The 72,089-nt window shown below is 36.7% G+C and overlaps 3 protein-coding genes, 3 long non-coding RNA genes and 2 other non-coding genes across 10 annotated transcripts; 4 read left to right on the forward strand and 4 right to left on the reverse strand.

The window, feature by feature from the left end:
* Positions 1-1,376: 1,376 nt before the first annotated feature.
* Positions 1,377-16,933, forward strand: LOC128284335 (uncharacterized). 3 transcript variants are annotated; one of them, XR_008274742.1, is made up of 3 exons: positions 1,377-1,535; positions 2,452-2,493; positions 16,689-16,933. It is a non-coding gene; the product is annotated as an uncharacterized LOC128284335 (long non-coding RNA). The 3 variants fall into 3 exon arrangements; XR_008274743.1 differs by lacking the exon at positions 2,452-2,493 and adding an exon at positions 8,193-8,234; XR_008274744.1 differs by lacking the exons at positions 1,377-1,535; positions 2,452-2,493 and adding an exon at positions 7,191-7,276.
* A 649-nt stretch (positions 16,934-17,582) lies between these two features.
* LOC108471827 (uncharacterized) lies at positions 17,583-19,622 on the reverse strand. Its single transcript, XM_017773386.1, has 2 exons — positions 19,494-19,622; positions 17,583-17,945 (listed from the first exon to the last, which is right to left on the reverse strand). Exons 1-2 carry the CDS (start codon positions 19,620-19,622, stop codon positions 17,583-17,585), a joined length of 492 nt encoding a protein of 163 aa, XP_017628875.1.
* Positions 19,623-24,692: 5,070 nt separating this feature from the next.
* Positions 24,693-25,988, reverse strand: LOC108471826 (uncharacterized). The gene is made up of 2 exons (XM_017773385.1): positions 25,854-25,988; positions 24,693-25,739 (listed from the first exon to the last, which is right to left on the reverse strand). The coding sequence occupies exons 1-2, from the start codon at positions 25,986-25,988 to the stop codon at positions 24,693-24,695; spliced, it is 1,182 nt and encodes a 393-aa protein (XP_017628874.1).
* A 4,110-nt stretch (positions 25,989-30,098) lies between these two features.
* Positions 30,099-31,144, forward strand: LOC108473140 (uncharacterized). Its single transcript, XR_001869662.2, has 2 exons — positions 30,099-30,431; positions 30,845-31,144. It is a non-coding gene; the product is annotated as an uncharacterized LOC108473140 (long non-coding RNA).
* A 3,992-nt stretch (positions 31,145-35,136) lies between these two features.
* LOC128283495 (uncharacterized) lies at positions 35,137-36,056 on the reverse strand. The gene is made up of 2 exons (XR_008273857.1): positions 35,969-36,056; positions 35,137-35,340 (listed from the first exon to the last, which is right to left on the reverse strand). It is a non-coding gene; the product is annotated as an uncharacterized LOC128283495 (long non-coding RNA).
* A 9,223-nt stretch (positions 36,057-45,279) lies between these two features.
* Positions 45,280-46,212, forward strand: LOC108471825 (uncharacterized). The gene is made up of 3 exons (XM_017773384.1): positions 45,280-45,600; positions 45,661-45,813; positions 45,868-46,212. Exons 1-3 carry the CDS (start codon positions 45,280-45,282, stop codon positions 46,210-46,212), a joined length of 819 nt encoding a protein of 272 aa, XP_017628873.1.
* A 6,825-nt stretch (positions 46,213-53,037) lies between these two features.
* On the forward strand, positions 53,038-53,144 carry LOC128285003 (small nucleolar RNA R71). Its single transcript, XR_008275419.1, has one exon. It is a non-coding gene; the product is annotated as a small nucleolar RNA R71 (small nucleolar RNA).
* Positions 53,145-56,723: 3,579 nt separating this feature from the next.
* LOC128284429 (small nucleolar RNA R71) lies at positions 56,724-56,829 on the reverse strand. The gene has a single exon (XR_008274856.1). It is a non-coding gene; the product is annotated as a small nucleolar RNA R71 (small nucleolar RNA).
* Between the last annotated feature and the right edge of the window lie 15,260 nt (positions 56,830-72,089).

A 72,089-nucleotide genomic window follows, 5' to 3' on the forward strand; every position in this document is an offset into this window, starting at 1 on the left:
CTTTGGTCTCAAGGCGCCTTTTGCGGGTTTTCATCTTGGCCTCTCCTTTTTCTTTTTTTCTTTCTGCTCTTCTTTTATTTTTATTGAGTCTCAAAGCGCCCTTTGCGGGTTTTCACTTTGGCCTTTTTTTTAAGAAAATTTCAAAGCGCCCTTTGCGGGTTTTCACTTTGGCTTATTCCCTTTACTAGGTGTAGTACTTTTTGACTGAATCCGAGTTTACTGGATTAGATAAGTCATTTCCATCCATTTCAGCCAAGATTAATACTCCTCTGGAGAAAGCTTTCTTCACCACATAAGGCCCCTCCCAATTTGGCATCCATTTTCCTCTGAAATCTTTTTGTATAGGAATAATCTATTTCAAAACCAAATCTCCCTCATGAAATTCTCTTGGGCGAACCTTTTTATCATAAGCCCACATCATTCTTTTTTGATACATCTGACCATACTGGATAGCCCTTAGTCTCTTTTCCTCAATCAAATTCAACTGATCATATCGAGACTGTATCCATTCTACTTCATCTAACTTCAATTTTGACAAAACTCGAAGAGAAGGTATCTCCACCTCAATAGGTAAAACTGCTTCCATTCCATAAACTAATAAGAAAGGCGTTGCCCCAGTAAAAGTTCTAACAGATGGGCGATAAGCATAGAGGGTAAATGACAACTTCTTATGCCAATTTCTATAAGTTTCGGTCATCTTTCCCACAATCTTCTTGATAGTTTTATTGGCTGCTTCTACTGCCCCGTTCATTTTTGGGCGATATGGTGATGAATTATGGTGTCTGATCTTAAACTGACTGCAGACCTCTGCTATTGTGCCGTTGCTCAAATTTAATGCATTATCAGATATGATCCTCTCAGGCATCACATACCGACATATTATTTCCCTCTTTAAAAATCTACTAACTGTCGACTTAGTTACATTGGCATATGAAGCTGTAACGCCCCAATTTTTGGGAATCCTATGAATGTTGGCATAGGTTTAATTATGTTAGTGGGCCTCTAAAAAGCCCAAACTTAAGATAGAACCCGGCAATTTTAGTTAATTTTTGCTCCATAACAAAAAGGGGGTGAAATTATGAAATAGAACCTATGTGAAAATGTTTGAAAATGCTATAGGCTAAATTGAAGTGGCCAAATAAATAGGAGTGCAAAATAGGAGGATTTGCATGACAAACCTCCCATTTTACATGAAGTGGCCAGCCATCATGTTGTTGTTGACAAAATGTGCACTTGATATCCATAATTTATGGTACAAATTGATACAAATTGATAATAGGTTAGGTAAATGTTCCATGATAATGGGTTAGGTAAATGTTTCATGATAATGGTTTAGGTAAATGTTTCATGATAAGAATTTCATGTCTTTTGTATTAAAGAATTAAATGGATGAAATATGAAGTTTTATTAAAAGGAAAAGGGGTGAAAAGAACAAAGTTTTGTCCATCTTTGTTCATCATAGCTGAAAGTTAGAGAAGAGAAAGGAGAGGAGAAAGCTCTTGAGTATTCGGTCATTAGGAGGAGGAAAATTGAAGGTAAGTTCTTGGTACCTTGCTTCTATTTTGAGGTTCATGAGTTCTTCTTGATTCTACCTTAACTCTTGAAGTATATTTTGATTTTTAGTTGTGTTGTGAGCATTTAGTCATGAATTAAAATGAAGGAAATGGTTGTTGTTTCATGTTCTTTTGATGAAAAATGGAAGATAGGTGAAGTTGAGCCAAACAAATGAGCATGCATGTGCCTTAGATGTTAAAGGGAAAAATCAACTAACATGTTGTGCTTTAAAATGATGAAATGGAGATTATACTTAAGTAAAATCATAGATATGTGATGACTGATTGGTGATATACATGTTTAAATAACATGCATGCAAGGTATGTGTGAAAGAGTGATTTGGTAATAAATCTGCTTGGGACAGCAGCAGTAACGTGACTTTGGAAAATCACCATAAATTGTGGGAGATGAATTAGAAGCTGAATAAATTATGTAATTAAATCTTATTGAGTCTAGTTTCTAATGAAATAAACAATAACATATTTTAAATTCTGTAAAATGAGAAATTTGATTCGTAATGAAGAGTGGTCAGATTAGTCAAACACTAAAACATGAGAAACTTTGAGAAAACTCTGGTATTGATTGGCTAAACCAAAAATTCTGAAAATTTTATGGATAGAAGATATGCGAGTCTATTTTCAGGTAAAATTAACGGCACTTGATTTGGAGTTTTGTATCTCCAGTTATAAATGATTTAGTGACTGTTGCTCAGGAAGACAGCTTGCAGTGAAATTATGATTATGTGGTAAACATCGACAAAAATTTGTTAATGAGTTGCTTATTGATTTCTTATAAGCTTACTATGATCTGTAGGTGTGGTTGGCCGAATATCGTAAGGGGTTAATACGTAGTTTGTATTTGAATAGTTAGATTAACGTGTTAGTAATCCAATTGTAGGCGATTCGTGTGTGGATCTCATCAACATATCATCGCAAACAGGTGTGTAACTAACACCCTCTTTCTTAGTCTAGATCGGCAAAAGTCGAAAAGCTGAAATGCCAAAAATCGGTATTTTGTAGATTTGCGAGTGTGCGAATGCTCGTGAGGTAAATCGATTAATGTTTTTGGTAAGCTGCAATGTTTGGACTGCAAAGTGCATGATTTCTATGCCCTCGATATTTTTGGGCTTAATGGGCCAAAATTGGAATGATGGGCCAACGACCCAATTCGGTAAGAACCCTCGGTAGTGATTCTGTTAGTACGTGAAAGATAGGAGTATGCATGAAAAACCCTAAAATAGATAAATTACTGAAATACCTTTAAAAGTGGAAAATTTACAGTTTTACCTCTAGTAGGTAAATTACTGAAATACCCCTAGGGTTAAATTGACCTAAATGTATGTTTGACTGTTGTTATTTACTGCATGCACGTTGTTATTATCTGATGCGTGGGATTGGGATATTGACGGAGGAAGTACTGAAAGTGGCTTGTCCACGTCTTGGAGGCTTTGCCTCAATTTACTATTAACCGAGCAAAGAAGGTCGCAAGCTGTGGAGTGTTAATGGGTGGGTTGAGCTATTCCCACATGGAGTGTATGGTGGTACGGTGGAGTGTAGTGGTTGGTGGGTTGAGTAGTCTCCCAAATGGGCTTGCATATGTTTACTAATGTTGCATGTATTTTGAAATGGGCCTATGGGCCATACTGTTATCTGAATAAGGGCTAAGGCCCGCTTTATTGTAATCTGAAAAGGGCTCGCCCAAGATCACTTATTACTGAATGGGCTTAGGCCCAATAGGCTTGAGCCGACTTGGGCTTTGAATGGGTTTTCCTTACACACCGAGTTTCCCCAAACTCACCCCTTTTATTTTCATCCACGCAGGAAATCCCCAACCATTGTGGGCTTGGAGCTGTGAGGGAGTTCGGAGTGGCCACCCGTTCTGAAAGTTTGATTTTCTTCTAGTAAATTGGACATCCTTTTAATTACGTTTGAGGTTTTGGGCTTTTAAATGTAATAAGGCCGCTTATTTATTTTTGATGGTTTTTAATATGTATTACTAAGATAGGTAATACTTATTTTAATTGTTGAAATTGGATAGCTTTAGGGCTCGTTTTCAAAAACGACAATTGATTTCAAAAGAACACGACAACAAGCAAAGCTTCCGCAATGAAAGTATTTTCCAAAATTAATCACTTTTCCTAAAAATGACTTAATCAAATCGGTTTCCTAGAAATATCCATGACGTTAATGTGTGGAAATGGAGGTATGCATGTCTAGGATTGGATCCGAATGGAGCTTGGTACTTAAGCAGTCCGATGGACTCACCACCTCTTTTCCGGTTTCCTACCTGGTGCACAGCTTCCATTCACTTTAACCTTTAATGAATTAATCTTTTGAACATCAAGTACGATTTTCTGGACTTAGAATGGAAAATTTTTTTAATATTTTTGATGTGGCATGCCGGATTCAGCCATAACTTTTGGGCCGGGTTTGGGGTGTTACATTTAGTGGTATCAGAGCCCAGTTACAACAACTCGGCTGTGGAATGGGTTTACAAAATTTAGATCTTCGAAAACAAAAATTTTATAAAGATTGCGAAAAACGCGATTTTCAAAATTTAGATCTTTAGAAGGTGGCATTCCGAATGTCCGGCTCAAGTCTGTAAGTATTACTCTGAACTCTTCTGAATATTTCTCTGAATTATCTGTCTGTACTGAAACCCTACTAGGATACTCTAGATAGGATGATTCTGAAACCATAGGAAAATCTGATAAGAGACTAAAACTGTAGCTAGATTTCGATTCTACGAAAACAAACTTTGAATTACTGTCTGATTCATAAAACATCTGTAATAAACACTGGAATATTAATTGATGCATAAAAATTCGTAATCAAGATAATACGATATGAGTACAAGAGGCCGTAGACGTAGCCAAGGAAGTGCTCGAGCGAGATCTTCATCTTTGAGACATATGCCGGTGGTGGATGCACCGGTACCACCGGCAACAGAGGTAGAGTCTCATGACCGTGGTGCCGAGGATGATGCCCTGTCACAGGAAATGCTTCGTGTTCTGGAAAGGGTTGCCGGAGCAAGTTCGGGCAACGAAATTTAGGGATCTATTTCTGAATGACTTCGGGACTAACGGAACGGAGATCTTTAAGGGCATGTCGGTATAGCCCGAATGTGGCGGAATATTGGTTGGAGGCCACGAAGCGGATTATGGACGACTTGGACCGCTCCGAGGAGATTGTGAGTGGGGTATCTGTACTAAGTCCCTTGGGTCACCTTCGGTTAGGGTAGACAAAGCAGTATAGGAATGTACCCTTAGAAACTCAAGGTAAGGTTTTTCCGGAGATCTGATGGAGTTACCGTTCGGAGAGTTTGACCTCATTCTGGGAATGGATTAGCTTGTTAAGAATAAGGCGACTCTGGATTGTACTACTAAATGAATGGTGTTAAGAACTACAAAGGATGAGCAGGTTATGGTGATAGGTGAGAGAAGGGATTATTTGTCCAATGTGGTGTCAGCATTAAGAGCCGAAAAGTGGATTCGGAAAGGTTGTGAGCCCTAATTGGCATTTGTAAGTTAGTTGGAAGAGGAGGGACTGACAGTGGATAAGGTTAGGACTGTAAAAGAGTTCCAAGATGTTTTTCCGGAGGAGCTTCCAGGATTGCCTCCGAACCGAGAAGTTGAGTTTGGAATAGATTTGTTGCCTGGAACGGCGCCTGTGTCCATCGCACCGTATAGGATGGCACCGAAGGAGTTAGTAGAGTTAAAGGCTCAAATTCAAGAGTTGTTGGATAGGGACTTCATTAGGTCAAGCATGTCTCCATGGGGAGCACCAGTGCTATTCGTGAAAAAGAAGGATGGTACGATGCGGATGTGCATTGATTATCGGCAGTTAAGCAAACTGACGATTAAAAATAAGTATCCACTGCCAAGGATTGACGATCTGTTCGACCAGCTTAGAGGAGCTTCTGTATTTTCCAAGATCGACCTTCGATCTGGATATCATCAGTTAAGGGTCAAGGAGGCAGATATCCAAAAGACGACATTCAGGACTCGGTATGGTCATTACGAGTTTCTGGTTATGCCATTTGGACTGACGAACGCTCCTGCAGCATTTATAGATCAGTTCGTAGTCGTCTTTATTGATGATATCCTAGTATATTCTGAAAATGAAGCGAAACATGATGATCATCTCCGTATAGTGCTGCAAGTGTTAAGGAAGAAGGAACTCTTTGCGAAGTTCAGCAAGTGTGAATTTTGGTTAAGGGAGGTAACCTTCTTAGGACATGTGATCTCTGCTGAGGGGATTAAGGTGGACCCTCGGAAAATTGAAGAGATTTTGGAGTGGAAGCCGCCTAGGTCAGTGTCAGAAATATGGAGTTTTCTAGGACTGGCAGGATACTACAGAAGGTTTGTAGAAGGTTTTTCTGTGATGGCAACACCTTTGACAAAACACATAAGGAAAGAGTGCCGTTTGTATGGACTAAGAAACAGCAGGAAGCTTTTGAGAAGTTGAAGAAAGTTCTGACTGAAGCACTTGTGTTAATTCAGCCAGAGTTTGGGAAGGATTTTACTGTGTACAATGACGCATCACACGTGGGGCTGCGTGTTAATTCAAGAGGGTAAGGTGGTTGCATATGCATCACAATAGCTTAAGCCTCATGAGGGAAACTATTTGACTCATGATTTAGAGTTGGCAACAGTGATATTTGCACTTAAGATTTGGAGACAGTACTTGTACGGAGAAAAGTGTATTATATACACTAACCATAAGAGTTTTATGTATTTGTTGACTCAGAAGGAGCTGAACCTTAGGCAAAGGAGATGGATTGAGTTGCTTAAGGATTATGACTGTTCGATCGAGTATCACCCAAGCAAGGCTAATGTGGTAGCCGATGCTCTAAGTCATAGAGTCAGAGATCGATCCGAGAGCAATGTTTGCTCGTCCAGTCTCAGATGATGATGGAAGTCGGTTGGTGAGTTGCAAGTGAGGCCAACCTGGTGGATCGATTAAGGAAAACAGTTGAACGATGAGTCTTTGGTCGCTCGTTTTCAACAAGTTAAGGAAGGGGAAACTTCCGAGTTTGGGAGCTAGAAGAGACGATGCAACAGCAATACCCTCATCTATTTGGATTAGGTAAATTTTGAGGACGAAATTTCTTTAAGGAGGGTAGAGTTGTAACGCCCCAATTTTCGGGAATCCTGTGAATGTTGGCATAGGTTTAATTATGTTAGTGGGCCTCTAGAAAGCCCAAACTTAAGATAGAACCCGACAATTTTAGTTAATTTTTGTTCCATAACAAAAAGGGGGTGAAATTATGAAATAGAACCTATGTGAAAATGTTTGAAAATGCTATAGGCTAAATTGAAGTGGCCAAATAAATAGGAGTGCAAAATAGGAGGATTTGCATGACAAACCTCCCATTTTACATGAAGTGGCCAGCCATCATGTTGTTGTAGACAAAATGTGCACTTGATATCCATAATTTATGGTACAAATTGATACAAATTGATAATAGGTTAGGTAAATGTTCCATGATAATGGGTTAGGTAAATGTTTCATGATAATGGGTTAGGTAAATGTTTCATGATAAGAATTTCATGTCTTTTGTATTAAAGAATTAAATGGATGAAATATGAAGTTTTATTAAAAGAAAAGGGTGAAAAGAACAAAGTTTTGTCCATCTTTTTCATCATAGCTGAAAGTTAGAGAAGAGAAAGGAGAGGAGAAAGCTCTTGAGTATTCGGTCATTAGGAGGAGGAAAATTGAAGGTAAGTTCTTGGTACCTTGCTTCTATTTTGAGGTTCATGAGTTCTTCTTGATTCTACCTTAACTCTTGAAGTATATTTTGATTTTTAGTTGTGTTGTGAGCATTTAGTCATGAATTAAAATGAAGGAAATGGTTGTTGTTTCATGTTCTTTTGATGAAAAATGGAAGATAGGTGAAGTTGAGCCAAACAAATGAGCATGCATGTGCCTTAGATGTTAAAGGGAAAAATCAGCTAACATGTTGTGCTTTAAAATGATGAAATGGAGATTATACTTAAGTAAAATCATAGATATGTGATGATTGATTGGTGATATACATGTTTAAATAACATGCATGCAAGGTATGTGTGAAAGAGTGATTTGGTAATAAATCTGCTTGGGACAGCAGCAGTAACGTGACTTTGGAAAATCACCATAAATTGTGGGCGATGAATTAGAAGATGAATAAATTATGTAATTAAATCTTATTGAGTCTAGTTTCTAATGAAATAAACAAGAACATATTTTGAATTCTGTACAATGATAAATTTGATTCGAAATGAAGAGTGGTCAGATTAGTCAAACAGTGAAACATGGGAAAATTTGAGAAAAATCTGGTATTGATTGGCTAAACCAAAAATTCTGAAACTTTTATGGATAGAAGATATATGAGTCTATTTTCAGGTAAAAGTAACGTCACTTGATTTGGAGTTTCGTAGCTCCAGTTATAAATGATTTAGTGACTGTTGTTCAGGAAGACAGCTTGCAGTGAAATTATGATTATGTGGTAAACATTGACAAAAATTTGTTAATGAGTTGCTTATTGATTTCTTATAAGCTTACTATGATCTGTTGGTGTGGTTGGCCGAATATCGTAAGGGGTTAATACGTAGTTTGTATTTGAATAGTTAGATTAACGTGTTAGTAATCCAATTGTAGGCGGTTCGTGTGTGGATCTCGTCAACATATCGTCGCAAGCAGGTGTGTAACTAACACCCTCTTTCTTAGTCTAGATCGGCAAAAGTCAAAAAGCCAAAATGCCGAAAACCGGTATTTTGTAGATTTGCGAGTGTGCAAATGCTCGTGAGGTAAATCGATTAATGTTTTTGGTAAGCTGCAATGTTTGGACTGCAAAGTGCATGATTTCTATGCCCTCGATATTTTTGGGCTTAATGGGCCAAATTTGGAATGATGGGCCAACGGGCCCAATTCGGTAAGAACCCTCGGTAGTGATTCTGTTAGTATGTGAAAGGTAGGAATATGCATGAAAACCCTAAAATAGATAAATTACTGAAATACCTTTAAAAGTGGAAAATTTACAGTTTTACCCCTAGTAGGTAAATTACTGAAATACCCCTAGGGTTAAATTGACCTAAATGCATGTTTGATTGTTGTTATTTACTGCATGCACGTTGTTATTATCTGATGCATGGGATTGGGATATTGACGGAGGAAGTACTGAAAGTGGCTTGTCCACGTACTAGAGGCTTTGCCTCAATTTACTGTTAACTGAGCAGCAAGGCTACAACTGTGGAGTGTTGGGCTGGGTGGGTTGAGCTATTTCCCACATGGAGTGTATTGTGACACCCCTAAAGTGACCCCAGTCGGAAAGTGGTTTCGGGACCACAAAACCGAGTCATAAAAATAATTAACCATTATATTTGATGCTTATTATATGTATATAGGCATGTGTAAAAATTTCATGTTTGAATTTTGTTAATTGTAAGTGAATTTTGCTAAATAGGATTTGTGTGAGAAAATTTAGAAATGTGCTAGGCAAATGTTAAAGTGGCCTATTGATGCATCTTAGAAAATGTTGTCCTTGCATGTCAAAATACCCAAAAGATAAACTAGTGGCCGGCCATGCTATGGGATTAACCATATTATAAACACTTTGTGATAATGGGGTATGTAGGAAACAATAAAAAAAAAAGGTTAGTAATAAAGAAATGAAAAGGGAGGGGTGATGAAAACAAAGTTGTCTCATCCATGTTCTCCCCACCCCTCCATTGCCGTGGGTTGAAGAAAGATAACAAAAAGGAAACAAAAAAAAATGCATGCTCATCCTTCTTCTTGATTGCCGAATGTGGGAAAGGGAATATTGAAGAGGAAAAACCAAGGTAGTCGGCCATGGCTATCCTAGTTTAAGGTATGCATTGTGATTTTCTTTTTAATTGACTATGAGATTAGATTGATAAGTGCATAGCTTATTTAACCCATGGTTTAATTTCATGCATCAATAGACAAATGTCCATTCGGCAAGTGCTAAATTGGTGTCATTTTGATAAGTTTTTTTTTGAAAGATGTTAATTAATTGTTAAGTGGCTTAAATGATGTTTGAATGAGTAGAGTTCATGGTTGAAAAGTATAAATTGAAAGTTGCCGTGTGAGTGTATATACATTTTAGAAAGAAAGATGTTGTTGTTTAGTTGAATTTTCATTTGATAAATGTTCATTCGGTCAAATGGGAGAAGAATGAGATGAATTTAAATGTTGTGGTTTATTATATTTTAGTTGCTAAATGAAGAAAAATCGGCTAACAAGGGAGTACTAAGGCTGAATATGATTTTGAATATTAGTGGTGTAGTTGCCGAATTTGAACTATGAAGTTATTGAGTAATGTGTGTGTTTTAAGTGATAGAATTGAGTGAATGCTTGGAATGTGATATGTATGAATTATGTGTTAAATTAAGGTTTGCTAAGCTAGCTATTAAGATGAAGTGCAAATGTTAGTAATTGATTGCTAGTGTATATATGTGTACTAGCGAGTTTTGAATTTAAATAATGGTTGGAGCACCATGTGTTGTAATGAGATTATTTGAGTGAAATCATAGATATTTATATGATGAATTGATTGTGGATATACATGCTTAAATAAGATGCACACATGAATGAATAGATAGCTTGGTGTTGCATGTATTCGGTCATAAAGGTGCACATGAGGAAATGTTAGATTAATTGTATTAAATTGCTCAATGTGATTAAAAATGCGTATGACCATTTTGTGTTTGAGCTGAAGGTGGCCATATGACCTATCAAACTCCTTGTCATATTCGGCCATAAGCTAGCATAATGAGACTTTAATAAGTTAAATTTGTTTGAATTAGCTTAAGAGCAAAGAGGATCAAAGTCGGATAGGGGAAAAGAGGAAGTAAACGAATAGCCGTGGATATCTAATCGTCGACCACTTCCGAGGTAAGTTTTAAGCGATTAAACATTGAGTAAATTCAACCATAATAGGACATAATGAGTTGATTTAATAAGATATGATGTGGCCATGATATTTCTTAAACTCAAATGGTAAGTTCATATGTGTTTGGACTTGGAAATTTAAGAGCAAATTGTAATAATTTGCTTGGACAGCAGCAGTAATGTGATTTTAGAAAATCACTATAAATTGTTGGTGTGGAATTATAGGCTGAATAAAATATGTAATCAAAGCTTATTTGGTCTAGTTTCCTATAAAAGAGACCGTGGAAGCAAAGAAATTTCCTATAAAGAGATATTTAAAGTTGTGTGGGACAGGGTCAGAATGACTCCGAAATCCCCTGTTCTGTTTTAAGAAAATCACTATAATTTGTACAAAAATGGTTACAAGATAAAATTTATATGCTTAGACTCCTTAATGAGTCTAGTTTAAAATGAAATCAAATAGAACATACTTTGAATTCTGTACAATGAGAATTTTGATTCGTAGTGAAGACTGGTCAGGTTAGTCAAACAGTGAAACAGGGGAAACTTTAAGAAAAATCTGGTATTGATTGGCCAAACCTAAAATTCTGAAAAATTTATGGATGGAAGATATACGAGTCTATATTCAGGGAAAATTAACGGCAAGTGATTTGGAGCCTTGTAGCGCCGGTTATAAATAATTTAGTGACCATTGCTCAGGAAAACAGCTCGTAGTGAATATGTGATTTTGTTGTAAACATGGATAAAACTTGTTTTAGTTGCTCATAAGCTATTGATTAAACCCATACTTGAATTCTAATTCGTGATATTGTAAAATGATATATAAGTGTTAGATGGATCTTTGATATTAAAATTTGTGAAATTGTAAGTTTATGAGTATTCGAATATGAAATGATAGTATGGCGTGAAATTGAATTATTCATCGGAAAATGATTGATGTAGATTCGGCCAAGACCAAGTCTGTACATGATAGTATATGTGGTATGTGAAGTATATTTGAATAATTGTGATGTGAATCCATGAAAATTTATATTTTGATTTAAGATTTTACGCGATGAATGTGAATGTGTATATATATGAGATAAGGCCTAATGGCCGATGTGATGAATGTGAAAGCGTATACATATGTGATAAGGCCTAATAAGGCCTGATGGCCGAAGTGATGAATGTGAAAGTGTATATATATGTGATAAGGCCTAATGGCCGATGTGATGAATGTGAAAGTGTATATATATGTGATAAGGCCTAATGGCCGATGTGATGAATGTGAAAGTGTATATATATGTGATAAGGCCTAATGGCCGATGTGATGAATGTGAAAGTGTATATATGTGATAAGGCCTAATGGCCGATGTGATGAATGTGAAGGTGTATATATGTGATAAGGCCGAATGGCCAATGTGATGAATGTGAAAGTGTATATATGTGATAGGGCCGAGTGGCCAACGTGATGGATGTGAAAGTGTATAAATGTGATAAGTCCCAAAGGGCATTTGTGTCAGTACTATATCCGGGTTAAAACCCCGCAGGCTTTATGCGAGAATATTATCACTGATTAATGACCATAGGCTTCGTGCTCGTACTATATCCGAGCTCTAATGACCCGATGACTACGTGTGGAGATTTTGTCCCGTAAGCCCGAACTAAAGGTTTTTTGAAGATTCAAGTAAAGCGTAAGATTATGCGACTTCACAAAGTGACAATTAGTAATAAATACGTTCAATGCGTTAAGTTGGTCGTATGTATTTGAGATTATATTTAAGTTTAATTTAGACTAAATCACAAGGTCGTTTTGTGATGCACATGCGAGTAAAGCAATAAGACGTTCTATGATTATTGTGCATTTGGTCAATGTGGAAAGTCGGTAAAATATGTAATGTACCTATGATCCTAAAAGGTCACCATCAAGTGAGAATTTATCGCTTATTACATATGATGAGACGTGCATATTCGGAAAAGGGGATGGTATGCCGAAGGAAGAGTGAAATAAAAATACGAACAACTATGTTATAATTTGATTGTTATCTGTTGACACTGCTTGAAACTTACTAAGCATTGTAATGCTTACTCCGTGTACTTTGTTTCCTCTGTTTTATAGATCTCATTTGGAAGCTACAGTTTCGGGATCACAAGAACTAGTCACATTATCACCATCCACCTGTTTGGTACGCTACGTTTTGGAATATCTTATGGCATGTATAGAATAGACTAGTAGTGAGAGGATATTTTGGTTAATGTATAGGACTACCCTTTTGTTGTAGGTCATGTACCTTTCGGTTTTGTGTAAATTTGGATAGCCATGCGAAAATGGCTTAAGTATACTTTGATCATAGCATTATAATCGTTTTGTATGTCGTCCGTCGAGAGGTATGGAAATGTTGGTAACGGTTAGTCATGGGAATGGTTATTCATGATCTCTTTTGGTATATGTATGACAAACTCTAGTTGATCCACGGAGGATCATGAAATAGGTAAATTTTACCCTAAAAAATAGATGCTGGCAGAAGCAGTGATGTGGATGTGAAAAATCTCTAAAAATAGTAGGAATGGAATTAAATAGCGAATAAATTATTTAATCGAACCTTGATGAATCTATTTTCATAGGAAAGTAAAGAAAAATTCATATGAACAGTATATTATGAGATGTTAAAGTTTTTGTGAGACAGGGCCAGAACGGTTTCTGGATCCCCTGATCTGACTTTGGAAATTCATTATAAATTAACCAGAGACATTTAGAAGTTATGCCATATATGTATGGATTCCTTTTTGAGTCTAGTTTCTATAGAAACAAACGGCATCAGTATTGAAGCCCTGTACAGGGAGATATCCAAATTGAAATGCATGAAGGTCAGTGTAGTCGCACCCTGTAACAGGGGAGGCTTTAACTAATAAACTGTACTAATTGGATATATGAGTCTAGTTTCGGGGAAAATTTTCAAAACTGATTTTCGAGTTGTGGAACTCAAGTTATGATTTTTAAAGTGACAAGGATTGATCACCATCGTCTGGAAAATTTTTAAATAGACCGTGAGAGTAAATGCATTAAGTCGGTTAGCACCTCGTGTTCGACTCCGGCAACGGTCTCGTGTAACATCCTGATTTTCGGGTTTATTCGCGATTTTCAATATTTTGTAAAGATTTTTAAAATTTTGTATTTGGATGTGGAATTAGTATTTTGAGTAGGTAAATGGGCTTATAGAAGGCCCATGAGTTGGCCAAAACCTAGTTGAATTTTTGGAATTTTAGACTTAGGAGTTAGGGGTTCTGGCTAAGTGGCCTTAAGTGGAGTGATGGGTAAATTGCATCACAAAAGAGCCTTGGTTAAGTGGCAAGGGTGACGCCACTAGGCTCCTAGAAAAGTGGCGTGTGGAGCTTTGGGAAGGCAAGGATCGATTCCTGTGTTGGCAAATAGATGCATTTATTTTTTAAGTGCGGAGGGGTAAGTGTTGGAGTTCGTGGATTACGCTAAAGGAGAGTTGGATCAGTTTAAATGCTTGGATTAAGGAGGATAAGGGAGAGATTTAAGGATTTGGATGAGGCTAGGAGTTGGCGAATTATGGGAATTGAAGAGGGAAAAATCGCAGGGGCTATGTTGATAGTATTTGGCACTTAGGGTATTGAGTGGTGCCGTTTTCTTCGCTTTAACACCTTAGGGTTGTTTTTCCTCTCTTTTTCCTCTCTAGCCAAACTACCACCTCCCTATTCCTCTTCTTCTATTTTTTTCTTCTTCAAAACTATTCATCATACCGCTATTCATCAATACTTTTGCCGAATCCATAAAAGCCGAACTCCTGTGATCATTGCTTGTGCCGATTTCTTCAAAGCCGTGTTCTCCTATGTTCTTTTGTTTTTATTAATTTGCAATTATCTTTTCTTAATCCTAGATCTCGACCGCAATTCTACTTCAAGGTTGTAGCCCACATTATCATCTTCTTCATCACACAAAAGCGAAAAACCATAGATTTGGGGGCTTATAGCGAAACTTCAAGACTTTGGGGAATCGAGTTCACCGTCGTTTGATAGATAAATCTACACTAGATTGCGTGGAAATCAAGTGGGAGTAAGGGGTAAGTACGTATCATCTCAGATCTGTTCTTATTTTGCAAAGTTAAGAAAAGCCGAAGTCCCTAAAATTAGGGAGGCTGTCGATTTGGGCATATGGCTCTAAGGGTCTTTAACTGATGTTTTCTTTCGGTGACTAGAGTCTTCTTAAGCATTGAATCTAAGGCGTGGTTCATTGGAGCAATCGGATTCGAGCTAACTATCGATTTTGGCAAAAGGTAAGGTTTCAAAGGTTTTAGGGATATGGTTCGATCATGGATAAGTAAGTTTTGGGGTTTAGTGATTATGGTTTGTAAATAAGAACTGTAATAAATTGTAGGACATCGAAAGGGATCTCGGAAGCGGTCGTCATGAATCGGTGTGTAATTAACACCCTTTCTTAGTTCAATTTAAAAGCGAAATGTCAAATTCCGGCATTTCATGGTCATGTGAGTATGCGATGCTCTCAAGTCATAGAGTAATTGTTAGATCTGGCACCGCAAGGTGGTAAGCACGTTCAGCGTGACATTTTAGCGTATTTGGAAAAAGGGGCTTGATGGGCCAAAAGCGGGCCCAATGGGCTTACTGGACCAATATGGGTAAGAGATGGGCAAATTAGCTCGTTAGGTAGATGGTGGAATCAAATTGCATAAAACTGATAAAAATTACTGAATTAGCTTGTGTAGTAGCGTAGATCACGAAATTACCCCTAAAGAGCAAAATTACCGAAATTACCCCTAAATAACAAAATTACCAATATACCCTTAGGGTTTAAATTGGCTGAACTGCATGATTGATTACTACTGTATTTTGCATGATATGCATTTATTAATATCTGTAGCATGGGATTGGGGTATTAATGGAGGAAGTACTGAAAGTGGTTCAACCACGTACTGGAGACTTTGCCTCAACTGACTGAAATTTGAGCAGCGTTGCTGCAATTGTGGTGTGTAGGGCTGGGTGGGTTGAGATATTCCCCACAAGGTGTGTAGGGCTGGTACGGGGCAGTGTAGCGGTTGGTGAGTTGAGTAGTCTCCCCAGATGGGCTTGCATTCATTATTTCTATTGATACTCATGTTATCGAAGCGGGCCTATGGGCCACATTGTTATGTAAAAGGGCTAAGGCCTTGCTATTGTGATTCAAAAGGGCTTGACCTCTCGTAATCTTGTTATCTGAATAGGGCTTAGGCCCAATGGGCTCAAGCTGAATTGGGCTTTGGATGGGTTTCAGATACACCGAGTTTTCCCAAACTCACCCCTTCCTCTTCCCTCCTTGCGGTGAGCCCTAGTTGGTGGACTTGAGTCAAGGGATTCAAAGTGGCCATGAAGATGGATTGCCAATTTTAAATAAGTTTAGCATTTAATTTGGATTATTTTATTTTTATTATGCTTAAAGTTGTAATAAGGCCGCTCTTTTTAATTATTTTTATTTTGGGGATTATTAAACTGGTTAGCACTAGGGTTCGCTTTTATAAAACTACTTGATTTTTTAAAAGATCACGATGACGCATAAAGTTTCCATAAAGTAAATGTTTTTCCAAGAAAACAAATATTTTAAACAAACGTTTTCAAACTTAAACATTTTCTTAAGACGGACATAATCAAACGGTTTTCTCAAAATTATACGAGATGTTAGAGTGTGGCAATGGCGGTGTGCATGTCTAGGATTGGATCCGGAAGAGCTTGGTACTTAGCGGTCCGACGGACTCACCTCCTCTTTTTCCCGGTTTCCTACGGTGCATGCTTCCATTCACTTTAACCTACTTTTAAAAGTGTCTTTACAACACCAACTCAGCTTTTCCAAACTAAGTAATACGGAATGTTTTGAACGCATCAATGTGGCGCATCAGATCCGGTCATAACGTCCAGGCCGGGTTTGGGGTGTTACATCTCGGGTATGGGGTCTTACATGTATGGCTGGTACGGGTGGAGTGTAGTGGTTGGTGGGTTGAGTAGTCTCCCCAAATGGGCTTGCATATGTTTACTGATGTTGCATGCATTTTGAAATGGGCCTATGGGCCATATGTTATCTGAATAAGGGGGCTAAGGCCCAGTTTATTGTAATCTGAAAAGGGCTCGCCCAAGATCTTCATTACTGAATGGGCTTAGGCCCAATAGGCTTGAGCTGACTTGGGCTTTGAATGGGTTTTCCTTACACACTGAGTTTCCCCAAACTCACCCCTTTTATTTTCATCCACGCAGGAAATCCCCAACCATAGTGGGCTTGGAGCTGTGAGGGAATTCGGAGTGGCCACCCGTTCTGAAAGTTTGATTTTCTTCTGGTGAACTGGACATCCTTTTAATTACGTTTGAGGTTTTGGGCTTTTAAATGTAATAAGGCCACTTATTTATTTTTGATGGTTTTTAATATGTATTACTAAGATAGGTAATACTTATTTTAACTGTTGAAATTGGATAGCTTTAGGGCACGTTTTCAAAAACGACAATTGATTTCAAAAGAACACGACAACAAGCAAAGCTTCCGCAATGAAAGTATTTTCCAAAATTAATCACTTTTCCTAAAAATGACTTAATCAAATCGGTTTCCTAGAAATATCCATGACGTTAAGGTGTGGCAATGGCGGTATGCATGTCAGGATTGGATCCGAAGGAGCTTGGTACTTAAGCGATCGATGGACTCACCACCTCTTTTCCGGTTTCCTACCGGTGCATGACTTCCATTCACTTTAACCCTTAATGAATTAATCTTTTGAACATCAAGTACGATTTTTTGGACTTAGAATGAAAAAGTTTTTTAACGTTTTTGATGTGGCATGCTGGATTCGGCCATAACTTCTGGGCTGGGTTTGGGGTGTTACAGAAGCAGCCTCTACCCACTTGGTAAAATAATCAATGACCATAAAAATGAAACGGTACCCATTTGAAGCCTTTGGTGAAATTGAACCTATGACATCCATGCCCCACATGGAAAACGGCCATGAGGAAGTCAGAACATGTAAAGGTGAGGGAGGTACATGAATCTTATCACCATAAATTTGACATTTGTGACATTTCTTAGCATAATTGATACAGTCTCCCTCCATAGTTGACCAATAATATCCAAACCTCATAATTTGTCTAGCCATTGTGAAACCGTTAGCGTGTGTTCCACAAACACCTTCGTGCACTTCTTCCAAGATTTTTTTTAGCCTCCACAGCATCCACATGTCTCAAAAGTACTTGATCCTTTCTTCTTTTGTACAAGATCTCCCTATCTAAAGCATAATCATAGGCTAGCCTTCTCAATGTCCTTTTGTCATTCTCCATTGCTTGATCTGGATATTCACGATTTTTCACATACCGCAATATATCCTGAGACCAAGGATGATCATCTCTCTCTTCTTCCTCTATATTATAACAATAAGATGGGGCCTCACAAATGCTCATCTGAATGGGCTTCGCATCCTCTTGTTTGCTTACTTTGATCATGGAAGCCAAAGTAGCCAAAGCATCTGCCATCTGGTTTTCATCGCGTGGGAGATAATTGAAGGTAATATCATCAAATTCTTCAACTAACCCCAACACCAACCTTCTATAATTGATTAATTTGGAATCTCTTGTCTCCCATTCACCTCGAAGTTGGTAAATTACCAGCACAGAATCTCCATATACTTCCAGTGACTAGATCTTGCGCTCTATAGCTACTCGGAGCCCCATGATACATGCTTCATACTCTGTCATATTATTTGTGCAATCAAAATCCAATTTACATGTGAATGGATAATGATCTCCACTCGGGGACACCAAGAATGCTCCAATCCCATTACCCATAGCGTTCGAGGCTCTATCAAAATTTAATTTCCAAGGGTAATCTTTTGTAGTGTCCTCTTCAGTAGCTGCCACATACACTATCTCCTCATTGGAGAAATCAAAATTCAAGGGCTCATAATCTTCTAAAGCTCGACTAGCCAGAAAATCTGCTATTGTGCTCCCTTTTACTGTTTTTTGACTCATGTAGATTATGTCAAATTCAGAAAGCAGAATTTGCCACCTAGCCATTCTTCCATTCAAAGCATTTGACTCCATCATATACTTTAGAGGATCCAACTTTGAGATTAACCAAGTTGTATGGTACAACATGTATTGCCTCAACCTTCAAGCTGTCCAAACCAAAGTACAACACAATTTTTCAATTGGAGAATAGCTCAATTCACACTTAGTGAATTTCTTACTGAGGTAATATATTGCCTTTTCTTTTCTCCCTGATTCATCATGTTGACCAAGCACACATCCCATAGAATTACCAAACACGGTTAAATATAATATCAACTGCCTATCTGAGCTTGGAGGTGATAACACTGGAGGACTCGACAAACATTTTTTAACTTTATCAAAAGCTCTCTGGCATTCATCATCCCATTCTCCTAGGTTATGCTTTTTAAGAAGTCAAAATATGGGGTCACATTTCTCTGTTAACTGAGAAATAAACTGAGCAATGTAATTTAACCTTCCCAGGAAACCCCGAACTTCTTTTTGAATGCGTGGTGGGGACAACTCTTGTATAGCTCAAACTTTGTCTGAATTGACCTCAATTCCTCACTCACTGGCTATAAAGCCCAATAGCTTTCCGGATCTATCCCAAAAGGTACACTTGGTTGGATTAAGCTTTAGCTGAAATTTTCTCAATCTCATGAACAACTTTCTCAACACTTGGATGTGCTTCTTTTCAGTTTGAGATTTAGCTATCATATCATCAACATAGACCTCAATTTCCTTGTGCATCATATCATGAAATAAGGTCACCATGGCCCTTTGATATGTTGCTCCATCATTCTTTAGTCCGAATAGCATCACCTTGTAACAGAAAATACCCCACAAGGTTATGAAGGTAGTCTTTCCCATGTCCTCAGGGTGCATCTTTATCTAATTGTACCCCGAGAAGCCATCCATGAAGGAAAATAATGAGTAACCTACCGTATTATCTACTAGCGTATTAATGTGAGGCCAGGGGAAATTGTGCTTTGGGCTAGCCTTATTTAGATCTCTATAATCCACACACATTCGTACCTTTCCGTCTTTCTTAGGAATAGGCACAATGTTAGCTACCCATTTTGAGTATTTGATCACCTGAAGGAATCCAGCATCAAATTGCTTTTTGACTTCCTCATTTATCTGTAAGATAATATCTGGCCTCATTCTTTGAAGTTTCTGCTGTACTGGCTTGCAATCTTATTTTATGGGAAAGTGATGTACTATAATATCAGTGCTTAAACTGGGCATATCTTGGAATGACCATGCAAAAACATCTTTGAATTCCTAAAGCAACCCAACAAGGTTTCGCTTTGTTTCTTCAGTTATGCATGTTCCAATTTTTACAACTTTCTCCTCTTCTAAAGTCACTATGTCCACTACTTCTTTATGAGGTGAAATTTGCTTTTCCGCTTGTTCTACCATCCTTAACAAGTTCAGAGATAAATCACAGTCTCTGTCATCTTCAAAGTCCCGAGATCCCTCTGAACACATGTCTTGCTCAAATAGTGATTCTGAGTCAGTAACAGCGTCACTCATGATATTGATATCCAGGGACCTATTATAGGTACAAAAAATATACAAAGAATGAATGAATTTAATAATTATTGTTTTGTATGGTATGTTTATGAATGAAATAAAAGAATGATTGAAGAAAGAATTAGGATGATTATTTAAATAAAAGAATGTTTGCTAAAAATGATAGCAAAAAATGTACTTCATTGAAATAATGATGTTTGAACATGAGCCTATTTCATAAAGAAATCCTTATTGCTTCTAGGCTTAAAACAACAAGTTTTTTTCAAACATTATTCTGAATAAGCTCTAAAAACTACAGGAAGGTCTTCTGCTGTCCAATTGTCTAGAACACTCCCAGGCTCATATGGACGAACATCTGACGAAATCCCCTCTTCAATTGTCCCTTCAAATATGGCATTGATATGCACATTTTTCAGTTCTCTTTTCTCGTTTCTTTCTCTGGAATCCCTCGTTCAGGATAAATAATCCCTCTTGATATAAAGTCCTGGAGATGTGAGGAATTATCATAGGCTCCCCCTTAATTTCTCCACCACTCACACGTGCTCTTCTTCTTTCCTGTCTTTTTTCCAATTCCCTTTTCTTTTATCTTGCATCTGGCTTGAACCCCAAACCAAAGCGATCATACTTGTCTTTTAGCATTGGAACCTCAATTCTTTCCTAGAGACATCCCCCCAATCCCTTTCCTGGTAAAGTTCCACATCCTACCATCAACTGTAAACCCATCATCGTAGTTTTAGACATTTTTGGCTCCAGAATTCTACTTCCCTTAGTGATGAATGTTGCATTTACAAACTCCAAAGACAGAAAAGAACACTTAATGGCTTCCTCATCTGTTTTTAAATAAGGCGCATCACTGCTTACAGCCGCAATAACATCCTCTTCAGCATTTATCGTTACCAACCATCCGTCAGATACCAGATTTAGCCTCTGATATAATGATAAAGGCACTGCCCCTGCCGAATGTATCCAAGGTCTCCCTAACAAGCAGTTGTAAGAGGGTTTAATATCCATTACTAAGAAATCTACCTCATACGTAGTTAGGCCAATCAGCAAAGGTATTTCTATTCTTCCCATGACTCTCCTTTCAGTGTCATCAAATGGTCGCACTATATTCTGACATCCCTTCATGTGTGAGCTATCCACTGGTAACCTGTTTAACATGGATAAGGACAATATATTCAATGCTGACCCATTGTCAACCAGAACCCCTGACAATGTATATCCTTTACATCTGGTAGTTATATGTAAAGCTTTAGTAGACCCCATTCCTCCTGGTGGTATTTCATCATCATTGAAGAAGATAAAGTTATCAGCACTTATGTTATTCACCAACTGGTCCAACTTGTTGGCAGAAATATCATTGGTCACATATGTCTCGTTTAGCACTTTCATCAATGCACTTCGATGTACTTCTGAACTTAGAAGCAAAGCTAATATAGATATGCGGGCTGGTTGTTTATGCAACTATTCCACCACACTGTACTCACTATGCTTCAGAAATTTTAGGAATTCCTTAGCTTCTTCCTCTTTCACCGGTTTATTAACAGGCACCTCAGGTTCGACCACCTTTCCCCTTTTTTGTTTGACCGTCAAATATTTTCCTTTTATAGGCTCTGTTCAGGCACTTGTCAAATCATATAGTCTTTCACTGCGCATGTGAGAACCTATATTTTGATCCTCCTTTAACGGGCTGGCTGAACTCTCCTTTCCCAGGACTATTTCATTACAAACATAATTCCAAGGGACCTTTCTGCTATCTTTGTAAGAGAAAACCGCTGACTTCTGAATTATGATCTTCAGTGTCATCTGAATTCCTGCTTCATTCTTAGGATGTGAAATAATAACCACAGGATAATTGACTTTTGGGACACTTGACCCGGGTTCTGACGCGCATATATACTCGTCCTCTGTAATCTCTTCATAAAATTCTATTTCCTTATTGTCCATCAGGCCCTGGATAACAACTCTGAACTCTTTACTTTCTTGAATTCCGTGTCCCTCTTCATGATAGAACTTACAATAATCCTCTATCTCATCATCACTTCCTTCTGAATTCAAAGTAACTAACCCCCTTCTTGCCATCTCCTTCCAGACCCGTTTCAAAGGAGTTTTTACTTCTGAAACATCCACCTTGGTTCTTTTTCCCATACCTCCATCTATTGCATTTATCCCACTGTCAGTATGACTAGGTAGCAGATTTTCTGTACTAGGCACATTATCGAACTTCACAATACCAATCTGAATAAAGCTATCAACCAACTTCTTAAAAGTAGTGCAATTTTCTATTGAATGCCCTACGATCCCCGCATGGTACTCACATTGAGCATTGGCATCGTACCATTTAGGGAACAGAGGCTATAATGGCTTTAGATAAAAAGGTGCCACCACATGTGCATCAAAAAAACTTTGATATAATTCTTTATACGTCATGGGAATTGGCGTAAATTGAAGCTTCTCATTGTTTTGCTTTGCTCCAGATTCTTGCCTTGATGAACCCTGACCAGCAGTTATCGCCTTTGGTTGACTTATAGTAACAGACTTTGAATACCCCATGTTTACATTGTTCAACTCATTTTCCTTTTTCTGTGGAGTAGACCTTTTAGCACTTTCTCCTACCTCTATCCTTTCATTTCTTATGGCATTCTCAATCATTTCTCCTTTATGACCACATCTGCAAAACTCCTTGTGGCATTTCCTAACATGTGAGTTATGAATGGAGCTTTTAAGGTATTAATAAAGAGCATTGTAGTTTCCTTCTCCAAGAGTGGTGGCTGAACCTGAATGGCCACTTCCTTCCATCTCTGTGCATACTGCTTAAAACTTTCGTTTGGTTTCTTTTCAATATTCTACAGAGTAATTCTATCAGGAGTCATATCTGTCACATGGCTATACTGCTTCATGAATGCTTGTGCCAAATCTCTCCATGAACTAATTCTGTTTTGACTCAATTGATTGTACCATTTAGCTGCTACCCCCACCAAACTGTCTTGGAAGCAATAAATCAATAATTGATTGTTATTAACATACCCAGCCATTCTTCTGCAAAACATAGTGATATGAGCCTCAGGACAGCTCGTTCCATTGTAATTCCCAAATTCTAGCATCTTGAACTTGTATGGAAGTACCAAGTCTGGGACCAAACTTAAATCTTTTGCATCAATTCCGGGATGTCTATCAACACCTTCCATTGCCCTGACGTTTTCCTCTAGCCATTTACATCACTCCTCCAACTATTTTTGTGATTCCGTCCTTGGCCTTTCTTCTTTCACAACTTCATCCAAATCAGGCACCATTGGATTATTCAAGTTATTACCAGGATTAAAACTAGAACCAACTTGGAAATTTTTTGGCATTGAAACCCCAGCCTGAAACTGTTGAGGCCTAATCGTAACAGATGGTTTCTGTAGATTAATCTCAAGTTGTGCTTGTACATGTGTTGGAGTGAAACCAAGAGGATATTGAGGGTCTTCATTATTTTCCCCAACATTATCCATAGGACCCTTTCCCTTATCCATCCTTCCTACCAGCAGTTGGGAAAATTGATTCATCATCTCTCTTTGGGACTCCATCATTTGATCTTTCATCTCTTGTTGAATCTTAGCTAGCTGCTCCTGCATCTGTGACTTCATTTGTTCTTGCATATCTTTTTGCATTTGCTCTAACTTTTCAAGTCTTTTGTCCATTGACTTGGTCTTTTTCCTTGTACTGTAGGGATGCGTATTTGGTGTGTTTTTGTTAGTTTCCAGATTACTAAAATAATTTTTAATTAATTAGAATCTTTTTATGGCCTTTAATGCATATGATATAATGTAGCAAATGCATGAATGCAAAGGAGACATCAATTTTGATTCAATTCCATTTAGAAAACTTTACTAGAAAATAAAATTCTTTACATAAAATTGAGTTACAAATAAGACTTCGCCCTAATGCTCAAAGCCTTAATTTTTCTAAGCAATGAAGCTAGTTCTTGTCCCCTATTTGACTCCAAATCATACTTCACACTTAATACATCTGCTTGTACCACCAAAGACTACAAGTAATCAGATACTTCTCGAATTTGTGTTACAGCTTCTCCCATGATGTAATCCCTGCTTCTAACTTAGTCTTGAGAGTGATGAAGCTGACCCTTCCATTGCTCCTCATTTGCCTCCAAGAACTCGATCCTCATTTCACAACTTTGCAATGCCATCTCTAATTACTCTATTTTCCCTTTCATCTCTTCGATCTAGCTTAAGCTTTCTCTCAACTTCATCATAGAATTGCGATTCTGGTATAAACATAGAGATCTCTCAAGTTCCGCTACTCTAGCCCTTAATTCGTCTTTTTCATTCTTACTCTCTGATAGACTTTTCTCTAAGGCCTCGTTCCAAGCTTGATCCTCCTAGAACCACTTTTCCACTGATCTGCCTTAGTCTTTTCTTCTCAAACTTCCTGACGCCACTGTTCTAAAGTTTTACCTAACCCAGCAGTCCTCATCGACAGGCGTAGCTTCTTATAATCTGTTTTTAAACTTTCCAAATCCTCCTCCACTTCATTCTTTCTTTTTTGTAATTTTTCTACCTTTGATTTCTGAGTCTCCACATCTAATTTTAGGTGCATTTTCTCTTCCTCCAATTGCTCAATCCTTTTTCCAAGCTCAGGACTTTTCTTCTCAAAGTCTTGCTTTATAATTTCCAACTCTGACAGGGCAACTTGTAACTATTCCTCCATTGGTCGAGTGCCTTCTAAGCTTGGTCTAAGAATATTACCATTGACCGTTTTCCTAAACCATTCACTATATTCAGGTGTTGTCATAGAATCGACAGCCAACCTTTTCATCCAACGAGTTTGCTTCAGAGTATCAGATATTTCCCGAACCTTTTTCTTATAATGGTCACCTTTATATGGGAATTCATACTGAGCAAGCCCGTTAGTTGTGGGTATGAACTGCCTTGATTTATACTGCCTTAATGCAAGAAAAGGAGTATATCCAGTAGCTCCCCAAATTCTTGACAATGATACCCAGTCAAAGTTCCCACATCGGTACAGGATCTCATCAGGAACCATCCAAAAAGCTCTCCATTCTATATCCTCCTCCTTGAGATTTTGAAGAATTTCCATCCATTTTTCCTCTAAAATATCATCACTCCTTTGCATAGCTGCCTCCTTCTTTAATGGGGAATAGCTTTCAGAGAAGACCTGATAAGAAACCTTATTTACTTTCCAAAAATGCCCATGAAACCATACCATCAACAGCTGTGCACATCCAATAAATTGACCTTCGCTTGTCCTCCGAAACATGCTCAAAGATCTGAACGTCTCAGCCAGTATTGCAGGTACAGGTGTGATTCCCTTCTCAAGACGATCAAATAAGTCAGTGATTGCCTTATCCACATGCCTTAAAGCCTTAGGAAAAATCACCAATCCATAGATGCTTAAGGCAAAGATGTCGACCCTCTTCCTTTCATCTGGATGTGTTAAAACTAACTCTCTCAAATTCTCCCAAGGAATATATTTACTATCCCCCTTTTGTTGAATTTGAGCAGTGACCCAAGGCTCACTCATCTCTGAAATAGTCATCAATTTCTTCGCAAAAGTTTGACCATTAAAAACCTTAGCATAAGCTTTCCTGACTTGAACTTTTGGAAACCTCAGCAAGGTAGTATATTCCTCCATGGTAGGCACCAAATCCACTTCCCCAAAAGTGAAACAATTGTAAGCAGAGTTCCAAAATTGAGCCATAACTAGGAACAGATGCTTGTCTACCTTAATATTGAGCAAGTAGGATATATCACCATAACTCTGATAGAACAACTGTTTGGTTTGTTCATCCCAACGAACCCATATATCTCTCAACTCTTACAACTCATTCTGTGGTACATTGATGCGAGTGAATTTCTGTAACTCTGATGTATATCCTTCTGCCAGGCTATCCCCTTTCTCTGATTGTAACTTCTCTGACCATGCGCACACAGCCGTATTATCCTCAACTTTATCCAGAAATTCATTCACCATGTTAAATCTTCTAGCTTAGTAATCGAATATGAATCAACACCTCCTTTAGTATGCAATGTTATGCAAAACACAACCAAAACAAAACAACACAAGTTAGTATCGAATATAAGTGATAAAATAAAAGCACAACAAAAATAATCAAACACATATATGGGCAATTACTAAGGCTTAACACGGCTCTACCTAAGGATAGCTCTTAAGGTTCACTATGTGTGGCTCGGTTCTAGAGAGATGGCACCTGAACTAGCAGATTCCCCAATTCTCACCCACTATAGTCTCATATGAATCGAGTTCGGTTTAGGGGAATACATTTCCCTATGACTATGCAGAGATGAAAATCTCATGAAATCATAGGTACGGATGTATCTTGGAAGCAATCCACTAGCCCATACGGAGGTGAAAACCTCATGAAAGCATAGTTTCTTACTCCCACTTAACAGGTATAACCATAGCGGTCATGCAATGTAATGCAATATTATTCTACAAGACCCGAACCATAACAATCATACATACAAATGCAATCAAAAGAATCATTTCAAAACAAAATTTCAGTTCTTTGACAAAAAGACAACAAATAATCAATTTTATGGCCTGACTCTCTTGTTCAATCCTAGACTAACTATTTATAATAAAGATCAAACCTAGACTAACTATTATCATGGTAAAAAGGCAAGCACACCTATCGAACAATAGTATAGTAATGGCAAGACCGGGATATCGTACCCAAGGGAACCAAAAGTACTAGTAATAACTATCCTTTTATTATTTAACCTAGAAATAAAGAGAGGTTGTTTATTAAACTAATTAACTAATTAAACTAAAGTAAAGAGAAAATTTGGAAAAAGACTTGAAGAAAAGTAATTGATAAAGACGACACCAAAGGAGGAATCCACCTAGATTTCACTTACTATCTGACTCTGAACCAAACGATTTATTCACTTGACTTGATCCATGAGACTCCCTAACCTATATTATTATATCTTTCGAGACTAATAATGTCTAACCCTCAGTTGAATTAATCGAAATCTCTTTCTTAATTAAAACCCCTAGGGAAGCAGTAAATCGATCTATGGACTCCCATATTAGGTTTCACCCTAATCTGGCAAAATCTCATAACCGTATTTCTAGGCATTCGATCAACTCCGCTTAATTATGCCAAATCTACTCTTAGACACGGACTTTTGCTCCTCTGCATAAGCACATTAAATCATGAATCCATACCTGAAATATTAACTCAAGCATTAAGAACACATAATTAAGAATAAATCAAGTATTTATCATACAGTTCAGATAATAATAACAAGATCCATCATAGGTTTCAACCCCCTTAGGTATCTAAGGGGTTTAGTTCATAATAAAATAAGAGTACATCTCAAAAGTATGAAAATAACAAAACATAAAGAAAACTCTAAAACCCCTGAAGGAATTCTGAGAGAGATCTTCAGTCTTGGAGTAGCTCCAGCTTTTGGGATGGATCGTTTGGCTTCCTTCAAGTAATTCTCGGTGTGTGGTTCTATACTCCAGAAAAGTTCTAGAGGAGGCCCCTTTCTAAGTCATACTTAGGGTGTTTATATAGGCTTTGGATTGGCTTTCTTCCTCCCTAAGTATCCTTTTTCGTGTAAAATACAACTCTTTGAAAAAGGGACACACCCGTGTGCCATGGCCGTGTGACGTGTTTGCCAGGCCATGTTCGATCCGTTAAATTGCACACGGCATGCGGGTCAATGGCCAGGCCGTGTGAATCGTGAAAGCCTTGGTCGACACCCTCAAAAAACACGGGTGTGTGAGAAGCCCGTGTGACAAGGCTTAGGCCGTGTCATCTTCTCGATTTGGTCCGTTTTGTCCCTTTTTTTGACTTGTTTTTGGCTCCTTTTGACTCTTGGTGCTCTCCTAAGTACAAAACATGAAATAACCGGATTAAGAGCACCAAAAATCCACAAATCTAGTGATAAAAATCCATAAATATGCTAAGTATTTGGGGTACAAATATGTATAATTTGGCATTTATCAAATCCCGAGTGGAGTCGCCAAGCTGTCGAAACCATTTTTTAGGGAAAAAATGGGGATCGACTTTTCAAAACCAAATGTGTGGAGTCGCCACCAATCCCTGTGTTTAGGTGTGATTGGATCACCTACTAAAACATTTTGTTCCATTTAAAACAACTTTGGTCCACGTAAAATTAAAAATGGGTTCGAGAGCCGATTACGTATGAGGAAGGGTTAGCACCCTTATTACGCCTAAAAATTGGTACCAGATTGATTCAATGCTGTCCTCATATCAAAGATTTTAGAAAGGATCTTTTGAAGTATGGTTCCTTTTAAAACGTTTGAGTAGTTCAGGTTGGTCATCAAAATTTTCTCGTTTCAAAGGTACGTAGCATCAAATCCAGCAGGATTGGACACGATTCTCCATACCTTTGAAAACGCAGTTGATTTTTTACTTCCAAAAGCTCTTAGGTTAAAAAAAATATAAAAGAATATCCAGATATTTAGTCCGATGGAAAATCGAAACCCAGCACGGTAGGGCACGATTTTTCGAACTTCCAAATACTGAACATTGCCTCATTTTTTTAAAAAAATTTAAATAAATAATCATAAATTATCTCAAAGTACATTGGTTTTATTTGAAATAAAATATAATAATTGATTTTAAAGAATGAAAATCATAAGGCTACATTTTGCAAAACCAAAAGAAAAATAATTATCATGGGATAATATACATGCATAAAAATATGATACTTGATGATTGAAGATAATATAACTTATTTAATCAACTAACAAAACAAACAATTAAATATAACTAATCTAAGAAAAATATAACCAATTTCCCAAGCATGAATGAAGAACAATCAATATAACAATAAAAAACGAAAAAAATAGTATACGACAATGATATATAGCATAATATAATACAATTGATGCAAAATATATAAAACAAGATGAAAATAAAAATACTAATATGGTATAAGACAATTTTCAAGTAATGATGAATATATAATATATGAATTGATGAAAACTATTTGTAAAAAACAAACTAGAGATATATATGTAATTATTAAAATATGTGTTATAAAATGAATATTTTTAAATCAAATAATACACAAAGTATTAAAAATATTGGTTTAAAATTGACAATTTACATACAATAAAGGAAAATTTAAATTATGCATAAAGTATGAAAAGATAGTAAAATATATAATGAAATATAGTCTTAGGAAACAAACCATACACATAATAGATTTACAAATCATATATATATACATAAATAAATTTAGAAATAATTGTTTGTAAAAATAACATGGAAATGCATACAAGATTAAATTAATTTTGCTATAAGCTATATATACCAACATACACAAAAGCATTAAAATGAGATACTATATAAAGCATTAAAAGAATATAATGTAAAGAAGAATTTGAAATACTAATTTTTATAAACACAAAATGAAGCTCCTAGAATAGCTTCTTATATGCATAAAAATATTAAGTGAATTTTAAAACAATAGGTATTTTAAATAGAAAACTCCATTAAAATAATATATACAAATGTACATAAAAATATTTAAACAAAATATTATATAGATAATTAAGATAATATAATATAAAAATAAACTTCAAAATAATGATCTTATAAAATAAAGTAAAGCTATCAAAATGGTTTAACACACATATAAAAAAAAACTAAATGGATTTTCAAAATCATAATGAAAAAAAGACTCAATTAAAATAATATAGGTACAAGCATATAAAAGATTTGAATCAAATACTATGCAAAATATTAAAATTATATGATATAAAAAAACTTCAACATAATTATACACATAAAACATAGGAGGAAAAAATATTAAAATAGATCAACACATATATAAAAGTATTAAACGAATTTTAAAATAATAAGTCATACACATACAAACTTAATTAAAATTAAATTAAAATAAAAGGGATAATTTATAAATTCTTGAAATTAATTTGAGGACTAATGCGCAATGCGTACGAATTCACATGGACCAAAGCTAGAAATACCCTCGATCCTGAAACGCTTTGCCATATTGCGAACTAAAATGAAAACGTGCGCAAATTAAAAATCCAAATTAAAAAAAAAAGAACAAATAAAGCGCAATTGAATGCTCGCATGAGGGGAAAGATCTAATGCGCAATTTCCCCATTTTGAAAGAAAAGGCGCAGATCCGGCTTGCTAATTGGGTTGATGCGCCGATCCTTACAGCTGTGAACGGCTTCGTTTTTTTAACAAATGATTTAAAACCCTTTTTCCTTATTTTCTTTTCCAAATACAGCCAACCTTTTAACAAAAATCTGTAGCCCTAAAATCAGTTTGCTAGGGCTTCATTTTAGCAACCGCCGAATCACCATTCCATTTGGTGGTCGATGGTACATCAGCTGTGACCAAGTTTTGCCAACGAAAGCCATGCTCGAAAAGATTTGGTAAGCCATTCGATATTTTTTTTAAAAAAAACTTTAGATCTAATACTATTCTTTCAAGAAAAATGTAGCAAAATTCGAAAGCGTACATTCAACACCATTCGACCCTCGCCCATATCTTAATATTTCTGAGATATTTGGGCTTTCATTGGCGTCGTTTCAGGTGTTCCTTTTGTTTTTTCATAGAAAGATTGCAAGCAATTCGAAAAGAAAAGAAAAAACAAATAGAATAAGAAATCACCTTCAAATGACTTCTGATTCTATCTTTTTGATATTTAATGTGTGTAAAAATACATGGTACAAGTAATGGCTTTTTATAGCCTGGCAAAATACAGATTTAAAAATAAAAGATCCATTTCTTTTTCTTTTGCTATTTTTTTATTCTATTTTACTGCTTCTCGTGTGCTCTTTTGCAGGAGTGGTTGTAAGGAGAAGATGACCCTGGTGACGTGAAGGCCGCGCGTGGGGATCTCACATGGGAAACCGACCCTATGGTGCTATTCTAGTGTATTCCAAAAGCTTCTAGAGCTCTCAGTCTGTTGAACTTTGGGTTCTTTTTGGGTTTCGAATTTGGGCCATCTGAAGTCGGGAAATTGGGTTTAAAAAATGTATCTGGGCTGGTATAAACTTAGCTTTTAACTTAGTTTATTATTTGGGCCTGATGGTTTGTAAAGACTTGGACTTTAAGGAATTATTATGTATTTATTTTTAATTTATTTTTCTGGTTTTATTGTGGGATGGGCAAATTGGGCCTATTACAAAATTATTTTTCCCTACTCAAGACAGCTTGATCAGCGGAGTGTTTACAAGTTTCAGTTTGTCGCTCAAATCTTTTGACGTGAGGTGAGATGAAAACCCAAGCACATTATCTCGGTTACTCAATTTGGTCACATTTATGAAATCTTCACTCACGACAAATTCATCAGCGGAGCAGTATATACATACAACTTTAATTTTTATTTATTTATTTATTTTCCTTTTTCTTATTCTATATTTATTTTTCTATTTTTTATAGTAACATAACATAAAATGATCAATACGAGATACGAGTACTTTTTTCTAAGCAAGTTTAAAGAACTAACAGTTTTCATGAGATGTTGATTTAACCATAATATTTTCTGTCGAAACCATTTTCAAATCGAGTTTTGGAAAATGGGAATCGATTTTTAAAAACGAAAACGGGAGTCGCCACCAATCTTTTTAGGTGTGATTGGATCACCTTTAAAACATTTTGTTTTAAAATCATTAGTTTTGGTCCACGAAATAAAAGAATGGATTCGGGAGTCAGTTACGTACGAGGAAGGATTAGCACCCTCGTAATGCCCAAAAATTGGTACCTAATTGATTATCAAATGTCTTTAATGTCGGAAATTTAAAAAAATTTAAGATATAATCCTCTTTAAAATACTTTGATTTTGAAAATTTGGGTTCACTCGTATCAAAACATTGACACTAAGTTAACCTTTTGGAAATCCCTATCTCGAAACGACAAATCGCCACATCCAATAAGTTAGGACACAACGCTTTGAAATTCCAAGACAGTTGCTCGTATTTTGAAAATCTTAAAAACTTAGAAGGGTACTTGACTATTCGAACTCAACGAGAAAAGTTGCAACCCAATAAGTTAGGGCACTACTTTTCTCGAAGCTTTCAAATACTAAGCATTGCCTTTTTTATTTTTATAAAACTTTTAAATATTGTTTTAAATGACCTTTTAGAGTGACAATCCTATATTATGAAACATAGATATTCAAATAGCGTATATTATAAAGTATTATAACACTTTATATAAATGCAATCACTATATAGAGGGTAAAATAGAATAATAAAAATAATCATGCTAAGCAAATAGGAATATACCAAAAAGAAAACATAATAAATGCACTAATTATATACAATATATCATAAATAAAACATTAAATAATATAAAAAACATGGTAAATATTAATGTGTAAAATATGTATGAGTAAAATAGATGACATGCATAGCAAATGGATAAATAGAATCTACATAAAATATAAAATCCAATAATTTAATGTACACATGAATGGATTAATAAATAAAATGATGCATATAATACAATATATCAATGTACATATATAAAAATATGCATTTGAAAGTAAATTATAAAAGTCTAAGATATTACATATCATATGAAATACATAACATAACAATAATACATTAATGCTAATGTAAAACAAATATTGTATAATAATAAAAACATAAGTTTTAAAATATATGTATAATATAAACAATTGATAAATAGAATGAGCATATAAAAATGTGATATTTAATAATAAATTTAAAATATAATATATAATAAAAATATATTTATAAGAATAATAATTATATAAAAATATAAAATATATTGGTTTAGAAAAATAATGTATAAAATATCAAATATGTAAAATAATTTATATTTATAATGAAATGATTATATAATATATATACATGCATAGAAAATATATATTTGAAAATAAACTATATAAAAAGGTTAAATATTATGATATATAAAATACATAATCAAATGTATAAAAGATAGGAAAAATATACATATTTGAAAAATGAAGAAATTAAAAATAAAAAGAGTTGAAAAACTAAGATAGACGAAGAATAAAATAAGAACAAACCACAGAGAGTAAGAACGCAAGAGGGAGAGAAATTTGAGTGAATGCTCTTCAAGAATTCTTATTGCTTCCCAAAACTCAAGTGTTTTACAATGAAGGGAGAGGCCTCTATTTATAGTTGAGCCTCCCCAAATCCAACGGTACAGATCAATTACATCAACGGTTAAGATCAAAGGATATCTACAAATTAAATCTCCAAGATTACAAAATCATATCTTCTAAGATTGTATATCATATCTAAGATTGCAATCATATCTAAGATTGTATCATATCTAAGATTGCAATCATATCTAAGATTGTATCATATCTAAGATTGCAATCATATTTAAGATTGTATCATATCTAAGATTACATATCATTGAAGATTATATTTCCATATGAGTCAAGCTTGTAGATGGACCTTAAATCTTTTCAAGTAATGGGCCATTCCGACCGGGCCAAATTATATTTGTAATTCTGGACTGAACTTGGACTTCGTTTTTTTTTTGGGGGTTTATTATTTTAAATACTGAAATGGGCCAGGCAAAATTGAGTGTCTACATTTTCAATTCTACAAAACGCTTGTCAATCAAACTAAGCAATGAGCAACTATTCATGAACCATCCAACCATTTGAAATAACGAAGCATATGAATTAAATGCTCAATTCCAAACAAATTAAGGAACAATCTTAGTGTAAGAATTAACACATGCAACGAAGAGCAAACAATAGCATGACATGTCCTACAAATCCCTCCTATTTAGTCCACATTGCCCCCAATGTACAATAGTAAAAGAATAAGAAAGAGAAGAGTCAAGTATACTCCCCGTATGTTTAATATGGCGGAGGGCTATGGAAGTGGCCACTTTGCAATATAACAAGGATATTTGAGATTTGAGCCTCCATTCTGTCAAGGCGACCCTCGTAGAGGTGGTTAAATGTGGCCGACAATTTGGGAGAGTTTTGAAATAATAAAAAATTCACTTGGTAGCCATGCAACTAAAAAATGAAGTTATAATAAACTTGAATTTAACAAAATAATTTTAACAGTATCAACAATTGGACCTAAAAATGTGAAATATGAAAAGTAGATAGACTAAATTCTTAGGAATAAAAGGATAGGGACTAAATTAAAAATTCATGAAAAATATAATAACTTATGACATATTTTAACCAAAAAATATTATATGTGATTAGATTTTAACTGTTAACCTTTAGTTAATTTTTAGTTTTTAGTATAGTATAAACACATGGTAGTTGTCTAACTGGAGTTTTTTAAATCTACCCATAGTGGACAGGCAGTTCAATTGTCCTTAATCAAATACATATTTTATTTAATATTTATTATATTTAATACTTATTTTATGTAACACCGCATGTAACACTCCTTACCCGAGACTGTTGCCAGAATCGAGCACGAGGCATTACTAAACTTAATCTATCACTTAAATAGTTTTAAATTGTTTATTTAAGCTTTTCGGAATGTGCTGCCATTCTGCGTCGTAGTCGCCTAAAAATTCATATCTTGAGTTCCGAAACTCAAAATTAAGATCCATAAATTTTTCCTGAAACTAGACTCATATATCTATCTACTAATATTTTTCATAGATTTTTGAATTGGCAAATTAGTACAGTTTATTAGTTAAATTTCCCCTGTTTTAAAACATGACTGTACTAACCTCTTCTTACTACGAACCATGTTTCTTCCTGTAAAAAATTAATATCACTAAGCCGTTTGTTTCTATTAAAACTAGACTCAACAAGGATTATAACCATATAAAGTAAACCTTCTAATTAGTTTTGTAAAATTTATGGTGAATTTCCAAAGTTGAAACAGGGGATCCAGAAATTGCTTTGACCCTGTTTCACTAAAACTCAGATATATCATAAAATATAACACCTTTTCCTGTTTTTCTTATTCCATAATAAAATAGACATAATAATGTTTAATTTCATATATTATTCATCTTCAAAATATGTTTCTACAATTTTTAGTGATTTTTCAAAGTTATGTCATTTCTGTTACTTGAATCTGTTTTTAGGTTACTTTCACATTTTTCATAATTTTTATGTGATAATCACCATTCAATCATACATATTAATAAACATGCATATCATCGGCCATTTTTATTAGCTAATCCCTAGCAAGTATTTACACATCATTCATTGTTCATATTATACCAAAAGTAGCTAAGTTTCTATACATGCCATACACAAAACAAAACGTCTAATTATACCGAGTTATTTCTTTGATAGTGTGATCGGCCTCCGACGTTTCCTTCGATCCCCGAGTGGCTAGATAAGTACTATAAGAAGAAGAAAATAAAGAGATTAAGCACTAGGCTTAGTAAGCTTACAAGCAAATAAATCACAACATTCAACATAATGGATAATTATGCATAATATCATCTAACATCATAAATTTCTTTACTTTTCAATTTCTATTTTCTTCTTTATTCCCTTACCTTCTTTCTTACCTGACCTTTCCTTTTTCATAAATATAATCTACTTTTCCTTTGCTGTTAATTCACTGTAATTTAGCTCGTATCCTGACCTGTTGAACCACTCGGAATACTAAGGATACTAGGGTCGTTCATGTCTATCAATATGTTGCCAATGCCATGTCTTTGACATGGACTTACATGAATTATTCCTGTCTCCAATGCCATATATAATATGGACTTACATGGCTCAATCCTGTCTCCAAAGCCATATTTCTAATATGGACTTACATGCCTCATTTCTGTTCTTGTCCTGTCAACCCTAATATCCTAACATTCCTAGGGTTCAACCGGGGCTTTCTAACACTTTTCCTCTGTCACTTCACCTTAAATTCGACTTTAAATATTTTCATAACATAAATATATAAATGCTGGAAATTGACAATAATAATGTAAAATAAAAGAATATTGCATTTATTTACTGTAAACTTACCTCGATACAAAATGTGACTAAACTTTACAATTTAGTCCTTTACTTTTTCTTTTCCCCGATCTACTCCCAAATTTCGCTCTTCTTGATCTATAATAGCAAATTTAGCTTATTTAATATCAACATTTATCAAAACAACCCTTTACTCAAACTTTGGAAAAATTACATTTTTGCCCCTAAACTTTCACATATTTGCACTTTTGCCCCAAGGCTCGTAAATTAAACTTCATCCTATTTTCTTATGTTTTATGACATGCTGATCATTTTTCCCTTCTATGACAGCATCAAATTCACACACTAACATGTACTTATGACTATTAGGTATTTTTACCGATTAAGCCTTTTTACTCGTTTTCACTTAAAACCAAGTAGCACAAGTTGTCTAACATAATCTAAAACCTCATATTCCATCATAAAACATCAAAATACACAAATTTCACCTATGGGTATTTTTCCAAATTTGATTCCTAACTTAAATTATCGCTGGCATAAGCTTTATCGAGCTACCGGGACTTCAAAAACGTAAAGATCATTAAAAATGGGGCTTGGAATCACTTACTATGAAGCTTGAAAGTTGAAGAAACCCCAGCTATGGAGAGAGGTAAGGTTCGGCTGGTAACTTGAAGAAGATGATACAATTTTATCATCTTTTTACCTTTTTATTAATGTTAATAACCAAATGACCAAAATGCCCCTCCTTACTAAACTTTCAAAAATTCCTTCCATGTCCTAATTTTATCCATGAACTTAAAATTGGTCAAATTACCATTTAAGATCTCCTAATTAATATTCCAAAATAATTTCATAGTAAAAACTTCTAGAATGCAAGTTTTGCAAATTATTCGATTTAGTCCTTAACCTCAACTTAAGCACTTTATGCATAGAATTTTATCACGAAATTTTCTCACAATCATGTAATCATACCATGAACCTCAAAATAATAATAAAATAATTTTTTTCTACCCCGGATTTGTGGTTTCGCAACCACTGTTCCGTTTAGGCCCTATTTCGGAATGTTACACCGCAAACCTGACCTGGAAGTTTAAACTGAACTCAGGATGTTACATTGATCACCGAAGTGATGATTGGAAATTTTTTTTACAAAACCATTCAATCTTAATCTCATTTCTGAAAATCATTCATATCTTTACACACCAAAAATATTTAATCGTTAAAATTCCTTACGATAAAGTTACCGTTATGTGAAGTAAATCACCATAATATATGTATGAATGAAAATCTAAAGTGAAAACTGTACAACAGTCTTATAAAACCTTACAGCTCGAAAGTAGTATAATCAAAAAATAATTTTAGAAAGTAGAACCGAAATAAGCTTTTAAAACCATGATCGTCCGAGACCTCCGCGTACCGAGTCCAGCATCAAAATTCAGAAAGGTACTTGAAAGGGGAAATAGAAGAGGGGGTAAACTACTTGAGCTCAGTGTGAGATCAAAACTGTCTAACTACAAAATCAGATACAAAAAGCTAGAAAATAGTTCAAAAGCATAACATACTTATAGCACTATACTAATCCAAATGGTAGGCTCAAAACAGAAGTTCCGAAAGTTATTACAATTTTAGCCACAACAACTCACAAACAGTTACAAGTACTATGAGTCAGACAAAACATTTGAAGTTCACAAAGTGCACATAGATATAGGTACTTTTCAGTCAATCAGTACAGTCAGACCAATGCGTATAAATGCTGTTCTGTTATAAAACCCATCCATCTAGCTAACACACCTTTCCGACCCCCATCACTCCGCATAAGAGCTGTTTGAGCTCATCCAACCAATCACACCATATAGGACCTCGTAAAGCCCATCCATCCCTACACCCCAATAATGTCCACGACCCTTAGGGTATTAGGATTTCCCACGACCCTCTGGGTATTAGGGGCTATTAGTAAGCTGTACAGTGCCATACGGTAAACCGTGGTACAAACATGTAGTATGAACTACCAGATCAGATAGTGATGATATGCAGCGAAGCTGACGTATAAGTGGTACAGTGCAATGTGGTAAACCGCTATGTCGATAAAGTGCAGTTAAACTGCCAGATTAGATAAGTACACGCAGCAAGGCTGACGCATGCGCTGTACGGTGTAGTGCAATAACTGCTAACAGCATAGTTCGTGACCCTTAGGGTATTGGGACTGCCCACGAACCTCTGGGTATTAAGGGCTAACAACCAACAGTTCAACTGCCAGTTCAGTTCAGGTTTAGTCTTCCTTCTCTTCACAATCCCACCTTAAAACATTATATGCATATGTATGAGTGCAAATAGATGAACAGAAATAGAGTACAAGATTACAGACAGTCATTCACATCTAGTCAGTCAGATTCAGATGGGAGTATACTCAATTACCCATATTCAGATTTAATGGTTATGTAACTTCACAGAATAGTGACACCTAGTCAGACAATCAAACGGAAGCATATTACACACACACACCCCGTCAATCGGGTTCAAAACAACATGTTACGCAACCAATCACCAATCTTACCTAAGCTGAAGTCGGAACAGAGTCATAATTACCCTTCTAAAGCTTAGCCAAGGGTTGAACACACAGAGTCACAAGTACGCTTAAATTGACCTAGAACCAAAATCTGGCAAGATAGGGCTACACGCTCGTGTGCTCTGATCGTGTGGAGCAGTTTAGGCTGTGTGAAGGTCCAAACGCCTATGTGCAGGGTAGCACACGGCTTTGTGATAGAGGTACACGCCTGTGTGGTGCAGGGACACGATCGTGTGAACATGCTGTGTAACTCACTGTCCAATTTCCTAAAGTCAAGTGCAGAGCAGACATGGCCGTGTGAGGGTCTCGCACTCCCGTGTGCCACTAGACACGGTCGTGTGTTCCGAAACACAAGCACGTTTGGGATCCCTAAATCCCCAAATCAGCCACACAACCATGTGGCTAGGCCGTATGACATCAAATCTCTGAAACCCTAATTTCCAAACCCACATGCTCGTATGCCTAGGGGACACGGCTATGTGAAAATTGACAAAATCCCCAAATCGATCACATGGCCGTATGGCACATATTTTAGCCTGAAAACCCTAACGCCCAATTTCACATGGCCGTGTGAGTCGACACACGCCCGTGTGGCGACTGGAATGGTCACAAGACAACCCTTAAACAACCTAAAAACGTCATTTTAGCCCCCAAATACGTCCCCAACCTTAGCAACATCAAAAATATATCAGAAAATGGAGTATCGCACCATAAAAACTCTGAAACCAATGATTTAAAGCGCTCACTCGAAAAGCTAAAATAATTACTTGCCAAATAAAAGAAAAGTAGACAAGGTTCAAATCCCACACCTGAATCGACGACGAAGAAGACGATAGTTAAACAAAAATCCCCGATGCCAAAATCTAAAAGAAAAGCAAAACGGAAAGAAAAAACCTAGAAAAGAACGTCCAGCCAAAGGAGAATAAGAAGATTAAAATAAAAATCAAAATAACATAAAATAAAATAATAAAATAATAGGTTATAAATTCTAGCTAAAAACCAAATACTATTTAACAAAACAAAATTTAAAATATCCCTAACAGAACGTACTCACAAGGACTCGAACTCAGAACCTTGTGGTATACTAGAACTCCACTTACCCATCAGACTAGTAGGCCCATTTTGCCACTAAATTGCATAACTAAACACATATGTGCAGCCTCCTCACTGTCCCTATGCTCAAATCCCAAAACTTCTAGGCCCAAAATTCGGGGCGTTACATTTTATATTAAAATTCTCTTTCTAATATAATCAGTTTGTTCAATCACTCTGATGGATTAAACTATTTCAATAGATAATTATAGAAGGAATGAGAATATTTTTTTGTTTCACACGGCAATGAATGCATCTACCAACATGTTATGGTATATTGGTAATGATTGCTTGGGGAATATGATTGGAGATATGTCAAATTTGAAGGATCTTATGAGGTGCTTGGAGGGTCGAGTGGCATTTGGAGATGGGAAGAAAGGTGGAGGATTTTAATCATCTATCATGAAATTATGTAGTGACACATTCACAAGCTGCATAATCTATATAACTCCTTAAATACAATAGGACATGTAAAAATAACACTAACATATATCAAGGGTTATTGAGGTTTTAGGCACTAAATAACACCTTAAACAAAATATGATACATAAAAACAACATAAACACATACCATGGAGTATTGAGATGCTAGGATCTATATAACAACTTACATAGAATATGACACATACCAATAACAAAAATATTCCATAGATTATTGAAATATCAATATCTATAAAACACCTTAAACACAACTTGACACAAACAAAAGTCACTTAAAAGAAACCAAACACAAAAAGGATCATGAGATAAGGTAAATTCTTAATTCCTCAAGTTGAGAGTGAGATTGGATTAATGAGCAAAGAAGTGATCCCATCTTTAGAATTTTTTCCAACATGTGTGTACTGATCTTCTCCATATTTGTAAAGAAAATCGATGACCCTTGTAAGATTGAGACTTCGCATAAGAACTGGCACTAAAACAACGTTGGATATCTTACTAAACATCAATTCATAGTTTATATCTTTCCAAGCATTCTCTACTTGCTTCTTATTTTGAAACTCCATATTCTCTCATGTAGCATTCAACAGCTGATACGCAATGCCTTCTCTCTTGCTCAAATTACATATAATATGCATTAGCTTTATTTACCAAATGTAAGTTATAGAATACACTCTAGCAAGATTTAAGGGGAAAAAATACCTTGTGTGTAGCGATATCATCCATGAAATGACCAACAATGGAAGATGCAACAATAATTTTAGGGTTGGTATGTGGTAATCGAGTAGTCGATCCGATCCGTCAATTCTGAATATGAGGTAAGTTTGTATGTGGTAATTTCATTATAAATATATGTTAAATGCTTTGATATTGCCTAAACTATGATTACGAGATTTTCATTAATGTATGAATTGTAAATATGACTCTACGGATATATTCAAAGATAGAATCGACAAGCTAGAAATCTCGGTTGAACCTTAGGAATAGAATTGGATACTTGTGAAATGTTATAAATTGGTATACCGATTTGGCTTCGGGCCATGCATATAGGATGAGTTGGCTTCAGGCCATGATATTAGCACTTCAGGTACGGTTTATACTGATTTGGCTTCGGGCCATGCATATAAGATAAATTGGCTTCGGGCCATGATAATAGTTCTTCGAATAAGTTATCTTAATTTGGCTACGGGCCATGGTATAGGTACTTATCGTATGAGACATATGAGTATACGATTTCTATTTTGAATAGTTCAAAAGGGTAAACGAATAATGTGGTTGAGAAAGAGGTTAGCACGAGACGATACAAATGCGTATAAAAACTATTCAAGTATTAAATAGAGAAAGTTCAATGAGATGGTGCTTAATCATGTTTTAAGACATGAGAAAGGTTTGTAGTTAATATGGTTATGATTTTGTAATGTGTAATTGGTTGAATTACATTTATTTGATTTATTGAGTTACTCACTTACGATCTTACTAAGCTGTGAAGCTTACTTTGTGTTATTTATCTATGTTTTATAAGAATCAAAGCTAGCTCAGGTCCGGGAGATGTCGGGAACATCACCACACTATCAAACACCTAAATTGGTACTTTTGAGTTGTGTATATATGGTATATGGCATGTATAGACTAGTTGTAGTACTTTGGTTGTGAATATAGCCATGAGAGTTGGCTTGTAAATGAATATGTTTGTTTTGAATATATAGCCATAAGTGATGGCTTATTTTGGTATGTTTTGGTATAAATGTGGCTAAGGTGTTATAGTTGTTCAAATGATTATATTTTGAGTTTGGTAAATGATCTATATGGTGTGATTGAAGTTGATAATTTGAGAAGTCATGTGTTTGTGAATGGATGATTGATGATATACGTTTTGAATAGGTATTTGGCATTGATTTGAGTATTGAATTTGGTTGAATTTGATATTGTATAAATGATGCATTTGAATGATGATTTTGGCTGCCTATTGTATGATGAAATAGTACCATTTTGGTTGTTAGGTGTGCCTGAAAAAAGGTGGCAAATTGGCCTTGCAAATGGCCTATTTTTGTCCACATGGGCAGAGAGACGGGAGTGTGTCTTAGCCGTGTGTGACACACGGTCATGCTACACGACCTTGTGTCCCTTGGTGTTGAAATTGAATTGAAGTCAGTATGCTCCACACTGTCGTACATAGGGGCATGTGACTGGCCATGTGGTATAAGTTAGCATACCCCATAAATGGCACATGGCCTAGCGTATTGGTCATGTGGTATAAATGGCACATGGGTGTGTGGTTGGTCGTGTGACCCAAGTCAATATACTCTCCAGTTTTCACACCGTCTAGCACACAGGCATGTCCTCGATCGTGTGACACAAGTCAGTATGTATGCCCTATTTCCACACGGCCTAAGATACGGGTGTGTCTACTAGCTGTGTGAGGCACACGGCCTATTCACACGGGCGTGTGTCCCTTGTATGATTAAAAATTTTTAAGTTTTCCAAAATTTTTGTATGTTATCAGTTTAGTCCCGAACCACTTCTAAAGCATGTTTAAAGCACTTTTAAACGAAAATATGATTGTATTGAATGATGTATGAGAATGATTGCTATGTGTTGTGTATTAATCGATAATACCTCGTAACCTTATTCTAGTTGTAACAACTTAAATTTCTATAGTTTTGGCCTTTGTGATGGCTAGGCATAGAAGTATCTGAACTCTTATTTTGTGATATTTTGGCTGAAAAGATTTGTTGGTTTAGGTGGTTATGTGCTCTGGGTGTGTTTGGGGGGTCCCATGTTCAAGTTTTAACTTGGGCTAAATTTTGGTTTTTATTTGAATAAAGCCTGACTTTAGGTCAGTGGGCTTTTAAGGAATTGTTGGTAAAAACTTAACAGAGTGGGCCTGCTGGTTTAATGGTTAAGAGGAGTGTCATGCTGCTCAAGGTCCTGAGTTCGAATCCTTGCAGTGGCTTTGGATTTATTTTGCTGCAAGTTTTGGCTAAGAGTTGGGTTTTATCAGAATTCTGAGTTGGGAGTTTTAGGGAAAATTAGAGCTTATTTCCTTCTTTTTAACAAAATCTTTTCTGGGCCGTCTTCTATTTTTTCCTAAATCCCCTTTATTTCCGAAAATTCTTTTCTATTTTTTCCCCTCACCTTCATTTTTCTTTTTTTTTTGATAAGCTTAGGCGTATTGCTAGCGATTCAGTCAATTCGGTAAGTATCACTTTATTAAGTTATGTGATTTTCTTTGGAGATCGTTTAAGAGGGTTTTTGTTTGCTGTTTAGGGGATATTCAAGGTTCTGTGGGTCATTAATCATGGTTCTAAATAGTAAGGAATCACCATAATCATTGAAGGTAAGTAGATCTCTCTTTCGGGATTTGGCAATTCTTAAGAAAGTCAATTTATGTGATTGATATTAGGTTCGGTATTGTCAATTTTAGGCTTTGGAGTGCTAGTGGTTGGATTAGCAACGAAAACAAACCAGGTGTGTACTCCGATTATGCAGAAAATGAGTTTCAGGGAAAGCTAAAAAGTGGCCTGTCGACGCCACACGGGCGCGACGGACACAGGTGTGTGAGGCTGGCGAGGCCATGTGCGAGGCATGGGCTCGACCATTTAGGCCGTGTGGCCTACACAGACATGTGGGTCACACGGGTGAACCACACGGGTGTGTAGAAGTTTGGGCCAGGCCGTGTGATCCATACAGGCAAGGCTAATCTGGGCCGTGTGATCTACACGAGCGTGTGAGGCCAATTTGTTTGAAATGTTCTGTAAGGTTGCAAGGGTCGCCTAAGTCGACTGTGACCTGACTGTAGGGGCGGTAAGCATTACTTAGACCCTATACTCAGTTTGATTACTACATTGTGTGCGGAAGTATGATAATACCAACATGTACATCTGCCTAATCTTATATATCTGTTCTGACATGACGTATGATTTGATATCTGCATATAAGTATGCCATAATATTTGTATTGCATTGCATTGGGTTGGGATTGTTGTGAAGAGAAGGAAGTTTGAGAGGCGATTAGCCTGTTATCTGGCAGCCATGCTGCGTATATTTGTTATGTACTGTTTTTACGATACCAGTTGGTGTGTAGGGTTGGATGGATCGATTATGTCCCCATACTTGATGTGTAGGGCTGGGTGGGTCGATTTTATCCCCACATGGTGTGATGGGTTAGACGGAGATGGTGTGCAGGGTTGGTGGGCATGATATTTCTAATATCTGATCTGTTATGCATACGATATATGTATGGCTAAGGCCGAATAACTGTATTCTGTTATCTATTTGTATGCATGTTGTTTGTGGGGATATACACACTGAGTTTGCGAAAACTCACCCCTTTGTTTATTTTGTTGTCAGGTAATCCTCAGCAGTAGATGGATTGGTGTGACGGAGGGCTCAATGGTGACCACTGGTAGACATTTACGGATTTTTGAGTAACACTTTAGTTTGTCTGATTTATTCAAATATTTATTTTGGGATTAATATGTATTTGGACTCGAACTATTCTTGGGTTTATTTTGGGATTTTAAATTGTTAAATTATTGATTTATGAATTAATGATGTTTTAGCTTCCGCATTAATGAAATGTTTTCACTTAATATTTGGAATAGAGATTTCACGACTTAATTAAGGATAACAAATTGGACGATTTTTAACTTGCTAAGGTTTTTCTAAAAAGCACTCACATGTGACGCCGCCAGATTCGGCCATAGCATCTTGGCCGGGTTTGGGGTATTACATTTAGTGGTATCAGAGTTAAGTTCAAAACTCGGCTGTGAATTTTGGGTTCCAAAATTGGTTTTAGAGAAACACTTTTGAATGTTTTTAAATACTCTAATTAAGTATGTGGTTCACCTAGTCTTCGGCGCCGATCCTGTAAGTTTCTGAAACTTTGTATGAAATTGTTTGGAAGCATGCTTAGAATTTACTGAATTCCTATTTGAAAATACTAATGTTTGCTGTGAAACTATTGTAGGTAGCATGCTTATTGAAACACTGTAGGCAGTGTAAATTGAAAACTGTAGTAAACTACGATTTGCGATAATAGACTCTGAGTACTCTGATAACTCTTCTGCATAAAATACTCGATAACAACTATCGAAACTGTAAACTGACTTTCATAAAATTTTTAATACAGATTAATTTGAAATTACGATGAGCACACGTGGTACTCGTGGACAGGGTACTAGAGGCCGAGGTAGAGGCCGTACAGGGACTCGAGCTGAGTCTTTTGCATCTGATACGATTCCTAATCTGGACACTAGCGAGACACCGATGTCACCTGTTACTGAGATTGGTACTGAGTCTCAGGACAGTGCAGCTGGGGATGATACATTGTCTCAGGCCATGCTGCGAATCCTAGAGAGGATCGTTGAGGCTAATGCTAGATCTGGAGGCTGTGGGTCGGTTATGGAACGACTCCGATCCAATGGGCCTGAGGTATTCAGGGGCATCGCTGGAGTTACTTCTAATGTGGCTGAGTATTGGATGGAGACCACGGAGTGTATTATGGATGATCTAGATTTTACTGCCGAGCAGAAGCTCAAGGGGGTTATTTCGCTGTTTCGCAATGAAGCATATCAGTGGTGGCTGACGGTTAGGGATGGCACTCAGCCTGACAGTCTGACATGAGATTTGTTTAAGACGGCTTTCCAGAGAAAATATGTGGGGTCTAGTTACATCAATGCTAGGAGGCGTGAGTTCCTGAATCTTACTCAGGGAGATCGTTCAGTGGCTGAGTATGAGGCCGACTTTCTGAGGCTGAGCCGTTATGCACGAGGCATTGTGGCGACTGAGTATGAGCGTTGTGTTCATTTTGAGGATAGCCTTAGGGATAACTTGAGGGTCCTCATAGCTCTGTAGAGGGAGCGTGATTTTGACGTATTGGTCGAGAAGGCCAAGATTACGGAGGAGGTTAAACGCGCTGAGAGCCAGAACCATGACAGAGGGAAGGCTAAGAGGGATGTAGAGTCTTCGAATGTTGGGGTGAGGCCTAGGAAAAAGGCCAGATCTAATGGGCCCATGAGAGTTGGGCCTACTATTACACCTGCTGGGGTAGCGATTTGTCAGCTTTGTAATAAACGCCATCCGAGCGAGTGTTGGAGGTCTACTGGAGCTTGTCTTAGATGTGGGTCTTTTGAGCATCGTGGTAAGGACTGTCCATTGAGGACTAATCAGATGCAAGCTTCGGCTACTAAGAATAAATAGCTAATGAGGGAAGTTCAGTAGCCGCCTAAGGGCCGAGGTCAGACTATAGGTGGTAACAGTCTGGGCCGAGGACAGAGAGCATCGGGCCGAGCTGCTGGGCCGACTGAGGCGATGTAGCCTATGCTTGTGTATGTTGCCTATAGTCATGAGGATGGAGATGCTCTAGACGTCATCACAAGTACGTTCTTAATCCTTAATGTACCTTATGTTGCACTGATAGACATGGGCTCTACACATTCCTACATTGCATGTTTTGTGTCTGAGACTTTGGGAATACCGTATGAGAGTTCTTCTAGTGAGATTTTAGTTGTGAGTCCACTGAGGTAGCCTATTAGCGTTAGTAAACTATTCAGAGACATTCCGTTGGAAGTCCAAAGGATGATATTTCTGGCTGATCTGATGGAACTTCCGTTTGGGGTGTTCGACTTAATTCTATGTATGGACTAGTTGGTGAAGCATCATGTAAGTCTGGATTGTGCTGGGAAAAGGGTTGTTCTGAGGACCAAGGAGGATAATGAGATAGTCGTGGTTGGGGAATGACAAGATTATATGACTAATGTGATATCTGCATTAGTGGTAGAAAGGTTGGTAAGGAAGGGGTACGAGACGTACTTGGTGTAGATCAGTGTTGCTGATTCTGAGAACTCTTCGGTTAAAGACATCCGAACAGGGAGGGACTTTCCAGAGGAACTACTAGGATTACCTCTGAATTGTGAGGTAGAATTTGGGATTGAGTTATTTTCGGGCACAGCTTCGGTGTTTATCGCCCTTTACTGAATGGCACCGACGGAGCTGACGGAATTTAAGGCTCAGATTCAGGAGCTGTTGGATTGTGGGTTTATTCGTCCCAGTATGTATTCGTGGGGAGCACTTGTTCTATTCGTAAAGAAGGATGGTACAATGAGGATATGTATCGACTACCATCAATTCAACAAGTTGACGACTAAGAATAAGTACCCACTTCTGAGGGTAGACGACTTATTCGATCAGTTCAGAGGGGCTTTAGTGTTTTCTAAAATCGATCTACGGTCAGGTTATCATCAGTTGAGGGTTAAGGAGGTTGATGTGCATATGACGACATTTAGGATTCGTTAAGGGCATTACGAGTTTCTAATCATGCCTTTTGGGTTGACTAATGCACCAGTGGCACTCATGGACTTGATGAACCGTATGTTTTAGCCCTTGATCACGTGATTTCGTGATAGGTTTTAAATATTTATAATCACTCATTCTTGAACTAACTATTATTGTGATGTAGGCAAGTGTACCTATCGAACAGTAGTATAGTTTTAGCAAGACCGAATTGTCTTTTTATTATCTAGTTTAGGAATAAAGAGGTTTTGTTTTAATTAACTAATTATCTAAACTAAGAACTCACAAAGAAAAGAATTGGGGAATTGCTTTAGGGGAAAATCGTTTGACTTAAGACAATAGCTAAGGAAAAATCCACCTAGACTTTACTTGTTATTCTGGCGCCGAATCGGACGATTTATTCATTCAACTTATTCTGTAGAGATCCCTAAGTTATGTTATTATCCCGATTCAAGACTAATAACGTCTAATCCCTAGATTGAATAACCGAGACTTTTCTCTAATTAACATTCTAGGGTGGCATAAACTCGATCTATAGATCCCCTTATTAGGTTTCTCCCTAATCCGGCAAAATCTTGTCACCCTATGTCTAGGCATGCAATCAACTCCGCTTAATTATGACAAATGTACTCTTAGACAGGGTCTATTCCTCCTCTGAATAAGAGCTTGTCTTGAATCAGTATTCTGGGATATCAAAACAAGAATTAAGAACACATAATTAAGAACAAGTTAAATATTTATCATACGATTCAGAAAATATTAACAGGATTCGTCTTAGGTTTCATTCCCCCTAGGTATTTAGGGGTTTTAATTTATAACTAAATAAGAAAACTTCTCAGAAGAATAAAGAATACAAAACATAAAACCCAAAACTCCTGAAGGGAAATTGAGGAGAGATCTTCAGTCTTGATGATGAATCTGATTTCTGAGATGGATCAATCAGCTTCCTTGGAGTAATTCCTTACTTCCTATTCTCCGTCTCCTTTTCTTCCTTCTCTAGGGTGTATTTATAGGCTTTGGAATGCCTAAAACCCCTCAAAATTAGCCTTTTTCGAATTGGACTCAACTTGGGCTTGGTAGGGACACGCCCGTGTTCGATTACTTCAGGCCGTGTTAGAGCCTGCCAAATTGACACGGTCGTCTGGTCTACCCGTGTGAGGAGGTCCAGGCCGTGTTGATTTCATACTTTGGCCCATTTTCTCTATTTTTGGCCCGTTTCTTGTTTCTTTCACTCTCTTATGCTCTCCTAAGTATAAAACATGAAATTAAAGCATTAGGAGCATTGAATTCACCAATTCTAATGGGAAATCATCCATAAAATGCATTAAACATGGGGTAAAAATATGTCCCACACTTAAGCATTTGCTTGTCCTCAAGCAAAATTCTCAACTCATAATAAAAATAAATTCTTCCTTACTTATAATTTCTATCGATAATATCTCACATTAATCCATAAGTAATCATACATTGAGAATTCAACTAAAAGAACATTAAAGTTCCAAACATTCCAAGTTGAGCATTTTATTCATGCAAACATAGGTGTCTCCCCCCATCTAAGTAATTACTTTTAATTCAGAATATCACAGAGTTTTACATCCTCACTAAAGATTCAGTCAAATCACTCGAGGTGTTTAAGGACAATAAATGAAGCACTCAATAGTTAATAATGAAAAGTCATTACCATAGGCTTGCATGAAAATCAAATCTCCACCACTATAATTTAAGATGATACATCAATCAAAAGGTCTTTAGAGGGTTGTAATGAGCCTTGGTTAGGGGGTGTGGTCACAAGCTGAAAGAAAGGGTTAGAAACGAGCTTGAACTGAAAAATTACCTAACTAGAAAAAGAGTTAATCTTCACTTGCGTACAACAGAGCTTCTTTTCAAAATATGGAATTACTAATAAATATACATTAATTTTTTTTGTTTTTTTAAGAACAAGTTAAATAACGTAGACTAACTATTAAGAACAAAACATAGCTAAGCAATCCATTTAACTCAAATCTCGAGAAAAATAGGGATTAATTTAGGGGATTTCAACAATAATGGGTTAAGGGTTAATATTAAGGGTAATACAAAGAATGGTTTGTTAGGCTCAAGGGGGTTTACTAGGGATTAATCATGGAGGTAGGCTTTTCATGGCATGAGTGGGTTAATCCAAAGTTCGTTAATCATTTTGACATATCAAATCAAATGGTGTGGTCTTGACATGCATAATCAAGCAAGTTCTAGAATAACAGTTCAATACTGATGCACTTACAGCAATAAAAAAGTGAGCATGAAAGAATTAATAGATGCTCAAAAGACTCAAAAATCTTACAAAAATTATGGCTTTTTGATGTTTAAAACTTGTGAATTCCAACTCAAAGTAATACCTAAACTTTGGGGAAACAACCTAAGATTTCTTAAAAATCAACTTATCATGCTTGATCCTCTAATGTCTTGAGGTTTAAACAATCAATGCGTAAATGTCTATGTTTTAATTCAAGATATATCAATCATCGTCATAAATCAATTAAAATTTATCCTAAATATGATATGAGAGCTTTCCAAGAGAACAACGTAGTCATTCAGGGATTTTTTTGATAATGGAATAAATATCCCCCTACACTTAAGATGTACATTGCCCTCAATGTACAAAGATAGATCTTTGAATAAAAATAAGATAGGGATAGAAGTGAAACTTCATGTATGATGAATTCCTCGAACTGGAGTTTTGGAGAGTGATCCGTTTGAGAGCGGAGGAGGATACTCCGGTGGTCGTAGAGGTTCATTAGTCCATAAGTCCTACGCTAAAAGAATATTATATCTAGTGGTAGCCATGGTCGTGGTTGATCAGCACATGACAGTCATGGAGAACCTTTCCCGGTGGAGTTTTTAGTTCCTATGCGATGATTAGCTTAAGAGCTCTATATAACTGTGATAAAATCGGGAACTTTTTAGGGGATATTAGGAAGAATAATTACTCATAAAGAAAAACCAAAATTGATAATTAAAAATAAAATTCTAAAATCTACTAAAAATAAAAATAAAAATTAAAAAATTAAAAACATAAAATAATAAATAGATGTTTTTAAACATCTTCATCGCTGGATGGTTCGCGAGGTGGGACTGTGATGAGATGTGGAGGTGCTAACAAATCTACTGTAGAGTAGCGTTAATGTTGTCAAATCATTGAAAACACTGTCATGGCACACAGCCATGTTACACGCCTGTGTTCCCCAATTTTTGCCCATGTGTTTTGCGTTTTACCTATTTGGGAGCATCTAAAATTCGTCCCACACCTGTGTACCTCGGGCGTGTGGGTTCACACTACCTTGTCGCACGACCGTGTCTAGCTTCGTTCGCTTCTCCCATGCCTGTGTGTGCAAGCCCCACGCCCGTGTTAATTTGACAGGTTCAACCACGGGTGTTGGACACGGGCATGTCACACGCCCGTGCTAGTTTCTCAGTTTCAACCACGGGTCTTCCACACGGGCGTGTCGCACGCTCGTGTTGTTTTGGCAGGCTTGACCACGACCATGTCACACGGCCGTGGCGTTGTATCGTAGCCCGTGTTGGGGAAATCCTTGCCCTGTTTTCACATGGCCATAAGCACGCCCGTGTGCTTGGCCGTGTCTCTGTGGAAAACCTGTATTAAAGAGCTCCGTTAGTAAGTTAGATGCTGAAGACTAAATTTTGGAAGAAGTTAATGCAGTTAGTGCTCGGGTTGCCTCCCGAGAAGTGCTTATTTATAGTCTAAGCTCGACTTACCTTTCTATTGAATGATCATGGTGGTTCGAGGAGTTTATACTCATCATTCCTACTATCAATCTAAAAATAAGGTTTTAAACGGGCATTGTTTACTTTAAAAGTGCCGAACTTGGGATGACTCACCTCTACTATACTGAATGGAAAAATACTGAGTACCGTAAGAGGGATTTCCTCATTCGGTGTGGTAGTGACAATGTGGGGATCTGCGACATCTAATAAGACTTTATCACCAACCTTAAGTTGATTTGGAAAGGTATCGGGCTCGTTCTGGCGTAGTTTCGGTTTATCGTATGTTCTCGATTTATTTGTTCGCCATTCATCTAGCTCATCTATTTGATGCCTTCGTTTTTCATTAATAAAACCTCTACTGTTGTTTGAGAGAGGCTCATGTACTTCCTTCAAACTTATCTCCTGCAAAGTGGGTTGTATCATGTGGTCAATTTTAATAAAATGGTTTAGACGATCACCTTCAATTTCTGATGTGTTGTCAGAATTGCGAGCTTGAAGGGTGAGTGTTTCGTCTCCTATACGAAGCCTGAGCTCACCTGTACCAACATCAATAATTGTTTTAGCAGTTGCAAAAAAGGGCCTTCCTAGGATTAAAGGAGTATTGTTATCCTCCTCTATGTCTAAAACAATGAAGTCAACGGGAAATATAAATTTATCGATTTTGACAAGCACATCTTCAACAATACCCCTAGGAAATCTGATAGTTTTATCTGCTAATTGAATGCTCATCCTAGTCTGTTTGGGTTTCCCGAGACCTAGTTGCTTGGATATTTTAAAAGGCATGATGTTGATACTAGCCCTTAAATCAGCTAATGCATTATTAACATCTAAACTACCAATTAAGCAAGGAAGCGTAAAACTCCCTAGATCTTTTAGTTTGTTCGGTAGCTTATTTTTTAGAATAGCTAAGCACACTGCATTTAGCTCCACATGCGACGCCTCGTCCAACTTCTACTTATTTACTAAAAGCTCTTTTAAAATTTTCATTGTGTTTAGCATCTGAGATAGAGATTTAATAAACTGTAAGTTAATATGTAATTTTTTTATGACTTTAAGGAATTTACCAAATTGTTCATCTGAGCGGTCTTTCCTTGTTGCGTTGGGGTATGGTACAGGAGGTTTATATTCGAAATTTACTGATTTGTTTGTATTTTGATCTACCTCACCTTGACCTTTTCTCACCACAGTTTCTTGCTGCAGTTTTGGTTCAGGCTCCACAAATCCTTCTTCATCCTGAACATTAATTGCGTTGAGCTATTCCCTTGGGTTGGGTTCAGTATTACTTGGCAAACTACCTTGTGGTCGTTCGAAGATTAGTTTGGAAAGCTAGCCTATCTGAGTTTCGAGCCCTTGGATCGACGCTTGTTGATTCTTAAATACTGTCTCGGTGTTCTGGAAACGAGTTTCTGACACCGATATAAACTTTGAGAGCATCTCTTCAAGGTTTGGCTTCTTTTCCTATTGGTAGGGTGGTTGCTGAAAAGCTGGAGGATGTTGTGGTCTTTGATTTCCTTGGCCTCCCCATGAAAAATTGGGATGGTTCCTCCAACCTGCATTGTAAGTGTTACTAAATAGATTGTTTTGAGGTTGAGGATTATTACCCATATAGTTTAGTTGCTCGTTATCCATGTTATGGGCATAAGGTTGATATTCCGAATGGCTTGTTCCACCGTTACTTGCTTCGCATTGCATTACTTGGTGAACCTATGAAGAACTAAGAAAACCATCAATCTTTTTATTCAAGAGTTCTACCTGATTTGACAGCATGGTGACCGAATCGACGTTATAAACACCGGCAGTTTTCGTTGGCTTTGTCCTCATGACTTGCCACTGATAGTTATTCAGTGACATCTCCTCAATAAACTCATAGGCATCTTATTATTGATGGTTCTGCCAGCAGCTGTGTCAACCATTTGCCGAGTCGAAAGATTCAGACCATTGTGGAATGTCTGAACTTGGAGCCAAAGCGGTAACCCATGGTGAGGGGACCTTCTCAGTAAGTCCTTGTATCTCTCCCATGCATTGTAGAGGGTTTCTAAATCCATCTACACAAAATAAGAGATATCATTACATAATTTAGCCATTTTAGTCGGCGGAAAATATTTTAGTAAGAATTTTTAGGTCATTTGTTCCCAAGTAGTAATTGACCCTTGTGGTAACGAGTTCAACCACTGTTTAGCTTTGTTCCTTAATGAAAAAGGGAATAACTAAAGACAAATGGCATCATCAAAAACACTATTGATTTTAAATGTATCGCAAATTTCCAGAAAGTTTGCTAAGTGAGCGTTGGGATCTTCATCCTGCAAACCATCAAACTGAACAAATTGCTGTATCATCTGAATAGTGTTAGGTTTTAATTCAAAAGTATTTGCAGCTACAACAGGTCTAACTATGTTAGATTCATTTCCTATTAAAGAAGGTTTAACATAATCATACATAGTGTGTGGAACAGGATTTTGATTAGCCGCAATTACAAGAGGTAGCTGATTGTCTTGGTTTTCAGCCATCTCTTCGATTGGGGGTTGAGTATCTTCTTCTTGCTCGTTCTCGTGTATCGTAAGCTTCGCCTTATTTCTCTTTGATTTCTGCGAACTATACGATCGACTTCTTCGTCAAAAAGTTATGGTCCTGACGGGTTTTTTCTAGTCATAAACTATAAAAACCTACCGAGAGAAAGAAAAAAGTAAGTTAATAAATAATAATAATAAAAAAATTAAATTAAATTGCAAGAAAAATAAATGGCTAAAGTAATAAAAATTGAGCGTTCCTAATATCTTAGCTCCCCGGCAACGATGCCAAAAACTTGATCGTGTGATTTCGTGATAGGTTTTAAATATTTATAATTACTCGTTCTTGAACTAACTATTATCGTGATGTAGGCAAGTGTACCTATCGAACAGTAGTATAGTTTTAGCAAGACCGGGTTGTCAAACCCAAAGGAACTAAAAGTACTAGTAATGACTGTCTTTTTATTATCTAGCCTGAGAATAAAGAGGTTTTGTTTTAATTAACTAATTATCTAAACTAAGAACTCACAAAGAAAAGAATTGGGGAATTGCTTTTGGGGAAAATCAATTGACTTGAGACAATACCTAAGGAAAAATCCACCTAGACTTTGCTTGTTATTCTGGCTCCGAATCGGACGATTTATTCATTTAACTTATTCCATAGAAATCCCTAAGTTATGTTATTATCCCTATTCAAGACTAATAAAGTCTAATCCCTAGATTGAATAACCGAGACTTTTCTATAATTAACATTCTAGGGTTACATTAACTCGACCTATGGATCCCCTTATTAGGTTTCTCCCTAATTTGGCAAAATCTTGTCACCCTATGTCTAGGCGCGCAATCAACTCTGCTTAATTATGACAAATGTACTCTTAGACAGGGTCTATTCCTCCCTGAATAAGATCTTATCTTGAATCAATATCCTGGGATATCAAACAAGAATTAAGAACACATGATTAAGAACAAGTTAAATATTTATCAGACGATTCAGAAAATAATAACAAGATTCGTCTTAGGTTTCATTCCCCTTAGGTATTTAGTGGTTTTAGTTCATAACTAAATAAGAAAACATCTCAGAAGAATAAAGAATACAAAACATAAAGAAAACCCAAAACTCCTAAAGGGAAACTGAAGAGAGATCTTCAGTCTTGATGATGAATCCGGCTTCTGAGATGGATCAACCGGCTTCTAATAAACCGTAAAGTTTACATATTTTTACCCCATGTGTAATGCATTTTATGGATGATTTCTCATTAGAATTAGTGAATTTGATACTCCTAATGCTTTAATTTCATGTTTTATATTTAGGAGAGCATAGGAGAGGAAAGGAACGAGAAAAGGACCAAAAACGGAGAAAATAAGCCAAAATACGAAATCAACACGGCCTAAACCTCCACACACGGACGTGTCCTTGCCGAGCCCAAGTTGAGTCCAATTCGGAAAAGGCCAATTTGGATGGTTTCTAGGCATTCTGAAGCCTATAAATATAGACTAGAGGAGGGGAAAAGAGACACGGAGAATAGGGGGTAAGGAATTACTCCAAGGAAGCCGATTGATCCATCTTAGAAGTCGGATTCATCATCAAGACTGAAGATCTCTCCTCAAATTCCCTTCAGGAGTTTTGGGTTTTCTTTATGTTTTGTATTCCTTATTCTTCTGTGATGTTTTCTTATTTAGTTATGAACTAAATTCCCCAAATTCCTAAGGGGAATGAAACCTAAGACAACTCTTGTTATTATTTTCTGAATCGTATGATAAATATTTAACTTGTTCTTAATTATGTTTTCTTAATTCTTGTTTTGATATCTCAGGATACTAATTCAAGACACACTCTTAGTCAGAGGAGGAATAGACCCTGTCTAAGAGTACATCTACCATAATTAAGCGGAGTTGATTGCGTGCCTAGAAATAGGGTGACAAGATTTTGTCGGATTAGGGTGAATCCTAATAAGGGGATCCATAGATCGAGTTAATGCAACCCTAGAGTGTTAATTAGAGAAAAGTCTCTGCTATTCAATCTAGGATTAGACGTTATTAGTCTTGAATAGGATAATAATATAACTTAGGATCTCTACGAACAAGTTGAATGAATAATTCGTCCGATTCGAGCCGAATAACAAGTAAAGTCTAGGTGGATTTTTCCTTAGGTATTGTCTCAAGTCAATCGCTTTTCCCAAAAGCAATTCCCCAATTCTTTTCTCTGTGCGTTCTTAGTTTAATTAGTTAGTTAATTAAAACAAACCATTTTATTCTTAGGCTAGATAATAAGAAGATAGTTATTACTAGTACTTTTGGTTCCCTTGGGCACGATATCCCGGTTTTGACATTACTATACTATTGTTCGATAGGTGCGCTTGCCTTTTCGTCGTGATAATAGTTAGTCTAGGTTTGATCTTCATAAATATTTATTATTTGTTACGAACCACTGCGATCAAGTTTTTGGCGTCGTTGCCAGGGAACTGAAATATTAGGAACACTAAATTTTTATTACTTTAGCCATTTATTTTTCTTGCAATTTAATTTAATTATTTATTAATTTACTTATTCTTTCTCTTGGCAGGTTTTTATAGTTTATGACTAAAAGAAACCCGTCAGGACCCTTACTTTTTGACAAAGAAATCGATCAAACAGTTCGTAGAAATCAAAGATAAATAAGGCGTAGTTCATGATACACAGAAAACGATTAAGAAGACAATACTCAACCTCCAACCGATGAGATGGCTGAAAACCAAAATAATCAGCTGCCTCCTGCAATTGCAGCTAATCAAAATCCTGCTCCACGTACTATGTATGACTATGCTAAACCTTCTTTAACAGGAACTGAATCAAGTATAGTTAGACCTGCTATTGCTACGAATAATTTTGAATTAAAACCTAACACTATTCAGATGATACAGTAGTTTGTTCAGTTTGATGGTTTGCAGGATGAAGATCCCAACACTCACTTAGCAAATTTCCTGGAATTTTGTGACACTTTCAAAATTAATGGCATTTCTGATGATGCCATTCGCCTTCGGTTATTTCCTTTCTCATTGAAAAACAAAGCTAAACAATGGTTGAACTCGTTACCACGAGGGTCTATCACTACTTAGGAGCAAATGACCGAGAAATTTTTACTAAAATATTTTCTGTCGGCTAAAATGGCTAAGTTACCTAATGATATCTCTTCTTTTGTGCAGATGGACTTAGAAACACTTTACGATGCATGGGAGAGATACAAGGATCTATTGAGAAGGTGCCCTCACCATGGGTTACCGCTATGGCTACAAGTTCAAACGTTCTACAATGGTGTGAACCCCTCGACAAGATAGATAATTGACGTTGCTATTGGTGGAACTATCAACAATAAAACACCAGAAGATGCCTACGAATTCATAGAGGAAATGTCACTGAACAACTATCAGTGGCATGTAATGAGGACTAAGCCAACAAAAACAGCCGGCATTAATAACATCGATTCAGTCGCCATGCTCTCTAATCAAGTAGAACTCCTCAATAAAAAGATTGATAGTTTTCTTGGTTCTATGCAGGTACATCTAGTAATGAGGTGTGACTCAAATGGAGGAGGTGTGTATACAGAATACCAACCTTTCAATCCTACAACTGAAGATGAGTAAGTCAACTATATGGGTAACAATAACTTTCGATCTCAAAATAACCCATACAGTAATACTTATAATGCAGGTTGGAGGAACCAGCCAAATTTCTCCTGGGGTGGTCAAGGGAATCAAAAGCCACAAAATCCCCAGGGTTTCCAACAACCACCTTATCAACAAGAGAAGAAGCCAAACCTTGAAGAGATGCTCTCTAAATTCATCTCGGTGTCAGAAACCCGTTTTCAAAATACCGAGACTGCACTAAAGAATCAACAAGCATCGATCCAAGGACTCGAAACTCAGATAGGCCAGCTATCCAAACTAATCTCCGAAAGACCACAAGGTAGCCTACCAAGTAATACTGAACCTAATCCGAGGGAACACCTCAATGCAATTAGCACCCAAGATAAGGAAGAATTTATTGTACCTGAACCAAAATCACAGCAACACAAAGTAAACGATAATTATCCCAAACATGTAAGTATGAATTATGAACCTCGTGTGCCATATCCTAAAGCAATGACGAAAGATATAATAGAGGAACAATTCGGTAAGTTTGTCAAACTCCTAAAGAAATTACATATTAACTTACCCTTTATTGAAGTTCTATTGCAGATGCCCAACTCAGCAAAATTTTTAAAGGAACTTCTAAGCAATAAAAGGAAATTAGACAGTAGATCGCATGTGGAACTCAATGCAGTCTGCTCAGCTATTCTGAAGAATAAGCTACCTAACAAATTGCAAGATTTAGGGAGTTTTACAATTCCTAAGGGCATTCAATTGGCTGACAAAACAGTTAGATTTCCTAAGGGTATTATTGAAGACGTTCTCGTTAAGATTGATAAATTTATTTACCTAGTAGTCTTTTTCATCTTAGACATGGATGAGGATAACGAGGTACCTTTAATTTAGGACGGCCCTTTTTAGTAACTGTCAGGACCATTATTAATGTAGGTACAGGGGAGCTAACACTTCGTGCAAGTGACGACGTAGTAACACTCCAAGCACGCGACTCAGTCAAAACCCCTAAGACTCAGGATAATGCTATAAAACCTGTGAATGATAAAAATAATATTCAATTGTCCTTGCAAGAACCTTCTCAAACTAGGACAACAGAAACAGTGCGCTACTGTCATGAAGAGAACAAAGACGTCCACGAAGAACGAAGGCTACGGATAGAGGAGCTAGATGAATGGGGAGCACACAAACCGAGAACACGTGATAAATCGAAACTACGCCAAAACAAGCCCAATACCCCCTAATCAACTTAAGGTCGACGATACAATCTTACTAGATGCTGTTTGTCGAAACCATTTTTTTGAGAAGCGGGAATCGACTATGTTTGAAAATGAAAATTAAAACGGGAGTCGCCATCGATCTTTATTAGGTGTGATCAGATCATCTTTGTTTTAATAAAACATTTTAGTTTACTAAAATGGCATTTTTGGTCTACGAAATTCAAGAGAACAAGTTCGGGAGTCTGTTACGTGCGAGGAAGGATTACCACCCTCGACACACCCAAAAATTGGTACCGAATTGATTAGTTAGTGTCTTAATGTCGAAAGTTGAAAATTGGGAATGGATTTTAAAATACGATCCTTTTTTATTAAAGTTGATTTTAAAAGAGCTTAAATTAGCTCAAAACGATTGTTAAAGATTTCCTCGTCTCGAAGTATCGGAGTATCACATCCCGTAAATTAGGACACGATAACATGAATTCCCGAGCACAAGTTTGTCTTTAATTTTAATTGGAATTCCGTGTATTTTAAAACTCAAAAGGATATTTGGCTATTTAGAATCAATGAGAAAACCGAAACCCCGTAAGTTACGGTACAATTCCTCGATGTTCCAAAACGCGAAATATTACCTTACTTTGAAATTGTTGTTTTTGAATAATAGTAAATACGATATTTAAACGGCGTACGTTGTTTGTTTGGACTAAGATAAAACGATTTATTGGATGAAAGTAAAGAGGCTTGATTCATGTGGCGATAATATGAAATAAAAGTAGAGTGCAATATGGAATGATGATACACGCATAAAATATTCCACAAGCGAAAGGCAATAATATGAACATGAGTAAGCAAATTAACGTACATGTAATGGCAATAATCACATAAAGTACATTATTTAAATGTTAACATTAACAATTAAAGACAAATGAATTTAGTAATGATTTAAAAGGTATAAAGCAAATAAAAATGAATAAAATGTAAAACAATTTTAAAATGATAATAAATGAGATTAAAATAAATAATGTGAAAAGGAAATTTAAAATCAACAATATACAAAACAATTTAAAATAGATGATATATACATATATATATTAAAATAGGTAATATATATAATAAATACTATATGAAAAAAACTAAAATAAATAATAATAAAACAATTTAAAACAAATAAGAGAGTTTAAAATAAGTTGTATAAGACAATTTTAAATAAATATACGTAAAGACAAGTTTAAAATAATATATAAAGAAATTTAAAATAAATATTAAGAGGCTCAAAATAATAATATGTCAAAAAATTAAAATAAATAATATATAAAAAGTTAAAGTAAATAACATATAAAATAGTTTAAATTAAATATTATACATGTGTTAAATATGACTCTTATTTTCAGTCAAATTTGAAAAATAGTCTTTCAGTTAAACTCATTTACTTGTTTCAATCAAACACCGATTAATTTAGATTATTTTATTATTATTTGATCTATGAATTTAGCCTATAAATAGGCTCTTTTACAACCTTAGAAAATACACCCATTAGAGATTAGAACTCATAACACATTTAGAGGATTTTGTGTTTAAGTTTTGTGGGTTCTTTGTTTTCGGGTTTTCGGGGTTTAGTTTTTATCTCCATCTTTTGTACTCTTCGTTCTTTTGTCATTATAGTAAAATTATCTTTGCCCATGGTTTTTTATCCTCTTTGGAGGGGTTTTTCCACAATAAATTTGTGTGTTCAATTTCTCAATTTATTTTGCTATTTTCTTGTTGTTACTTAATCGGATTAAAATCCTAACAAGTGGTATCAGAGCTAGTTCAATTTTCATAGATCAACCCGTTCAAAGATACCAACAACAAGGTTTGAAATTGAGAAGTTCGATGGTGAGACAAATTTCAATCTGTGGCAAGTTCGGATGATGGCAATTCTAGTTCAATCAGGCTTGAAAAAGGTTGTTATCGGGAAAAAGCCTGAGAATCTAAATAAAATAGAATGGGAAGAGCTTGATGAAAAGGCTTTATCTGCAGTCCAGTTGTGCCTCACGAATACGGTATTGAAGGAGGTATTGATGGAGAATACCTCATCTGCCTTGGGGAAAAGGTTAGAAACTCTTTATGCGACTAAGTCTCTGGCTAACCGTTTAGTGTTGAAACAACGTTTATTTACGTTTCACATGAACGAAGGTGAGCTTCTTAGAGATCACATCAGTCAATTCATTACTCTTTTAAATGATTTAAAGAATGTTGAGGTTCATATTGATGATGAAGATCAGGCTATGCTATTATTGTGCTCTTTACCCCCTTCATACAAGTCTTTCAAGGAGACCCTGATTTATGGCAGAGACAAACTCTCATTTGAAGATGTGAAGGGTCATTTGTTGAGTAGAGACAAACTCGACAATGAGCTTCATTTGGATAGCAAGACAGATAGGCAAGCTTCCGTTTTGGTAGCATCAAAGAAACGAGATAAAAGGTGTCGCTATTGTAAAAAGTTAGGTCACGTCAAAGTAGATTGTTATAAACTGCGAAATAAAAAAGCTGCTGAGAGTAACGAGGAAGATGTAGCTGGTGCTAATTTGGCCGATGAAAATGGGGATGATTTCTTGTTAGTGTCAACAAGTGATAACACCAAGCTCACGTCCGAGTGGATCCTAGATTCAGGATGTTCTTTCCACATGTGTTCCAATAGAGAATGGTTCTCCACATACAGTTTGATTGAAGGTGGAGTTATGCGCATGAGAAACGATTCATCTAGTAAGGTAATTGGTATTGGTACTGTTAAAATTAAGATGCACGATGGGATGATTATGACACTCTCAGATGTCAGATATGTACCTGATTTACGAAAGAATCTCATCTCCTTAAGTATTTTAGACTTGAAAGGATGCAAAATCAACATTGAGTCGAGTGGTATTAAAGTATCTCGTGGAGCTCTCGTTTTGTTAAAAGGTAAAAGAACCAGCAGTCTTTATATTCTGGAAGGTTATACAGTGACCGGTGAAATCGGACGTCCCTCGTCCGTTACGGAGTAGAAGTCAACTTGTTTGGAGTGGAGGCAACTTGGTCATAGGAGGGAAAAAGTTATGACTATTTTGTTGAAGAGAGGTTCTCTTTTGGATGCAGGTTTTGAAAAGTTAGGGCACTGTGTTCGTGAAAATCAGACCCGGGTTAGTTTTGATTTGGCAGTGTACAAGTCGAAGGCTAGAAGTCTTCCAGTTTCTAAGCACAAATTGGACTCTGTTAATTCCCTGCATAGTTCAAGATAGGCTCGTGGCGGGTTGTGGCAAAGATGGCGATTTGTTAAATATGACTCCTATTTTCAGTCAAATTTGAAAAATAGTCTTTCAGTTAAACTCTATTTACTTGTTTCAATCAAACACTAATTAGTTTAGATTATTTTATTATTATTTGATCTATGAATTTAGCCTATAAATAGGCTCTTTTACAACCTTAGAAAATACACCCATTAGAGATTAGAACTCATAACACATTTAGAGAATTTTGTGTTTATGTTTTGTGGGTTCTTTGTTTTTGGGTTTTCGGGGTTTAGTTTTTATCTCCATCTTTTGTACTCTTCGTTCTTTTTCCATTATAGTAAAATTATCTTTGCCCGTGGTTTTTTATCCTCTTTGGAGGGGTTTTTCCACGTTAAATTTGTGTGTTCAATTTCTCAATTTATTTCGCTATTTTCTTGTTCGTTACTTAATCGGGTTAAAATCCTAACAACATGAAAATTTAGAATAGAACATATATAAAATAAAATAAAGAATATATTAAAATAAATAATATATGGGAAATTTAAAAATAAATAATAATGAAAATGAATTTTAAACGATTAGAATAGTGTAACCAAATAAAGTATGAAAAGAAACTTAAAATGGATAATACATATATAATAGTTTAAAACAAATAACGATAAAAATATTTCAAAATAAGTAATATGTATAGGAGTTAAAACAAATAATATATGTAAAAAGATTTAAAATCTATAACAATTTACAATACATAAGACGTAAAAGGATTACAATAACTAATAATAAAACGGTCTAATATAAATAATGTAAGATAAACAACCTTAAAACAATTAACAATAAACAGTTCCTGAAAAAGTTGAAATAATAAATAAATAAACAAATTAAATAGATTCGGACTAAGATGATATTTAATTAAAAATTAAGATGCAAATTGTAAATCATAGAAAATAGGCCATCAAGGACTAAAATGAGGCGCGCCTAAACAGTGGGGGACTGATTGGGAAAATATTCCCAGCCCTTATGTGAACCGTTTCAGGCGAGACCAAAATGAGACGAGTGCAAAGATCATGGGGTAATGTTTAAAATAAATAATAAGGGAAATGGGGTCCAAATAGAACACGCGCCAAAAGTGGAGGGATCTAATGCGCAAATAGACCATTAGGTCAAAAATGCGCGGATCCTCCGCGGGCATGGGTCGAGTCACGGGTCAGAGGCCAGAACGACGTCATTTTGGCTTCTGAACATAAACCCTAAAGCGGCGCCGTATGTATAAGCTATATAACTCAAATTTTTTGCTCAAAAATTCATTTACCTCATCCTTTTTAACAAAAAAAAATTACAAAACTCTCTCAAAAAATAAAAATCCCAAACCATTCACCCTCTCTTCCGACGAAACCCTGCCATCGGCCACCGATGACGGCACCGCCGTCCATGGTGGCCGAAAAATGCCAAACGTCCCTTTTTTACCCCTCTTTTAAAACCCAAACTTAAATATAAGGGTGAAAATCCCAAAAATGGGGAGAAAAGGCTCAACCCACGTCTCTTTGATTTTTCATGCGCCTACTTCGAAGGGTGAATGAAAATTTGAAGGGATTTTTGAGACTTTCACGATGGAGAAGATCTTCGGTGATGATCGTGCACGAAAGGAGTGGGCAAGTTTGCCCCTCTTTTATTTTTACTTTATGCCTTTTTTTATTAAAAGATTTGTAAAAAAAGAGGAAAAGGAAATAAGAAAACCGAAAACAAGAAAAAAAGAAAATCAATACCCTTTTAAACTCTGTTATGTTTTCTTTTTCTTCTCAAATGTGCGTAAAAAAGAAGAAGAAATCAAAATGGCTATCCTTCTTTTTATAGAATATTACAAAACTACTTGTTTTTTCTATTTCTGTCATTTTCTCATTGTCTGCTTCTGTTTTACGTGTGATCTTCGTTTTACAGGTGGTGTCAGACGTGTGGAGGAGGCGTGGTGGCGTGCGGCACTGATCAAGGATAGAGAGGTATGCGGCGGCTGCACCTAGGGTTTTTTTTTTTTTTGCTGAAAGTGTTTTAGTTTTTGGGCTAGGGTTTTGGGTTTGGTTCAATTTGGGTATGTAATATGCCATTGGGTTTGGGCTATTTTAATGTGTAAATGAACTGTTTAAAAGAAGTTAGACTTTATGTTTATTTTGTTTTATTCTGGGTTTTATTTTTGTTTTGCTGATTTAGGCTCCAGGCTAAAATTGGCTATTACACCGTTGATCCTCACATTGTCACTACCACACCAAACGAGGAAGTCCCTCTTACGGTACTTAGTATTTTTCCATTCGGTACAGTGGAGGTGAGTCATCCTAAGTTCAGCACTTTTAAGGTAAACAACACCCGTTTAAAACGTTATTTTAAGATTCACAGTAAGAATGAGGAGTATGAACTCCTCAAACCACCATGATCATTCAACGAAAAAGGTAAGTCGAGCTTAGACTATAAATAAGCATTTCTCGGGAGGCAACCCGAGTACTAACATTATTAATTCCTTTAAAATTTTGGTATTTAACTCCTAACCTACTAAATAGAAATCTTGAATATAGGTGTTTCTACAAAGACACGGCCAATCACACAGGCGTGCTTAAGGCCGTGTGAAAATAGGGCAAGGATTTCCCCAACATGGGCTACGATAAGATGCCACGGCCGTGTGATATGGTCATGGTCGAGCCTGCCAAAACAACACGGGCGTGCGACTTGCCCGTGTAGAAGACTCGTGGTTTAAACTGAGAAACTAGCATGGGCGTTCGACATTCCCGTGTCTAACACCCGTGGTCGAACCTGTTAAATGAACACGGGCGTGGGAGAAATGAACAAAGTTAGACACGGTTGTTTAACACGGCTGTGTGAACCCACACACCTTGGGGACACGGGCGTGGACTAAATGTCAGATGAGCCCAAATTTGAAATTCGCGAATCACACGGGCTGAAATTGGGGAACACGGGCATGTGCAATGGCTGTTTGCCCCAAAATCTATAAATATGCTGCACTATTCATTGTCTTCCCCATTCAAAAACCCTAAGCCTAGCCGCTGCAACTTCACACGGCCCCCTGCCACACCTGTGTGCCGCATTCAACTTCATTTTTGACGCTCAATCTCTTCCCCTTAGCTTTTGTTTACTCTTTTCACTTCTATTTTACTTATTACTAATGTTTATTATTACAATAATTTCCATTTCTTTTGAACTATCTTCCATTTCTATTCATTACTTTATCATTTAGTTGGCATTTTTAGCTAGTTATTATACATTGCATGTTAAACCAAGTGATTACGAAACTTCATACCCATAATTTTACCATGCTCATTCTCATGATATTCCCGTGCCAATATCTCTCATATGATTTGCATTGTTCAACTATTTCTTATACATTTCATGTTGGTAGGAAGTCTCCATTCTTTTACATGCCATTACTACATACAATGATACAGTCACGAAATTATTATATTAATTATTTTTGGTTGTGGCTGGAAGTTTATTTTTTAGTTGGAAATTGTATTCCTTTTACTTCGACCAGTCATCAAGATGACTTAATGATTCTAATCGCAGGTACCATGTCATCATCAAGAGGAAAGAAAACTGCTGTACCCACTTCAAAGAAAATGAAGGAAGCATCCTTTTTCGTGGGCCCCACCGTAAAAATCCTCTACCCTCTCCTACAGTTTCCCCGAGGGCCTCAAGAAGAACTATTCCAAATACTTCGGGCACGACCACTAATTACGAGCCTCTGTATCGACTGGGTTGCCGCAGAACAAGTCCAGATGGCTGATGCGATTCGGGCTCTCCTAACCATCGACCCTTGGGAGCTATTCTTCGGGATTATCGAGCCGACATACCTCGAGATCACAATGGAACTATGCTCAACGTTCCATCTCCAGACCGTAATGATAAGGTACGATGATCCTGGCACGGTCCAGTTTTGCCTAGGTAGATTAATCTGCATGCTAAGCGTCCCAGAATTTGGTGCTACTCTAGGCCTATATACAAGGGAATTTCGAGAGGAGAATGAACTACATGCTCTCAATTGCCACATACATTTCTCTCCTTTGAAGTGCTAGCACACGTTGGCCCCTATCACACCCTCCTACAATCCTAGCCACTCCAAGGCATCAAGTCTCCCACCATCCCTGAGGTATCTACACGCAATTTTAGCTCACACAATTACAGGGAGGCGAGAGAGCACTGGCATCGTCAACACCCACGACGTCTACTTCTTATGGTGCGTGTCGTAAAGGCACGTCATCGACCTTGCATATTTTATTGCCCTTGCGATTCAGCACCAAAAAGAGCGGCATCGGAAAGGGGTCATCTCCATTGGCCCCTACGTGACTAGGCTAGCATGACACTTCGGGCTCTTCAACACCGTGGCCCAAGAGTCATCCCTCACCCTCATCGGCCAGATGTCTCCACAAGGCGTCTCCAGCATGCTTAGCATGAGGATGATTGAGAGGCGTCGAAGAACCTACACTCCCCAGTATCGTCTCATTCAATCTACCAAGGAGGAGGCCTACGAGGACATTCATGAAGATGTCCCCCCACAACACGAGGACCCACCGACTCAGCCACCACCACCCTCTCGTCTAGTTCATGCAGCGGCTTCATACGCTGACATCTCTGAGCGCCTCACCCGATTCGAGCATCAGTGTTTTCAATGATTTGACAACATTAATGCTACTCTACAGCAGATTTGTCAGCACCTTCACATCTCATCGCCAGTCCCACCTCACGAACCATCCAGCGATGAAGATGTTTAAAAATATTTATTTATTATTTTATATTTTTAATTATTATTGAAATTATTTTTATTATTTTCCTTAGACTTCAGGATTTTTATTTTTAATTATTAATTTGGGATATTTCTTGAGTAATTATTCTTCCTCATATCACCTAAAAAGTTCTTGATTTTATCACAGTTAATTAAAACAAACCCTTTTATTCTTAGGCTAGATAATAAGAAGATAGTTATTACTAGTGCTTTTGGTTCCTTAGGTACGATATCTCGGTCTTGCCATTACTAGACTATTGTATGATAGGTGCGATTGCTTTTTTGTTGTGATAATAGTTACTCTAGGTTTGATCTTTATAAATATCTATTACTTAATATGAATCACTACGATCAGCCTCATTGGAGTAATTCCTTTTCTTCCTTCTCTAGGGTGTATTTATAGGCTTTGGAATGCCTAAAAGCCCTTAAAATTAGCCTTTTCAGAATTAGACTCAACTTGGGCTCGGCAGGTACACGCCCGTGGCACACGCCCATGTTCGATTACTTCAAGCCATTTTTGAGCCTACCAAATTAACATGGCCGTGTGGTCTGCCCGTGTGAGGAGGTGCAGGCCGTGTTAATTTCCTACTTTGGCTTATTTTCTCCGTTTTTGGCCCATTTCTCATTCCTTTCGCTCTCTTATACTCTCCTAAGTATAAAACATGAAATTAAAGTATTAGGAGCATCGAATTCACCAATTCTAATAGGAAATCATCCATAAAATGCATTAAATGTGACAGCCCAAAATTGACCCTAGTCGGAATGTGGTTTCGGGACCACAAAATCGAGGCATAAAAATAATTTAAAATTTATTTTGATGCCTATAATATGTGTGTGCTCATGTGTGACATTTTTGATGATTGATTTAGTGTTATAAAGGTGAATTCCACTAGAAAGGACTTAGTAGTGAACTTTGAAAGTACGATAGGGAAATGTGTGATGACTAATTAAAGCATGCATGCAAAACAATGGACTTGCATGTCAAATTCCCCCTTTTATAGGTGGTGGCCGGCCATGACATGGTTTATGGGCAAAGAAAACATGTTGAAACATGTTTTGTTAATGGAGCATGAAAGAAATGATTAATAATTAGATGTGGGAAGAGAAACAAAAAAAATGTGTGTGAGAGTGTAGCATTCCCCCATTGCAGTGCAACTAAGAAAGAAAACAAAAAATTTGTTCATCCTTGTTCTCTCCTTTTTGGCCGAAAATACTAAGAGGAAGAAGAGATTTTTGCTTCATTTTCTTTGTTTAGAAGAGATCTAGAAGGAGATTTGGCTAAACTTGCATCAAGATTAAGGTATGTATGAGGTTGTGTCATGAGATTCATGCATGTTTTAGTTGCCAACTTGATGTTCATGTTAGCCATGGTTCAAATCCTTGTTATGCCATGGAAGTGGTATTTGGTCAAAGTTGATATTGTGATAAAGCCATTGCATGCTAAATGTGAAGCTTGATGATGATGCATGCAATGATGGATTGTCTACTCTTGAAATTTCTTTGTAGCAATCTTGAGTAAGACATTTAGTTTTTCTTTGTTTAACCCGACCGAAGTTGAATGGGGCATGATTGGGATGTATTCGCCATGATGCATTCATGAGCATGGTTTATGCTTCATGCATGTTAGTTAAAACTTGTGTTTTGGATGGTTATGGACACCTTGAAATTGACCTTGCACCTATATGTGTAAATATGTTTGTTTGAAGAAGAAATTTGTTGAAGAATGTTGTGAAATTGCATGTACATTCGGCCTAGTACATGTATAGTGTGAAAAAACCTTGAAATTATTTTTGATTTTATGTATTTATGACCATGTATAATCGGCCACATGAGTAATTTGAGCACTTGATGTTATGTTAAGATTCTTGAGCTTAAATATATGGATGTATGTAAATGTGGCCATATAATGGCGTTTTGATTCAAAGGTTGAATAATAAAGTGAGATGATATGAGATGCCGAATGTGATTGACTAGTATACATTATTGATAGAAATATTGAATACTTCTACTTGTATTCGTTAAGCTCAAGAGCAAAGGGGAGCTAAATCCGATAAAGGGAAGGAAAAAGTGATCGAATAGCCGTTGAAGCCGTTCGACAACATCCGAGGTAAGTCCTCAAGAAATGACCCTACTCGAATTATGTGAAATGAAATATGGATGTGTAATGATTATTGATATATGTGTGTATGAGTATTTGAATGATACCCGGGCTAAGTCCCGAAGGCGATTATGCTAGTGATATGTTTGAGCCTTAGTAACGAAAATGAAACATGGATGTGTAATGATTATCGATGTATGTGTGCATGAACAATTGAATGACATCTGGGCTAAGTCCCGAAGACATTTATGCTAATAATTATATCCGGGTTAAGAACCGAAGGCAATTGTGCTAGTGACTACATCCGGGCTAAGACCCGAAGGCATTCGTGCAAGTTGTTAAATCCGGGCTAACACCCGAAGGCATTTGTGCAACTCGTTATATCCGGGCTAAGACCCGAAGGCATTTGTGCATGTGGTTATATCCGGTTGTATTCCGGAGAAGCTTGGGCTGAAGGTGAGCATTGGTTGCTGTAATAAATTTAATTAGTACGCTCGAAAAGCCCAAAGGGTAAGGTATGTTTACTTGTGCATTGGAAAAGTTGATATGTTTGAGTAACATTCGTTCAATCGACTAACGAATTTTCAGCTAATGAATTGGTTGATATCTTGTGAAAGTATATAATGATGAAGCGTGAAGTAAGTATGATTATGTGTATGTGGATTAATGAAATGATTCATTTGGCTATGTGAATGTAATGCTTTAGTTAAAGCTGATTTTATTGCTTGAGACTTACTAAGCATAAAAATGCTTACCCCGTTGCTTTGGCTCTCTGTTTTATAGATTTTGCTCGTTAGCGATCGGATTCGGGATCATTAAAGTCGAAGTCATCTACACTATCAAAGCCTCCATTTTGGTATAATTTTGGTTGAACTTTGAAATGGCATGTATAGGACTACCCTATTGTTGAAGTCATGTACCTTTCGGTTTTGTGTAAGCTTGGATAGCCATGCGAAAATGGCTTATATACATTTTTAGTATGATTCTATAGTCGTTTGTATGATGATCATTATGGGGTATGGAATTGTTTTGAAAAAATTAGCCATTGGAATGGTTAATCATGATCACACTTTGTGCTATGTATGCAAAAAGGGCCAATTGAATCGTGGAAATCATGAAATTAGTAAAGGTTACCTTGAAAATAGATGCTGGCAGCAGCAGTGGTGTGGTTTTGAAAAATCACCAAAATTTGTAGGAATGGTATTAAATAGTGAATAAGTTATGTAATTGAACCTTGATGAGTCTACTTTCATATGGAAGAAACAAAACGGTCATAGAAGTTACATGTTAAGAGTTATTAAAGTTATTGTGAGACAGGGCCAGAACGGTTTCTGGGTCCCCTTTCACGACTTTAAAAATTTACTATAAATCATACAGAAAGAATTAGAAGTCATGCCTTATATGTGCAGATTCCATTTTGAGTCTAGTTTCATTAGAAACAAACAGCACCAGTATTAAAGCCCTGTACAGAGAGATATTCAATTTGTAACGCGCGAAGGTCAGAGCAGTCGATCCCTGTAATATGGGTGACTTTAACTAATAAACTGTACCAATTGGCCCAACCAAAAATTCTATAAATAAATCCATGGAATGATATATGAGTCTAAATTCAGGGAAAATTTACGGAACCAGTTTCTGAGTTTTGAAACTCGAGATATGATTTTTAAGGCGACAGTGATGCAGTTTTCCAGCCTGTCTGGAAATGCCAAATTGGTCGGTGCTTTAAGAGGATTTAGCTCGTTAACCCCTCGCGTCCGACACCGGCGATGGTCTCGGGTTCGGGGTGTTACATTAAACATGGGGTAAAAATATGTATAATTTACGGTTTATCAGCCCTACTTGGATCAGTTTGTGGTGGTGTTCATCGATGACATTTTGGTGTATTCTAAGTCTGAGGATGAGTACAACGAGTATTCGTAAGAAATAGTTATATGTGAAGTTCAATGAGTGTGAGTTCTGACTTCGGGAAGTGACATTTCTGGGTCATGTAGTTTTTGCAGAGGGGATTCGAGTGGATCATCATAAGATTGAGGCTATGTTTAATTGGAAACATCCGAAGAGTGTGTCGAGAATCCGTAGTTTTCTGGGACTGGCATAGTATTATCGATGTTTTGTAGAGGGGTTCTCGTTGATCGCAGTGCCATTGACTAAGTTGTTGAATAAAAGAGTTCCTTTTGTTTAGACTGATGCGCAGCAGGAGAGTTTCGTGAAGCTCAAGATAGTTTTGACTCAGGCTCCAGTTTTGATACAGCCTAAGCCTAGTAGGGACTTCGTGGTTTATAGTGATGCATCACATGTGGGTTTGGGTTACGTCTTAATGCAAGACGGTAAGGTAGCTACCTATACATCTCGACAGCTTAAGATTCATGAGGCTAATTATTCGACGCAGGATTTGGAGTTGGCTGTAGTGGTCTTTGCATTGAAAATTTGGAGGCATTATCTATATGGAGAGAAGTGTACCATCTATACTGATCACAAGAGCCTCAAGTATCTTCTCACTCAGAAGGAGTTAAATCTTAGGTAGAGTCGGTGGGTTCAGCTACTCAAGGACTACGACTGCAATATTTATCACCCTGGTAAGGCCAATGTGGTGGCCGATGCATTAAGCTGTAGGGCTATGACCGATCTGAGAGCAATGTTCACTCGATTGTGCCTTTTTGACGATGGGAGTCTCTTGGCTGAGTTGTAGGTTAGGCCGACGTGGCTGGTTCAGATTAAGGATAAATAGTTAGGAGATGAGTCTGTTTAGTTACGATTTCGTCAAGTTGAGACTGGGACTACTACTAACTTTGGGATTAATAGTGATGGGGTACTGTGTTTTTGAGGTAGGATCTGTGTACCTAATGATAAGGATTTGTGATTTTTGATTCTGAGGGAAGCGCATAGTAGTCTTGACGCTATGCATCTTGGTGGAAACAAGATGTATCAAGATCTCTGAGAGCTGTATTGGTGGCCAGGGTTAAAACGTGATGTTACCGACTTTGTTACTCGCTATATGACTTGTCAGCAGGTTAAGGCTGAGCATCAATTACCGTCGAGTTTGCTGCAGCTGGTTAAGATACCGATATGGAAATGGGAGCAAGTAACGATGGACTTCGTTAGTGGGTTGCCCCTAATACCCACTAAGAAGGATTCTGTTTGGGTCATCATGGATTGATTGACCAAGACTGCATATTTCATCCCTGTTAGGACATACTTCTCTCTACAGAAGTTGGCCAAGCTGTACATTTTTAAGATAGTGAGGCTGTATAGGGTACCTGTCTCGATCATTTCTAATAGGGATCCTTGTTTTACATCTTGATTTTGGGGAAAGCTTCATGAGGCTTTGGGTTCGAGGCTTGACTTCAGTACTGCTTTCTATCCTCAGACTGACGGTTAATCAGAGAGGGTGATTCAAATACTAGAGGACATGTTGAGGGGTTGTACTATAATTTTTGAAGCGGTTGGGAGGAGTACTTGGCTCTAGCGGAGTTCGCTTAAAACAACAGTTATCAGTCTAGTATACAGATGACACCATATAAGGCATTTTATGGTCATAAGTGTCACACTTCTTTAT

Source organism: Gossypium arboreum, chromosome 11 (genome assembly GCF_025698485.1).
Source record: "Gossypium arboreum isolate Shixiya-1 chromosome 11, ASM2569848v2, whole genome shotgun sequence".
NCBI lineage: Eukaryota > Viridiplantae > Streptophyta > Magnoliopsida > Malvales > Malvaceae > Gossypium > Gossypium arboreum.

Coding starts and splice junctions, on each gene's coding strand:
- LOC108471827 (XM_017773386.1), bottom strand. CDS start 19,622: ATGAGGCCAGATATTATCTTACAGATAAATGAGGAAGTCAAAAAGCAA. Junction 17,946..19,493: donor TTCCTAAGAAAGACGGAAAG/GTACGAATGTGT, acceptor GATGAAAACCAG/ATGGCAGATGCTTTGGCTAC.
- LOC108471826 (XM_017773385.1), bottom strand. CDS start 25,988: ATGGTGAATGAATTTCTGGATAAAGTTGAGGATAATACGGCTGTGTGC. Junction 25,740..25,853: donor AGAAATTCACTCGCATCAAT/GTACCACAGAAT, acceptor CTCAATATTAAG/GTAGACAAGCATCTGTTCCT.
- LOC108471825 (XM_017773384.1), top strand. CDS start 45,280: ATGTCACCTGTTACTGAGATTGGTACTGAGTCTCAGGACAGTGCAGCT. Junction 45,601..45,660: donor CATATCAGTGGTGGCTGACG/GTTAGGGATGGC, acceptor ACGGCTTTCCAG/AGAAAATATGTGGGGTCTAG. Junction 45,814..45,867: donor CGACTGAGTATGAGCGTTGT/GTTCATTTTGAG, acceptor ATAGCTCTGTAG/AGGGAGCGTGATTTTGACGT.